Below are 72,089 nucleotides of genomic sequence, written 5' to 3'. Positions count from 1 at the left end.
AAAACAGGTGTTAATTTTCAGAAATAACCTTCACAAAGGGAAATGTAAAAATTGAAAGTGGGTTAAAAATGAAACTGGACTGTAAGAATTACTTACAAAACAATTCCTATGCCACAGTCTTTGATTATTTTTTGTTGCATTATCAACAAAATGTTCTAAGTAACAGGAATTTTAAAGACACTAGAATTTTACTATGCCTATCAAAGTTAGTTATTCAAAACATAGTAAATAGACTCATTACTTGCCATCAGAATTCTTTACTGACTACTCCCAAGAACCGCAGAAAGTTTTCCCTAACTGATAGCAGTTATATTTCACAGAATCAATATCTATAGAAGGTAAAGAGCTTTTGTCTTAAAGTGTGACTCTCATAAGTACTAATGTTATCTCTTTTAAAACTTATGTTTGGCAAGCCTGTGAATTTGACTTTCAAACCACTTACTCTGTCTGCTTTAACTGAATCTCCTCAATCATGTTCAATACTTAAAATGGTTTCGCTCTAGTCTAGAAATTCTAAGAGAAAGTCAAAAGTACCTGGAGAGACCTAAGGGCAGACTATCAAATAGGGTAATTTTGTTTACATAAGAGTGTTCTGGACGAAAGATGTGTTGTCACCACGCTGGACAGGATTCTTTCAAGTGCTGATCACTCATATGGCTATCAGTTTAGTGAAAGACAACAAACGTGAAGTCATGCTTCAAGTGTAAAGCCAGCTTCTCAGGAGGAGTAGAGTATGGTTTCCGCAGAGGATTTGAGGCTTAGTTTTCTAGTGTGACTAATATTGGTGGTGAACTCAACTGAAAGGTCGTATTATAACAAACATAGAATATTATTCTGACTGCCACACTGTGCTATACTTTTTTTTACAATAAGAATCACACTTTATCCATCTTGAATCAATGTTTGTGAGTGGGGAAAGGTGTGGGTCCAGTTTCAGTCTTCTACATGTGAATATCCAGTTCTCCCAACACCATTTATTGAATAGGGAGTATTTCACCCAAGGTATGTTCTTGTTTGGTTTATCGAAGATTAGGTGGTTTTAAGATGTTAGTTTCATTTACTGGTTTTCTATTCGATTCCAAGTGTCTATGTCTTTATTTTTGTGCCAGTACCATGCTGACTTGACCACTATGGCTTTGTAGTACTGCCTAAAATATGGTATGCTGATGCCCCCAGCTTTATTTTTATTACTAAGAACTGCCTTAGCTATACGGGGTTTTATAAGGCATGAAACAATAAAAATCCTCCAAGAAAGCATAGGAAAAACACTGGAAGATATTGGCCTGGGAAAGACTTCATGAAGAAGACTGCCATGGCAATTGCAACAACAACAAAAATGAACAAATGGGACTTCATTAAACTATAAAGCTTCTGTACAGCCAAGGAGACAAAACCAAAGCCAAGAGACAACCTACACAATGGGAAAGGATATTTGCATATTTTCAATCATACAAAAGCTTGATAACTAGGATCTATAGAGAACTCAAATTAATCCACATGAAAAAAGCCAACAATCCCACATATCAATGGGCAAGAGACATGAATAGAACCTTATCTAAAGAAGACAGACGAATGCCTAACATATGAAAAAATGTTCACCATCCCTCTATATTAGAGAAATGCAAATCAAAACCACCCTGAGATACCATCTAATGCCAGTGAGAATGGCCCACATCACAAAATCTCAAAACTGCAGATGCTGGCATGGATGTGGAGAATGGGGAACACTTTTACACTGATGATGGGACTGCAAACTAGTACAACCTTTCTGGAAGGAAGTATGGAGAAACCTCAAAGCACTCATGCTAGACCTCCCATTTGATCCTGCAATCCCATTACTGGGCATCTACCCAGAAGGAAAGAAATCCTTTTATCATAAGGACACTTGTACCAGACTGTTTATTGCAGCTCAATTTACAATCGCCAAAATGTGGAAACAGCCTAAATGCCCACCAACCCAGGAATGGATTAACAAGCTGTGGTATATGTATACCATAAAATACTATTCAGCTATTAAAAAAAAATGGACACTTTACATCCCTCATATTAACCTGGATGGAAGTGGAAGACATTATTCTTAGTAAAGCATCACAAGTATGGAGAAGTATGAGTCCTATGTACTCAATTTTGATATGAGGACAATTAATGACAATTAAGGTCATGGGGGAGAGGAAAAGCAGAGAGAGGGAAGGAGGGAGAGGGGCGGGGCCTTGGTGTGTGCCACACCTTCTGGGGGCAAGACATGATTGCAAAAGGGACTTTACCTAACAAATGCAATCAGTGTAACCTGGCTTATTGTACCCTCAATGAATCCCCAACAATTTAAAAAAAAAAAAAAAGAATCACATATTACTACAAAATAAACATGTTGCTATACCACTTTTTTTTTTTATGTACTTCCAACAGTGGTTCCTACTAACACATTTCCTATCAGCTCTAAATTAAACTCCCACTATAGACATGGACTTAATTTATAAATTCAAGTCTGATTATTGGCAAAATAAAAGACTATATTTGTTACAATTTATAATAATATCAATATCAAAGTAAAAATACTATGAGAGACGGAGACAAGATGGCTGACTGAAGCCAGCTTTCCACAGAGGCTCCCATCCAGAAGGAGAGTTAAAGGACAGAAATTTAGCAAGTAACCAGATGGATTTGAGCTGCACCGAGAGAGAAGGTTGAAGAACGCAAATCAACCCCACTGAGGCGAGCTGCAACCCCAAGGATACAAACAAAAGGTACAAAATCCATCACCAAGCACAGGGGAGTCCCCTCCTCCATGAGAATGGTTCGGAGCACACCAAAAACAAACGAGCAGAGTTCAAAAGTACTCCCACTACACTCCACTGGAGAAACCCTCTAAAAACTGGACCTACCTCCCCTACTAGGGTGCCCACAGCATTCTCCTGCCAGGCATAAAACCGTATAAAACTGTATATATTCTCTACCTACAAATCTGAGCTCCCAGCAATCCCCTCCACTCTCACTCTGAAGTATGGAGGCCTGTCCCCCAGGAGTCCATATTCTTGGGTGATTTCTCAAGGGGTGGGGACAGTGCCTAAACTGCAGCTGGTCAGTGCTGACTCTGGGGCACGGCAGTAAAGAGAAGACAGTCAGCTGAGAGGGAACCACACCGGAGCAGCAGTGCCCCGAGGCGCAGAGCAGCAGCCGTCTTTTTGCAACAATAGGGCTCCTTCCCAGATATTCTGAAGCCACACCCCCTGTCTCCCTGGGCAACCAGAGGTGGCTGGACATCTACTAAGGTGGCAACCACCATGGAACAGATCTGGAATGGAAATGCAGGCCCCATGAGTAAAGGGTTTGCCTAAGGAGGTACCAGACTGGGTGGAACGTGGGGACTAGAAATGCAAGCGCAGAGCCGGGAAATTCCCAAGGCAAGGCTGACCCAGAGAACCGCTTTACTGAGCCTAAGATGCACCCGGCCCTCAGGGGATCATCAGCCTATAGACAAAGGAAGACAGGAGGCTAGAATTGACAGGTAAACAAATACAAACCTGCAGGAGCAAAGACAGGGCCTGAGGCGCAGGCTCTGGGAGTTCAAATCAGCGTCACTTCTGCAAGGGAATTTAGGAGGGACAGAAACAAATTCCCGCAAAATTGTTCTGTTCTGTTCTGTCAGTAACATCATCAGGGGTGGGACTGGAACTGAATGAACACCCCCCAGCCTCCATCAAGTGCCCAAAGTTGTCAGGCCTCACCTCCCCCTGCTGGATGGAGACAGAGTGCAACGGCCTGGCTGAGCAGAAATAGATTTCCTTGTGATTCAGGAAGGTGCAAACCCCTGGAGTATCTATTCACTACAGGCAACTGGGTCAAAGCCCTGTGGGACAATCAGTGACTGGGTGTGAAAGAGCTGCAAGGTGGGGAAGGAAGCATCAACCTTCCCAGACTGATCTATTTGCTGGGTGGGTCCTCCTGAATCCACGGAGCACAGGAGCAAGCCTTATCAGAGTAGTCACCAGACCCCTGCAATCCAGTTGCCACAGACCTTTAAACTCTCCCACCTGAGACAGGTGCTGACTGAGACAATTGATTTGGACCTTTTGAACTGAGCCAGTTGCCCCAGGCCTATTCAGGTGGTGCCCTGGGTGTGTGCTTGTAGGAAGGTTTGATTTTCCTTTTCCAATTGTTGCCTGTGGGGGGCGGGATGACTTAATTCCTGATATTTCTCCACAGCTGAGACTTCAACCCAGAGTAACTGCTTCACTAGGGTAGGACAGAGATGAGCTGAAAACAAGACAGAACCACTTAACCGCACCACACCAAACAGGTCCCCCATTTCTCAGGCCATAGCACTGTACAGGTCCTTGACAAAGCTCCAGGGTAAAAATCAAACCGTGTAAAACAATCATGGGGCAGAATCAGCAGAAAAAACTCTGGTAATATGAATAACCAGAATAGTACAACCCCCCCCCCCAAGGAAAGATATGGGAGATGTAACTGAAGATCCCATTCGTAAACAGCTGGCCGAGATGTCAGAAATCGAATTCAGAATTCGGATTGCAAACAAGATTAATAAAATGAAGGAAAATTTGGAATTAGAAATTCGAGGAAAAATTCAAAAGTTGTCTCAAAAATTTAACGAATTACAGACAAAACCACCAAAAATTTTGACGGACTGGAACAAGAATTTTCAGCCCGCAAAGATCTGAAAAATACAGTAGAATCCCTCAGTAACAGAGTGGAGCAAGCAGAAGAAAGGATTTCTGACATTGAAGACAAAGCCTTTGAACGTTCCCAAACTCTCAAAGAGGAAGAGAAATAGAGAGCAAAAATGGATCATTCTCTCAGAGAGCTATGGGATAATTTGAAAAAGGCAAATATCCGCCTCATTGCAATCCCTGAAAGTGATGAAGCGGCCTCTCAAGGCACAGAGGCCCTTCTCCATGAAATTATGAAGGAGAATTTTCCAGACATGCCAAGAGATTCTGAAATTCAGACAGAAGACGATTTCAGAAACCCAGCATGACTCAATCGGAATAAGATATCTCCCAGGCATATCATAATTAACTTCACTAAAGTTAGTATGAAGGAGAAAATTCTGGAAGCACCCAGACATAAAATATCCATTACCTACAAAGGGAAGAATATTACAATGACTGCAGATCACTCTGCTGAAACTTTAGAGCCAGAAAAGGGTGGTCATCAACTTTTAATCTCCTAAAGCAAAATAACTTTCAACCCCGGATCCTGTATCCAGCTAAACTGAGTTTCATTTATGATGGAGAAATTAAATAATTTAATGACATTCATATGTTGAAGAAATTTGCCATAACCAAACCAGCTCTTCAGGATATTCTCAGACCTATCCTCCATCCATAATGACCAGCCCAATCCTCTACCACAGAAGAGAGCCCGGGAATAGATAGCTTCATGTCAGAATTCTACAAAAACTTTAAAGAGGAATTTGTACCTATATTACTCAACCTGTTCCAAATGTTGAAAAAGAAGAACGACTACCCAACAAGTTCTATGAAGCAAACATCACCCTGATCCCCAAACCAGGAAAAGACCCAACAAGAAAAGAAAATTATAGACCAATGTCACTAATGAATATAGATGCAAAAATATTCAACAAGATCCTAACAAACAGAATCCAGCAACACATCAAACAAATTATACATCATAACCAAGTCAGTTTTATCCCAGGGTCTCAAGGATGGTCAATATCGGTAAATCTATAAGTATAATTCAGCACAAAAACAAATTAAAAAACAAAGACCATATGATTCTCTCAATTGATGCAGAAAAAGCTTTTGATAATATACACCATCGCTTCATGATCAGAACACTGAAGAAAATTGGTACAGAAGGGACATTTCTTAAACTGATAGACACCATCTACAGCAAAACCATAGCCAATATCATATTGAATGGAGTTAAGTTGAAATCATTTCCACTCAGATCCGGAACCAGGCAAGGTTGCCCATTGCCTCCACTGCTCTTTAACACTGTAATGGAAGTTTTAGCCATTGCGATTAGGGAAGAAAAGGCGATCAAGGGTATCCATATAGGGTCAGAAGAGGTCAAACTTTCATTCTTCACAGATGATATCATTGTATATCTGGAAAACACCAGAGATTCTACTACAAAACTCTGAGAAGTGATCAAGGAATACAGCAGCATCTCAGGTTACAAAATCAAAATTCATAAATCGGTAGCCTTTATATATACCAACAATAGTCAAGCTGAAAAAAAAGTTAAGGACTCTATTCCATTCACAGTAGTGCCAAAGACGACGAAATATTTGGGAGTTTATCTAACAAAGGACGTGACAAATCTCTATAAAGAGAACTATGAAATTCTAAGAAAAAAAATGGCTGAAAATGTTAACAAATGGAAAAACACCATGCTCATGGCCGGAAAGAATCAACATTGTTAAAATGTCCAACTACCCAAGCGATGTACAGTTTTAATGTAATCCCTATTAAAGCTCCACTGTCATACTTTAAAGATCTTGAAAAAATAATACTTCATTTTAAATGAAATCAGAAAAAAACTCGAATAGCCAAGACATTACTCAGAAATAAAAACAAAACAGGAGGACTCACACTACCAGACCTCAGACTATACTACAAATCGATAGTGACCAAAAGAGCATGGTACTGGCACAAAAATAGAGAAGTAGATGTCTGGAAGAGAATAGAGAACCAAGAGATGAATCCAGCTACTTACTGTCATTTAATCTTTGACAAGCCAATTAAAAACATTCAGTGGGGGAAAATATTCCCTATTTAACAAATGGTGCTGGGTGAACTGGCTGGCAACCTGTAGAAGACTGAAACTGGACCCACACCTTTCACCATGAACTAAGATACACTCTCACTGGATTAAAGATTTAAACTTAAGAGATGAAACTATAAAAATACTAGAAGAGTGTGCAGGGAATACCCTTGAAGAAATCAGTCTGGGCAAGTATTTTATGAGGTGGAGCCCCATGGCAATTGAAGCAGCTTCAAAAATACACTACTGGGACCTGATCAAACTAAAAAGCTTCTGCCAGCCAAGAACACAGCAAGTAAAGCAAGCGAACAGCCATCTGAATGGGAGAAGATATTTGCAGGTCATGTCTCTGACAAAGGTTTAATAACCAGAATCCACAGAGAACTCAAACGTGTAAGCTAGAAAAGAACAAGTCATCCCATCACAGACTGGACAAGGGTCTTAAAGAAACTTCTCTGAAGAAAACAGGCGCACAGCCTACAGACATATGAAAAAATGTTCACCATCTTTAATCATCAGAGAAATGCAAATCAAAACTACTTTGAGATATCATCTAACTCCAGTCAGATTAGCTCATATCACAAAATCCCAAGACCAGAGATGTTGGCATGGATGTGGAGAAAAGGGAACTCTTCTACACTGCTGGTGGGAATGCAAATTAATACATTCCTTTTAGAAAGATGTTTGGAGAACACTTAGAGATCTAAAAATAGATCTGCCATTCAATCCTATAATTCCTCTACTAGGCATATACCCAGAAGACCAAAAATCACATTATAACAAAGATATTTGTACCAGAATGTTTATTGCAGCCCAATTCAGAATTGCTAAGTCGTGGAAAAAGCCCAAGTGCCCATCGATCCACGAATGGATTAATAAATTGTTGTATATGTACACCATGGAATATTATGCAGCCTTAAAGAAAGATGGAGACTTTACCTCTTTCATGTTTACATGGATGGAGCTGGAACATATTCTTGTTATTAAAGTATCTCAAGAATGGAAGAAAATGTATCCAGTGTACTCAGCCCTACTATGAAACTAATTTATGGCTTTCACATGAAAGCTATAACCCAAGAATAGGGGGAAGGGGGAAAGGAAGGGGAGGGGAGGGCAAGAGAGGGGGATTGGTGGGATTACACCTGCAGTGCATCTTACAAGGGTATATGTGAAACTTAGTAAATGTAGAATGTAAATGTCTTAACACAATAAGAAAATGCCAGGAAGGCTATGTTAACCAGTGTGATGAAAATGTGTCAAACGGTCTATAAAACCAGTGTATGGTGCCCCATGATCACATTAATGTACACAGCTATGATTTAATAAAAAAAATGAAAGCAAAAAAATTAAAAAGTAAATGAAAATACTATGCATTCATAGTAGTTTCGTAAGCCCTAAATTTGTTACGGAACTGTTTTATTAACTGGTTTGATTAGGAAGATGGTATAGAAAGGAAAAGCAGCTAATTAACAGATGAACATTTATACAGTGACTGCAAAAGACAGATCTAATATCATTCCATTAACTTTGGGATGCAAATTTTCTCCATTACTAGTATAAACAGATAAACAAAGGTAAACAAAAGTGAATATTTACCTGTTATTTATGGATATTTTGTTAAATGTTATAACCTGGTTTGCACCAAAGTTAAAAGTAGCCCATAAATTGGGTTTATCCTCCAAATTTCAATCTATTACAACCATGTACACAGAAATTCAATCTTTGCCCTTCAATAGTGCCTGTTATGAATTTGATACTAGATAATGGTATCTTCGTGTTTTTCATCTGAGAGATAAATTATTTGGGAAGATAGAATAATTACTTACAGGCCTGCTTTATCCTATAAATATATTTTTTCTATGGCTGATGAGAACTCAGGAAATTTATTGGGCCTCACAAGAAAACCTCAAGTTAAAAAAATTTAATTATCAGGCTCTAGAGTGAAGCTATTAGTTTTACATAGGGTAACATTTCATTTAAAAACCTCAAAATAGTATAATCATTTGAAACTAGAAACAAAGACACCATGAGTTTATAAAATTAACATGATGCAGATAAATTTTGTGTATTGTTAATCAACAATCTGCTTTAACCATTTTGCCACTGGAATTTTATAAAGATTATTCCCCCAGGAAAATACCATATAAAATTTTCAGTTCACCACATTGTGACTCATTTCATCGTTTTGTATTTTACAATGGACTTGCTGTGTATTTAGACTGCTGGAAACTGCCAGGAGAAAGGTAGAAATAACAATGTAAATAATTGAAAAACTGTAATTTTACTAGAAAATAACAGAAAGTTGAAACTGTATCAATAAAAATTTAAAAATAAATTTCAATTTCAAATTTTACCCAGTTTACAAAGGAAAGAAACTCCCCCTTCCAACTGTCCTTTTCTTTCAGCATTGCCTTCAGAAAATTTGGGATTATAAATAAGCTTCTTGCCAGTTTTACATCTCATAAATGTAATTTTTGGTTGGCCAAGAAGCTATCCCTTTTAAAAGTAAACATCAAGAATGGTGGTGCCCTCCTACCCTGTGGCAATTTAGCTCCAAGATGTTGCTTCCTTATTAATAAGATGAAATATTTTATTTTTCCTTTGGATAAATACAATTAATAAGCACGTAATAGATTAGGACATAAAAGGGTGAGAGTTCTTTTTTTTCTTTGCAATCGCTTTAGAGGATTGCCTATGATGTGCGTCACAGTCTGACTTAATGCTTATTCAATAGTATTTCATTAGTTTCTACATTTTTGTAAAGTGGTTTTACTAGATTGGCAGGAGATTTTATATTTAGCTATATTTCCCCAACACCAGTCATCTTCAGAATTCCATTAGATCTCCATTCTAGTGGATAAAACCTTGTAACACAGCGATCACCTGAACTCACATGTTGCAGACTGTTGAATGGCTGCTTAGATTTTTTTTACCTCTCTTAACCAAACTCTACTTAATTAATGAGATTAAGTGAAGACCTTAGTTCCATCTGTAACACACTGATACCCTTGGCATGCTAAACGCATATAGATTATGACCTAGGATGTATTTGCACTTCAGTTCTCACCAGTTGAAATGCATGCCTAAGAGTCAAATGTTTTAGTTCCCAAATCTGTTGTGTGCCACTTGTGCTCGTAATGGTAATTATGAAAAATAATTAAAGTCTACATAAAACAATGAAATGACTACACAAAATAATTGTTTCCATAAAAACTAAGCTATATTGTTTTGGAAAGATCTCATGATATTTGGTGGTCCTTAATGAAAAAACAGCTTGTTACCCATCAGTGGGCTCACAAAGAAACAGACCCCATTTATTTATCCATAAATAACTTCCAATCAGCAGTGATTTCTAAATTCAGTAATTCTTAAGGTAAAATACACCCACTGAAGTGTTAAGTTAAATGAGTCTTGATAAAGACGATGACCAAGATATAGAACATCTCCATACAACAATAAAAAGTAAGTTCCTTCTATAGTCAATCCCCACCCCATCTCTGCTTGCAAAAACCCACTGATTTCCTTTCTATATATCATTTTTGTTTATTCCAGTATTCTGTCTAAATGGAATCCTACAATACGTACTGTTTGGTATCAGGTGTCTTTTATGCAACATGTTTCAAAATTAACCCATGTTTTTACATATATCACTATTATGTTCCTTTTATTATGGAGTAGTATTCCATTTTATTAATATACTACATATTTTGTTCTTTTTAAATGTTGATAGATATTTTGGTTGACTTTCAGTCTGGGACATTCAGATGTAATGTTCATATGTTATTTTGTTACTATATGTATACTCTTATATGGAATATATAAGGAGGTAGAAGTCTAAATGCTGGATAACATAGTAAAAGTATGTTGACCTTATAGAAAATTTCCAAACCAGTTTCAAAAGTGGCTGTTATGACTTCCCTGATAGTCTAGTGGTTAGGATTCATTGCTCTCTCAAAAGTGGCTGTACCATGTTATACACCCACCAACAATATATGAGTTCCAGTGGTTCCACATCCTCTCCCAAACTTGAGATTGTCAGTCTATTTTTTTATTTTTTATTTTTTGCATTTTAATAATTTTATTGAAAGGTAAGTTGGTTAAGTTACTGCCAACTCAAAATTAACACTGACATACTCAAAATATTGAAATAACTCAGCCTTTGGGGAAAAATGAGAAGTTATCCATAAAACATGGTTTACAAAAGTTAAGGATCATATATACTGTGGTTCTTTGGCTTATTTTTCAGTGCTTATTTATCCATCACATGATGTCAAAATTGGTTACAACATTGTGTCAGTCTTTTTAAATCACAGCCATTCTAGCAGGTATAATAGAGTAGTATCCCATTGTGTTTGTTATTTGCATTGACTAATGATGTTGACTAATAGACAAATGTCTATTGACTAATGATGTTCAGCAAAGTTTAATGTGCTTATGGCTATCCCTATCTTCTTTTGTGAGGTATCTGTTTAAATCACTTCTCCATTTATATTATATTGCTTGTCTTAAGATATAAGAGTTCTTCATATGTTATGGATAAATGTCCTTGATCAGATATATAGATATTGTAAATATTTTCTCCCTGTGCCTTCTGATTTTTGAAGAGCTTTACCAATGGCAACAAGTGACACTCTGTCTCAAAAAAAAAAAAAAAAAAAAAAGAAAGAAAGAAAAGAAAAGAAATAAAATTGATAAATATTTGGCCAAATTAACCAGGAATAGATAAGTAAAATCTCTAATAGTCTCAATCAAAAACAAAAAAATGGGAAATAACAACAGATACCACAGAGATACAAGAGATTCAATATGACTAGTATATGAAACTCTATGCCCACAAATTTGACAATGTGGAGGAGATAGACAATTATCTGGAATCACATCATCTCCTTAGACTTAACCAGGAAGAAATTGATCTCTCGAGCAGACCAATATCAAACACAGATTCAAGAAACAATGAAAAAACGTCCAACAACGACATAAGAAAGTGCCCTGGTCCAGATGGCTTCTCAGCAGAATTCTATCAAAACAACAAGGAAGAGCTTATCCCTATACTGCAGAACCTATTCCAAAACATTGAGAAGAAAGGAACCTTCTTCAACACATTCTATGAAGCAAACATCACCCTGATGCCAAAACCAGGAAAGGACTCAACTAAAAAGGATAACTACAGACCAATTTCACTAATGAATATTGAAGCAAAAAATACTCAATAAAATCTTAGCCAACAGATTTAAGCTACACACTAAAAAAAATTATACATCATGATCAAGTAGGCTTCATACCAAGGATGCAAAGCTGGTTTAACTTATGCAAATCTGTAACTATAATTCACCATATCAATAGAAGCAAAAACAAAGATCATATGATCCTCTCAATAGATGCAGAAAAGATTCGATAAAATTCAGCATGCTTTTCTAACAAGTTAAGAATATAGGCATTGGTGGTACATTTCTTAAACTGATTGAAGTCATCTGTGACAAACCCACAGCTATTGTCACAGTAAATGGAGTAAAAGTCAACACTTTTCCACACAGAACTGGAACCACCAAAGATGTCCTCTATCACCTCTACTATTCAATATAGTACTTGAAGTTCTACCCAATGAAATCAGGCAAGAGAAGAATATCAAGGGCATATTCCTTCTCTTTGCCAATTATATGATCTTATACTTAGAGAACCCCAGAGCCTCAACCACAATATACCTAACAAAAGAGGTTAGAATTTCTACAAAATAATTATGAAACCCTAAGAAAGAAATAGCTGAAGACATTAACAAATGGAAGAACATGCCATGTTCTTGGCTAAGAAGAATCAACATTGTTAGTAACTTTACACTACCCAAAATCTACAGATTCAACACAATCCTCATTAAAATACCAACATCATACTTTGAAGAACCAGAAAAAAATATTTCTTCATTTCATATGGAAAAAAAAAAACCCATATAGCCAAGGTAATTCTTAATAAAAATAAAGCCGGAGGCATCACTCTACCAGACTTCAGATTATATTACAAGTCCACAATAATCAAAACAGCATGGTGTTGGCACGAAAATAGAGACATAGACTTATGAAACAAAATAGAAAACCAAGAGATGAAACCAGTCTCTTATAGCCATCTTATCTTTGATAAATCCAACAAAAGCGTATACTGGGGAAAATAATCCCTATTCAATAAATGGTGCTGGTAGAACAGGATAACCATATGTAAAAGCCTGAAATTGGACCTGCACCTTTCACCACTTACAGAAATTGATTCAAGATAGATAAAATATTTAAATCTAAGGCAGAAACTATAAAAATCCTAGAAGAAAATGTAGGGAAAATTCTTGAGCATTTCAGCCTTGGGAAAGATTTTATGAAGAAGACTTCAGTGGTCCTCATCATCCCTAATAAGAGAAATGTAAATCAAAACCACACTGCGATATCACCTAACCCCAGTGAAAATAGCCCACATCACAAAGTCCCAAAGTTGCAGTGTTGGTGCAAATGTGGAGAGAAGGGAACACTTTTACACTGTTGGTGGGACTGCAAACTAATGCAGCCTCTATGGAAAGAAGTATGGAGAATCCTCAAAGATCTCAAATTAGACTTCCCATTTTATCCTACAATCACATTACTAGGCATCTACCCAGAAGAAAAAAAAAATAATTTTATCATAAGGATATTAGCACTAGATTGTTTATTGGAGCCCAATTATAATTGGCAAGATGTGGAAACAGCCTAAAGGCCCATCAACCCAGGAATGGATTAACAAACTGTGGTATGTGTGTATCATGAAATAGTACGCAGCCATAAAATATATGAAGACTTTACATCTTTTGCATTAACCTGAATGAAGTTGAAACACATTCTTCTTAGTAAGTATCACAAGAATGGAAAAGCAAATACTAATATGAAGCCAGGAGATGATGTAATACATGCCTACATAGGAGAAAAACTCAATTTAATTCAAGTTGGGGGAAAGGGGATGAGGAAAAGGGGATGAGGAAAAGGGGATGAGGAAAGGGGGATGAGGAAGGGGAGAGAGAAGGAAGGGAGGGGATTGATGTGATCCCACTTAACAGACACATCGTAAGGGTATTGGCACACCCTTTGGGTGCAGGATACAATTACAAGAGGGACTCTACTTAATAAATGCAAATATTGTAACCTGATTTTTGTACCCTCAAATTAACCTGAAATAATTAAGGAAACTAAAAAAAAAAAAAAAAATGCAAATATTGTAACCCTCACATTAACCTGCAATTTAAATAAAGAAAATATAATCATATATATATTACATAGTTCATAATATCTACATAGCCATTCTATAAATACTAAACATTTATTTAGTCATACATTGGGGGAATAGGAATAACAGAAGAAGGAACATGAATCCAAAGTGGTGAGCACAGGTAGGAGGACGGCTGTTCTTATATATGTGCATCATGTTACAAGTTGAATTTTTAAACTGTGAGTCCATCTTGCTTTGATAAATATTTAAAATTAAAAATATCTTTCTGACACTATTTGAGAATTTATCTAGGTGGGAAACAATTATAAGAGGGAGTTTATCTAACAAAAGCAAACAGTGTAACCTAATTCTTTGTACCCTCAATGAACCTGACCCAATCAATTAAAAAAATTATCTAGGATACAATATCTTTTTTTTTTTTTTTTTTTTTTTTTTGGCCGGGGCTGGGTTTGAACCTGCCACCTCCAGCATATGGGACCGGCGCCCTACCCACTGAGCCACAGGTGCCGCCCAGGATACAATATCTCAAAAATTGAAAAGTAAAGGTGTGATTAAAAGAGGTTAAAATGCTTAGGTTGAATTCTGATCCAGTGATCAACCCTCAACGTTCATGTTATTGAAATTCTTCCAAGGCTAGATCTTCAATCTCATTGGGTTCTGGAGTCCAATTCATCTGATATGAGTTGACATTCTGTATCATGAGAAATCCACATATTCTTTCCCCAAGAACTGGGGAAGCTAGTAAGTTATGACTACCGTTTGTAACCAGGTAGTCCAAGGTCAGTTTCATTAAAGGAAAATGAGTAATGTGGTAAGTTACCAGTTTAAACTCCCTTAATATGAAACCCTGCCTACTCACTTGCTTAGTTATGTTTTTACATACATACATATATATATATATGCATGCTTTCACAGATAAGTTATGGAAAAATATATCCCTTTGTATTCCATAAACGACAAAGGAAGTTGTAATTATATTTATCCATGGATACATTATTTTCTCCTTGGGAGAAAGCAATAAACAGAGGGTAGAATACTTTCCCTAGCTAGAATTATCATCTAATTCTAAACCCTGCAGAAGTTTAGCTCCAGATTGCAAACAAAATTGCTCTTTTATAATCATCAAATGAGTAATGCAAGCTGTGGGGTTCAAGACAGTGGGGACAATTGAAGATTCATACCTTCAGAAAGAAGACAAGAAATATGACTAATCATCAGGATATTTATGAGCATAACATTTGATAGAGAATAAAAAGTGTAACTTTTAAATTAATATTTTAAGTTAAAATGATAGATTTAGATAAACATCTTTACGATTTCCTGATGTAATTGATTTCCTGATTAGCTAGCTAATTCTAGTCCTGATCATATTAGAGGTCATTTACTGTATTGTTTACTCCTGAATTTGCCATTCCAATTGCTTCACTCCACCTCATCTCAGACACAGAAACACACAGAGTAAATTACTGGCCTAGGCTCGCACATCATGCTATATGTTTTCATATCTGGGGGTAACCTGTCCTGCCTAATTGCACTATGAACTTCCTCCTAGCCTCTGTGCCTGCCTCAATCCAGATAGACCAGTCTAACTTCAGATCCTGTCTTTCCTTCTTGTTTTGACGTTAGACCAGCCTAACTTCAGATCAGTCTGCCCCTTCTTGTTTTAAGATCCGATACTAATTCTGACCTCTGGAGTATTACAGAATATGTCAACCAGCCCTTCAGAATATGTCAACCAGCCCTTCAAACTTTTGAAAAGAGTAAAGCTCCTACTCACAATATTTTCAACTTATTTTCATGTGCAATTTCATTATGAAAAAGCTGTATTTAACTTGGCTTTCTCTCTAAATGTAAGTAGTTACTGGATTCATTTTAGCAAAAAGCCATTACAGCAAAATTACTCTCAGTTTGTCATGGGCTTGTACCTCCACTGCAGTGATAATCAGACTTTAATGTATATAATTTCCAACGGGGTAGAACAAAAGGTGTGTTACTGAGCCCCATCCTCCCAATCTAAGAGCTTCTGAGTCAGTAAGTGGAGTCTAAGAATCTGTGCTTTATATAAGCGCTAAGGTGATTCTAATGACAGGAATGCTACAGACAGCACTTTAAAATACCATGCTTTATTAGCTTGTGAGTAAAGCCCACGTGGATCCTCTCATGTAACAGGAACACAAATTCTCCTTCCAATGCTGCATCAGGAAGCCTGTTTCCTCTCACTAATGGCATTAAATTCAAAGAGAAAAAAAAAAAATCAAGAGCTGAACTCCTAGCATTGTCCTTTTAAAGATTATCATCATCATTCTAGAAAGGAATGTTTGCTTGCTTCCCACCCAAAGAAAAGGTTCTGTTTGCTGTGAGAGTAAAAGGTGTTATGATTGTGAAATTTTTTTTTCACCAAATTCTAGTCCTTTCTCATGGCTTTAGATAATGCTCTCTCTTAGGTATTTATACAGCACTTCAAAATTCTGAGGAGGTGCTTTCAGTGTAAGCTAATGCCAGCATTGTTTGGAGAACAAACAGAATCAAGAATTATAGCTGTTCAAGGAGACAGAACAGTGGCCTCCCAGCAATAGGACTTGCATTTGCTACAGCAACTGAGTCAACCCAGAGCACAGACTACTCAGTTCCTAAATGTATGGAAAGTAAATTATTTTTCAATCACAAAGACCAAAACCTGGCTCAAACATCCCTCTGGGATGCTCTCCCTACACTCGGTACCAGGCCCCATAAGACCCCAGGTAACAGCAGAAATATGAGTATTCAATTTCAGCTCTGACACTTGACCAAGACCGTTAGCAAATCATTTCACTATTCTGAGTTTCAGGAATTAGGATATCAATAGAATATCAACTGTCACTAAAACCCATAACCTGCTTGCTGCTCTATTAGGATATATTTACCTCAAAAGATGGTTATGAAAATTTAGTTTAATTTATGAAAAATATGTAGCACAGTACTTGGCAGTAAACCACTGAAACATTCATTTTTCATCCCTACCATGTAACTTGTTCTGGAGTCCCTTAATAGCAGTAAGAGTCCAGCAACCATTTAGCTAAGGGCAGCATTCATTTTTCAATGGACTCTATATGCCATTTAATATGGTAGATTTTATGGGCTAGCAGTTATTGTAATAGTTGAGTTGTAGTAATCAGTTCTCACTGTGATAGAGCGGCAATAAGGTGATGGGTTTTATTGCCAGTTGAGAATATTTCTTCTTCTCCAAATCCCAATTTATTTATTTTTATAGTATTTTAATGACATTTAAAGAGTAGATAGAGCAAAATCTGGATTTACATAACATATCAATTAAGGCAAGGGTTTTAAGAGGTACAAAAGAGATTATGCAGTTTTCTGAAAACCTGATGAATGCTATAAACCTCTTCCCTGGAGAAAAATATACATACAGACCATATTTTATATTCACCGTTTGTGAAAGTTCAAAGACTCCCCACAGACCAGCAATGAAACCCAGGCTAAGAAGTGCTGATAGGAGTATCATCACTTACTCACCACTTTTTCTGCTAGTAAACTAGGGATCTGAGGCCACACCTGAGCCCCCACCTAACCCTGAGAATAGCATGGGAACGTCTTCTCTACGAAGGCTCTTAAAATTGCACTGAAACCTAATGTAGGAGCCTTTAACAAACACTTGGGTCCTCAAGAGGACTACATATAACATATGTTTAGGCAATGATGGAATTGTCATGGTGATGTAATTAGGAACTCAATTTTACAGGGGTTTAGCAAATGTTTTCCAGTTTCTATAAGTTAGGCAAAGACAGAAGGCATGGTGAAGGGAATAGTACAAGGAAAGCAAAGTTTTTTCTCCAAAGGCCCCATTCAAATTTTAGGAGTCATATAATTCATACTGCTCTAATCATACTGCAACTACTCTTGGAAACGCTTCTGCTCCACTGTTAAGACCTTCCCCATTTTTCTTTTTTTAAATGGGGATCTCAGATATCAACTTGCCAGTGTTCTGATAGGGCGCCAGCCCCATATGCCGAGGGTGGCGGGTTCAAACCCAGCCCCAGCCAAACTGCAACCAAAAAATAGCCGGGCGTTGTGGCAGGGGCCTGTAGTCCCAGCTGCTCGGGAGGCTGAGGCAAGAGAATCGCGTAAGCCCAAGAGTTAAGAGGTTGCTGTGAGCCGTGTGACGCCATGGCACTCTACCCGAGGGCGGTACAGTGAGACTCTGTCTCTACAAAAAAAAAAAGAGTTAAGCAACGAGAGATCTGTTTTTCATGTGACAAGCAGTTGTGGGAGGCAAGAATGAAACAGGCTACATACAGTAAATAACAGGAATTAGACATCAGGCAAAAAAGCAACTGGCAAACTTTGTTCAATTAGCATCTATTATTACATGTTTTACGCTTTTAGCGTAGGCATGACATAGTTATTCATAACCCACTGCCTCCTACAAAAAGGGAGCTATGTTTTAAAGGTTGGAATGTAGTATCATTGAGATATAAAGATGTTGCAATATTGGCCTTCCTTCAACAAAATGTGAATTCAGAGTTATTTCTCCATGAGAATCATCTCCACACTTTCTCAACTTTTGTGATTAAAGATTGGCTTTTGAGAGCAACTTGGTCAAGTCAGTAGTACAAGCTGTGGCCAAAGACTAAAACATGGAGTTCACATGTATTACACATGCGGTTAAATTTATGCCTTTCATTTCATTAACACAAATTGTTTCCCTCATTAGCCCCATCTAATGAATTACCAAATGCAAATACAGAACTTGTTATTTTTTCTAGAAAGATATAATACACAAGGATAAAATTAAGGAGGTAAATTGTAAATTGAAAATATATATATATTTTAATCAATGGGTAAATAGTGAAGTTAAGAAAAAGGACATATTGAAAGAGAACCTTAAAAATGGAAAATAGAATTCATTCTGTTCTAATATTCAACATAGGAAAGCATTTTTGCCTTCAGCAATGAGGACGAATGAAGATACCCAAGTGGCAGTTATGTCACATATTCACAAGATTTAAAGGGTAAATACAAATTAGCCGTCAAAAGGGAGGTGTTGGGTTTTAAAGTTCTCGGGGGGTGTGCCTGCATTTTCTGCTCTTATCTGGCTATATTGTTTTCCAAAAATGCATCATCTTGTCCCACAGCTCTAAATACCATGCACGATACCCCAAAAGTTGGCCCTAAATGTATGAGAAAATGTGCCCTGACCACCCCCACCAAGAAGTTTCCACTTAAACCTGTTTTCTGCATACCCTGACCTTTAGCATAAACTTGTTTTCTGTCTAAGAGACTTGAAGAGTCACGAGAACAGCATGTAAGATGTACACGTGCAGGAAGCCAGAAAGCTGGCCTCCAGGAGACAGAGAGTACATGATGCATCACACTACCAGGTCAAAGGGTTCTGGTAAACATTCTCTAGCCTCCAAAGGTCACTTGATGTCAGAGGCAAGAATTTGCTTATGGTCTGCGGCTTTACAAGGATAAGTTGGAGACATATTGTCTGCTATTTTTCATGTCCCTCCTTTTACTGATTTTTTGATAAGTAATTTTTTTCCAAATTAATATGAGGGTACAATATTTAGGTTACATTGTTCTCACTTCCAGGGTAAAGTTCCATTTGTAGAAGAGCCCTTCACCCAGGGGGCATGTTATACATGCTCACAATGTGCACATTAGGTAAGATCCCCCCTCATGTCCTCCCTCCTTCTGCCAAACGTTCTGCCCCTCCCCTCTCCCGCTTCCTTCTACCCTTAAACTAGACTATATTAGTATTATTCTTATGAGCATGTAATTGTGTATATATTGATTTCATATTAGTATGGAGTACATTAGATATTTATTTTTCCATTCTTGCTAAGTAATTTTAACCACTTTTTCCTATTTTATGATAATAAATACTGACTTGAGGTTAGCTTGGCAGGCCTCCATCAGAGCTCCTCAGTCCTCTATACACATAATCTATGTCGGGTCTCTTCATCATGCCAAACTCCTTTACCTAAAGTCACCATACATGGAGGAAAACAGGAAATTGTAGCTAAATGTACCTTTATTTACAAAATATTCATTACAAAATTTTACAAAGAGGTGATCAACATGTACGGAATATTTTGTTAACATTTTGCAAAATTGCATAATGAATATTTTTTAAATAAGGGTACAATTAGCTGTATTTCCCAACTTCCTTTATGCATGGTAATGTTAGGGCTGACTTTCAAGACACACTGTATACACCAATTATTCTCAAATTTCTTTCTCTGGCCCTGATTTTCTTCAGATTTGTATGCTTGACTACCTACTTAATTATAATTCCCAAGGTAAAAAATAAACTAAAATAATAAAATTGATAAAATGTAAAATAAAATAAGATAAGGATGAACATGGCATCAAAATGGTATAATATGAAGAAAACACAAAGAAAAATTGGAGGAATTAAAGAGCAAAAATGATATAAGCAATATAGAAAACAAGAAAATGACAGAAATGAACTTTTCCATATCAATAATCATTTAATTATAAATGGGTTACACTCACCAGTTAAAACACATTGATTTGTAGTATGGTTTAAGAAAAATTATTCAATCACATGTTCTCACTCACATGTGGAAGCTGAAAGTTGATTTTACGGAGGTAAAAAGTAGAATGATAGTTACCAGAGGCTAGAAAAAGGGGAGAGATGAACAGAGGTTGATTAATGTGTGCAAATGCACAGTTGAACAGGAGTAAGTTCTGGTGGTCAGTGGCATAGTAGAGTGACTATACTAGATGGCAATTTATTATATATTTCAAAACAGCTATAAACAAAACAGCTGTAAGAGAATATTTGAAAGGATCCTAACACAGAGAAATTATGACTGTTTGACATGATAGATATCCTAAAGTCCCTGATTTGATCATTACACCTTGTGTGCATTTATTAAAATATCATATATACCTCATATTCACAATTATATATCAATTTTTTAAATTTTAAAAATAAAAATACTCAAAGTGATTCATCATATGCTGTCTATGTAGCATTTTGTCTAGAATGAGTTCACAAACTTCACGTCAGACCTCATGTGACAACAGCATTGATGGCCATTTCAGAAAAAGAGGTCCAAAACTTCTTTGAGGGGCAGAGTAGCCAAGGGAAATACCTTGAAGGTGACCATAGTGATATTCAGCAATGCGGTACATAGCACTTTTTCTAGGAAGAATTCATGAACTTAACTGTCCAGCCTCATATGCATAAAAGACAAATACATGAAGTGATTACTGAAAAAATTAAAAAGAGAAACATGTAGTTCTACAGTAATTCTTGGAGACTTCAATACTTTATATTCAATAATGTATAGAACTTTTAGACAAAAAAAATCAATAAGATGTAAAAACTCTATAAACCAAATACACCCGAAGTTAGTTTTATCAAAGGGCTACTGAAACAACCTGCTACAATTCTAAGACTAGTTTTACTTATGTCCATCACTCACCAGAGTTTGCCAGCTCCCTAAAATCTTACTAGTGCCAATGAAATATGAAGAACAACACACAACATTTATTGATAAAACCTCTTACCTTTACTTGTTCTTCAGATATACCAAAGAAAACCCAGTCTGCAGGTATGCCCTTAATTGTGTTCCTTTTTCCCCCAAATAAAATGTTTTAATTTCAGATACTTGTCTCTGTATTTTATTTTGACACACTAGGTGTCAGAAGTGGGGTCCAAAACTGACTCACCATGGAGAAAGTTGCTGGCCTTTGGAATTCTAGCATAAGGTAGCCATACCAGGAACCTTTAACCCACCATACCTCTCTTCCATGTGCTGCTTCTTTTCCCTTGATGAGTCTCTCTTCGACTGAACTCCCTATTTGGTAAAAGTTCCATTTTATTTAAGACTTGGGTGAGAAAAATATCACCAAACATTCACTGACTGCATTAAAAAACACAAGCCATCCATTTTCTGTCTGCAGGAAACACATATGGCTTCAAAAGACAAATTAAAACTCCGAGTCAAGGGTGGAAGACAATTTTTCAGGCAAATGGAATTCAGAAGAAAAGAGGAGTTGCAATCTTATTTTCAGATACATATGGATTTAAAGCAACTAAAGTCAAAAAAGACAAAGATGGTCACTTTGTATTGGTCAAGGGAAAAATACAACAACAAGATGTTTCAATTCTAAATATTTATGCACCCAATTTAAATGCTCCCAGATTCTTGAAATAGACCTTACTCAGTCTGAGCAATATGATATCTGGTAATACCATAACAACAGGGGACCTTAACACTCCTCTTACAGAGCTGGATAGATCCTCTAAACAGAAATTAAACAAAGATATAAGAGATTAAAATGAGACCCTAGAACAACTGTGCTTGATAGACACATACAGAACACTCCATCCCAAAGATAAAGAATATACATTCTCATCACCCCATGGAACATTCTCCAAAATTGATTGTATCCTATGCCACAAAATAAACCTCAACAGAAACAAAAGAATTGAAATTTTACCTTGTATCTTCTCAGACCATAAGACACTAAAGGTGAAACTCAACTCTATCAAAAACGTTCCAACCCACACAAAGGCATGGAAATTAACAGATGGGTGCAGGAAGAAATAAAACAGGAAATCATTAACTTCCTTGAGCATAACAATGAAGACACAAGCTACCAAAACCTGTGGGATACTACAAAAGCAGTTTTGAGAGGAAAATTCATCGCTTTAGATGGCTATATTCGAAAAACAGAAAGAGAGCGCATCAACAAACTCACAAGCCATCTTACAGACTTGGAAAAAGAACAATCTAAGCCGAAACCCAGTAGAAGAAAAGAAATATCCAAAATCAAATCAGAGATCAATGAAATTGAAAACAAAAGAATCATTCAGAAAAATTAATGAAACAAGAAGTTGGTTTTTGAAAAAATAAACAAAATAGATAAAACTTTGGCCAGAATAAGTAGAAATAGAAAAGTAAAATCTCTAGTAACCTCAATCAGAAATGATAAAGGGGAAATAACAACTGATGCCACAGAGATACAAGAGATCATCTCTGAATACTACCAGAAACTCTATGCCCAAAAATTTGACAATGTGAAGGAAATGGATCAATATTTGGAATCACACCCTCTCCCTAAACTTAGCCAGGAAGAAATAGAGCTCCTGAACAGACCAATTTCAAGCACTGAGATTAAAGAAACAATAAAAATGCTTCCAACAAAAAAATGCCCTACTCTAAATGGCTTCACACCAGAATTCTATCAAATCTTCAAGGAAGAGCTTATTCCTGTACTGCAGAAATTATTCCAAAAAATTGAGGAGGAAGGAATCTTCCCCAACATGTTCCATGAAGCAAACGTCACCCTGATACCAAAACCGGGAAAAGACCCAACTAAAAAAGAGAATTTCAGACCAATTTTATTAATAAATACGGATGCAAAAATTCTCAACAAAATCCTAGCCAATAGATTACAGCTTATCATCAAAAAAGTCATACATCATGACCAAGTAGGTTTCATCCCAGGGATGCAAGACTGGTTTAACATATGCAGGTCCATAAATGTTATTCACCATATTAACAGAGGCAAAAATAAAGATAATATGATCCTCTCAACAGATGCAGAAAAAGCATTTGATAAAATCCAGCATCCTTTTCTAACTAGAACACTGAAGAGTATAGGCATAGGTGGCACATTTCTAAAACTGATTGAAGCTATCTATGACAAACCCACAGCTAATATTTTACTGAATGGAGTTAAATTGAAAGCTTTTCCTCTTAGCACTGGAACTAGACAAGGCTGTCCTCTGTCACCTTTACTACTGAACATAGTGCTGGAAGTTCTAGCCAATACAATTAGGCAAGACAAAGAAATAAAGGGAATCCAAATGGGAGCAGAGGAGATCAAACTCTCCCTCTTTGCTAATGACATGATCTTATACTTAAGAGAATCCCAAAGACTCAATGACAATACTCTTGGAAGTCATCAAAAAATACAGTAATGTCTCAGGATATAAAATCCATGTTCACAAGTCAGTTGCCTTTGTATACACCAGTAACAGTCAAGATGAGAAGCTAATTAAGGACACAACTCCCCTCACCATAGCTTCAAAGAAAATGAAATACCTAGAAATATACCTAACAAAGGAGGTGAAGGACCTCTATAAAGAAAATTATGAAATCCTCAGAAAGGAAATAGCAGAGGACTTTAACAAATGGAAGAACATATCATGCTCACAGCTGGGAAGAATCAACATTGTTAAAATGTCTATACTTCCCAAAGCAATCTACCTATTCAATGTCATTCCTATTAAAATACCAACTTCATGGGCAGCACCTGTGGCTCAGTGAGTAGGGCGCTGGCCCCATATGCCGAGGGTGGCGGGTTCAAACCCAGCCCTGGCCAAACTGCAACAACAACAAAAAAAAAAAAAATAGCCGGGCGTTGTGGCGGGCACCTGTAGTCCCAGCTGCTCTGGAGGCTGAGGCAAGAGAATCGCGTAAGCCAAGAGTTGGAGTTTGCTGTGAGCCGTGTGACGCCACGGCACTCTACCCAAGGGCCATAAAGTGAGACTCTGTCTCTACAAAAAAAAATAAATAAAATAAAAAAAAAAATACCAACTTCATACTTTCAAAATTTGGAAAAAAATGATTCTGCATTTTGTATGGAACCAGGAAAAACCCCGTATAGCTAAGGCAGTTCTTAGTAATAAAAATAAAGCTGGGGGCATCACCATACCAGATTTTGGGCTGTACTACGAAGTCATAGTGCTCAAGACAGCATGGTACTGGCACAAAAATAGAGACATGGAAACTTGGAATCAAATAGAAAACCTGGAAATGAAACTAACATCTTATAACTACCTAATCTTTGATAAATCAAACAAGAACACACCTTGGGGGAAAGACTCCCTATTCAATAAATGGTGTTGGGAGAACTGGATATTCACATGTAAAAGACTGAAACTGGACCCACACCTTTCTCCCCTCACAAAAATTGATTCAAGGTGGATAAAGGACTTAAATTTAAGGCATGAAACAATAAAAATCCTCAAAGAAAACATAGGAAAAACACTGGAAGATATTGGCCTGGGCAAAGACTTCATGAAGAAGACTGCCATGGCAATTGCAACAACAACAAAAATAAACAAATGGGACTTAATGAAACTGAAAAGCTTCTGTACAGCTAAGGAGATATCAAAGCAAATAGACAATCTACACAATGGGAAAGGATATTTGTGTACTTTGAATCAGAAAAATGCTTAATAAACAGGATCTATAGAGAACTCAAATTAATCCACATGAAAAAAGCCAACAATCCCATATATCAATGGGCAAGAGACATGAATAGAAACTTCTCTAGAGAAGACAGGTGAATGGATAATAAATATATGAAAAAATGTTCATCATCCCTATCAGAGAAATGCAAATCAAAACTACCCTGAGATACATCTAACCTCAGCAAGAATGGCCCGCATCACAAAATCTCAAAACTGCAGATGCTGGCGTGGATGTGGAGAGAAGGGAACACTTTTACACTGCTGGTGGGACTGCAAACTAATATAACCTTTTTGGAAGGAAGTATGGAGAAACCTCAAAGCACTCAAGCTAGACCTCCCATTCGATCCTGCAATCCCATTACTGGGCATCTACCCAGAAGGAAAAAAGTAATTTTATCATAAGGACACTTGCACTAGACTGTTTATTGCAGCTCAATTTACAGTCACCAAAATGTGGAAACAGCCTAAATGCCCACCAACCCAGGAATGGATTAACAAGCTGTGCTATATGTACACCATGGAATACTATTCAGCCATTAAAAAAAATGGAGATTTACATCCTTGTATTAACTTGGATGGAAGTGGAAGACATTATTCTTAGTAAAGCATCACAATAATGGAGAAGCATAAATCCTAGGTACTCAATTTTGAAATGAGGACAATTAATGACAATGAAGGTTGTAGTGGGGGTGGGGGAAGGGGAGAGCAGAGAGAGAAGGAAGGAGGGAGGGGTGGAGAAAGGAAGAGCAGAGAGAGGGAAGGAGGGAGTGGGTGGGGCCTTGGTGTGTGCCACACCTTTTGGGGGCAGGACTCGATTGCAAGAGAGACTTTGCCTAACAAATGCAATCAGTGTAATCTGGTTTATTGTACTCTCAATGAATCCCCATCAATTAAAAAAAAAAAAAAAAAAAAAAAAAGAAAGAAAGACAAAAAGTTCAGAATAGGCTACGCTATTCAGGACAGTGACTAGCCTTGGAAGGATATATGGGGTGCCCTGATGTGGGTGCTGTTTATACAGGTTCATCTACCTTGTAAAAAGTCACCAGCCTACATACTTATAATTTATATACTTTTCTGAATAATATGTAGGATGCTATAAAAGTTGAGATAAAAAAATTTAAGATCATTTCAAAAAACAGATCATGCCAACTCTTATAGACAATAGAAAAAGAAATCCTTCAAATTTATTCTACTACATCTGGATATACCTGATATTAAAACTGGAAAAATATATTATAAAGGAAAATTACAGACATATTTCACTTATAAATGTAGATGCAATATCCTAAACATATTAAGTTGAATTAAAAGTTATTGTTCAAATAATGTACTTTAGTCAAAATTAAATCCAACTTATGTGAGAATTACTATTTTCTTTCTTTTCCTTTCCCCCACCCCGTCCCTCCTTCTGTCTGTCTCTGCTCTCCCCTTCGCCCACCATGTCATTAACTGTCCTCATATCAAAGTTGAATACATAGGATTCATTTTTCTCCATTCCTGTGATACTTATCTAAGAATAATGTGTTCCACCTCCATCCAGGTTAATACAAATGCCTCAAAATATCCATTTTTTAAAATGGCTGAATAGTATTCCATGGTATACATATACCACAGCTTGTCAATCCATTCCTGGGTTGAGGGGCATTTAGGCTGTTTCCACATTTTGGCAATTGTAAATTGAGCTGCGATAAACAGTCTAGTACAAGTGTCTGTATAATAAAAGGTTTTTTTTTTTTCCTTCTGGATAGATGCCCAGTGAAGGGATTCAAGAATCAAATGGGAGGTCTAGGTTGAGTTCTTTGAGGTTTCTCCATATTTCCTTCCAAAAAGGTTGTATTTGTTTGCAGTCCCACCAGTGTAAAAGTGTTCCTTTCTCTCCGCATCCACACCAGCATCTGCAGTTTTGAGACTTTGTGATATGGGCCATTCTCGCTGGGGTTAGATGATATCTCAGGGTGGTTTTAATTTGCATTTCTCTAATAATTAGGGATGATGAGCATTTTTTCATATGTTTGCTAGGTATTCATCTGTCTTCTTTAGAGAAGGTTCTGTTCATCTCTCTTCCCCATTGATGTATGGGATTGTTGGCTTTTTTCATGTGCATTAATTCAAGTTTTCTATAGATCTAATTATTAAGCTTTTGTCTGATTCAAAATATGAAAATATCCTTTCCCATTGTGTAGGTTGTCTATTTCCTTTGGTTGTTGTCTCCTTACCTGTACAGAAGCTTTTCAGTTTCATTAAGTCCCATCTGTTTGTTCTTGTTATCGTTGCAATTGCCATGGCAGTCTTCTTCATGAAGTCTTTCCCCAGGCCGATATCTTCTAGTGTTTTTCTTATGCTTTAAGGATTTTTATCATTTCATGCATTTAAATTTGAGTCTATTATCCATCTTGAATCAATTTTTGTGAGGGGAGAAAGGTGCCGGTCCAGTTTCAGTCTTACGTGTGGATATCCAGTTCTCCCACCACCATTTATTGACTAGGGAGTCTTTCCCCCAGTGTACATTCTTGTTTGGTTTATCGAAGATTAGGTGGTTGTAAGTTGTTGGATTCATTTCCTGGTTTTATATTCAATTCCAGATGTCTATGTCTCTATTTTTGTGCCAGTACCATGCTGTTTTGACCACTGTAGCCTTGTAGTACAGCCTCAAATCTTGTATGATGATGCCTCCGGCTTTGTTTTTATTACTAAGAACTGCCTTAGCTATACGGGGTTTTTTCCTGGTTCCATATAAAATGCAGAATCATTTTTTCCATGTCTTGAAAATATGATGTTGGTATTTTAATAGGGATGGCATTGAATTGGTAGATTGCTTTGGGAAGTATAGACATTTTAACAATGTTGATTCTTCCCAGCTGTGAGCATGGTATGTTCTTCCATTTGTTAATATCTTCTGCTAATTCCTTTCTTAGGGTTTCATAATGTTCTTTATAGAGGTATATTCTTCGGTATTTCATTTACTTGGGGCTATGGTGAAGGGAGTTGTGTCCTTAATTAGCCTCTCATCTTGGCTGTTATTGGCATTTACAAAGGCAACTGACTTCTGGACATTGATTTAATATCCTGAGACATTACTGCATTTTTTGATGACTTCCAGGAATCTTGTGGTTGAGTCTTTTGATATAAGATCATATTGTCAGTAAAGAGGGAGAGTTTGACCTCCTCTTCTCCCATTTGGATACCTTTTTTCTCCTTGTCTTGCCTAATTGTATTAGCTAAGACTTCAGCACTATGTTGAATAGTAATGGTGACATAGGATATCCTTGTCTGGTTCCAGTCCTAGGTGGAAAAGCTTTCAGTTTTACTCCATTCAGTAAAATATTAGCTGTGGGTTTGTCATAGATAGCTTCAATCAGTTTTAGAAATGTGCCACCTATGTCTAAACTCTTCAATATTCTAATTAGAAAAAGTTGCTGGATTTTATTGACTGCTTTTTCTGCATCTATTGAGAGGACCATATAGTCTTCATTTTTGCTTCTGTTGATATGGTAAATAACGTTTATGGACTTGAATATATAAAATCAGCCTTGCATCCCTGGGATGAAACCTACTTGATCGTGATGTATGATTTTTTTGATATTAAACTGTAATCTATTGGCTAGGATTTTGTTGAGAATTTTTGCATCTATATTCATTAGTGAAAGTGGTCTGAAGTTCTTTTTAGTGGGTCTTTTCCTGGTTTTGGTATCAGGGTGATGTTTGCTACATAAAACGTGTTGGGGAAGATTCCTTCCTCCTCAGTTTTTTGGAGTAATTTCTGCAATAGAGGAATAAGCCCTTCTTTGAAGGTTTGATAGAATTCTGGTGAGAAGCCATCCAGACCAGGGCATTTTATTGTTGGGAGATTTTTTATTGTTTCTTTAATCTCAGTGCTTGAAATTGGTCTGTTCAGGAGCTCTATTTCTTCCTGGCTTAGTCTAGGGAGAGGGTGTGATTCCAAATATTGATCCATTTCCTTCACATTGTCAAATTTCTGGGCATAGAGTTTCTGGTAGTATTCAGAGATGATCTCTTGTATCTCCGTGGCATCAGTTATTTTCCCTTTATCATTTCTGATTGAGGTTACGAGAGATTTTACTTTTCTATTTCTAGTTAGTCTAGCTAAAAGTTTATCTGTTTTATTTATTTTTTCAAGAAATCAACTCGTTTCATTAATTTTCTGAATGATTCTTTGGTTTACAATTTCATTAATCTCTGATTTAATTTTCACTATTTCTTATCTTCTGCTGGGTTTAGGCTTAGATTATTCTTTTTCCAATTCCAGAAGTCTCTCACTGACTCCCTGTGTCCCCAAAGGGAGGTCTCTGGGAAGATCCCACCAGCCAGAGATGTCTGTAGTCTTCTTTCCCCAATCTCATTGCACCTAGTTACACAGAAGCTGTTACTTTGCTGCCCACTAGTTCCTCTTTAAATGTTTGGTAGAATTCTGATGCCAAGCCATCTGGTCCCAGACTTTTCTTTTTTGGGAGATTTTGTATAGTTGATGCTATTTCAGTGCTTGATATAGGTCTATTCAAAATTTCTAAATCTTTATGGCTGAGTCTAGTAAGGTGTCATGCTTCCAGGTAATTGGTCCATTTTCTTCAGATTTTCACATTTCTGAGAATAGAGTTTTTTGTAGTAATCATTGAGGATTTTTTTGAATTTCTGAAGTGTCCACTGTTATTTCTCCTTTATCATTTCTGATTGATGATATTGGAGATTTTTCTTTTCTGTTTCTGGTTAAGTTAGCCAAAGGTTTATCAATTTTGTTAATCTTTTCAAAAACCCAACTTTTTTTGTTGTTGATTTTTTGAATGACTTTCGTTTTCAATTTCATTTCATTCTGTCCTAATTTTGGTTATTTATTTTCTTCTGCTGTATTTGAGGTTGGAATGTTCTTCCTGTTCCAATTGCTTGAGATGACCGATTAAGTTGTTAACTTCCTCTCTTTCCATTTTCTTGATGAAGGCTTCTAATGCTATAAATTTCCCTGTTAGGACTGCCTTTGCAGCATCCCAGAGGTGTCAATTATTAGTGTCTTCATTGTCATTTTGTTCTAAAAAGTTGCTGATTTCTTTCTTAATCTCATCTTTGACCCAGCTATCATTCAGCATAAGGTTATTTAGTTTCCATGGCTAAGATTGAGCATGAAGATTCCTATTGCTGTTGAGTTCAACTTTTATTCTGTGATGGTCCAAGAAGATACAAGGAATAATTTATATTCGTTTAAATTTGCTGAGATTACACTTGCTTCTGCATGGCCAAGAGCACAATAAATAAAGCAAGCAGCCTTCAGAATGGGAGATGGTATTTGCAGGTTAAATTTCCGACAAGGGTCTGATAACTAGAATCCACAGAGAACTCAAACTAAGCAATAAGAAAAGAAAAAATAACCCCATTTCCTTATGGGCAAGAGACTTGAACAAAAGTTTCTCTGAGTAAGACAGGTGCATATGAAAAAATGCTCATCTTTAATTGTAGCACCCTGTATAGCCTATGGCAAGGAAAAGTGTGAGTTATAAGAAATACCTGTATAGCTTAATAATGGAACACCTTGGTGGAAAGGGCATGGAGAGGGATTTAGCTCTCCTGAACAAGCATGATAGCTTGCGACATGAGGAAAGTGGTGAAAAGTGGCAGTCTCCACACCTGTGGTGGTGAGAAGGACAAAATCAGCCTTGTAGTAGGCTGGAGGAGAAGGTAGTCAGGGTGTGCGCAATCCATCACAGACCTGCTTACTCTGACTCTGCTCTTCTTCTGCCTGCACAAGGCCAGCATGGAGTTTTTCTGCTGAATATTATCAAGCTCTACTAAAGACTAAGATCTATCTTTCTAAGAAGACTGCTTTACTCTCTCTAAGACACTCTCTCTCCAGCTAAAGTAGATAGCCCCCAGGCACCTAAGAGAAATGGTTCCTGAGCAAGGTAACTTAGAAGTCTATGTCTGGAACCTCGTTAAGCCAGGCCCAAGACCTGGCCAGTCTTGGGCCCTGACAAGTGGTGTCAGGAATGAGATGTGACAAATGGTATAGTCAGCAGGATCTGGTGAATGTGGACCAAGAGGGAAATAAGCTTTAGCAAATAAGAAGAGAGAGAAGAGAAATAGAAATATTTAGAAGGAATAGAAGTATCTAAGACAGCCAACAACAGGCCTTTCTCATTTGGTTTTTCATCTTTCCTACGTTTTCTCTTTCCAAATTCTAACTACCTCTTCTGTGGGGAAAAAAGCCAATAAAAGCCTTTAGCCTCTTCTGGGAAGCAGCTGGAAAAAAAAAAAAAAAGGTAGAAAAACGCCTTTAGACAAGAGGGAAAGAGAAAAGATAGAACTAGGAGATAAGAACCTTTAGCAAACAAGCCTTTAGCCTCAGGGTTGAGAAAAACCTTCGGTAAAACAGCAAAGAGAAAAGTTTGGGAATAGGTTGCGAGAGTTTATTAAGGTAGGGAAGAGAACTTCTAACTGCCTTCCCCTATATCTTCGCCCATTGCCAGCAGGAAGTAGCTTTTGAGAGACCGACGCCCGAATCCCTTTTTGGCACTTAAGAGTTCTGATTAAAAGAAAAGAATTGAGGTAGATTAAGGGGGCTGGTGAAGAAATAGAGGAAGTGAAGTTTTGTAATACAGCTAAGACTCCAGAGTAAAAAGAAATAGCTAAAGAGTTCCTGTCCCTTTAAGGCAGCCAAAGGTTGTAAGAGTTGAAAAGGAAAGATTGTTAAAAGTAGAAGGCCAAAAGAAAGAAAAATCATGGCAAATGAGATACAGCAGTTGAAGTATCAGATAGAACAGCTTAAAGACAAGATTAAGATCATGGCAGCTGATATAAAACAGTTGAGAGATCAGATGAATCTTATAGTTGAAGCAGGTAAATGCTATATTGACATGACAACTCAAATTGGGCAGCTGGAAGATCAGGGTAAATCCCCCAGTTAACATTAAATTCCATAAATGTGGGGAGCTAGACCATAAGAGAAAAGAGTGTTTGAAAGGGCAAAGAACGCTGAATGCTAAAGAAAAGAAACAAAGAGCATGTAAACCTCCAGGTCTATGTCCCAAGTGTAAAAAGGGCTTTCATTGGGCAAACGAATGCCATTCTCAATTTGATAAAGATGGAACACCTTTATTGCAGGGAAATCATCAGTTGGGCCAGAATCAGGACCCACTGGTAAATGAAAGAAGTTAAAACAGTTTCTTTAATATTTTCATTTCAAACTATTCTCAGAAAAACAGTATCACTCAATTCTATGCCATGGGAGCAATCTGCCAGCTTGGTTAGACCTGTGGTGCCTCAGCATAAAACTAAAGAAATTAAACCAGACCAATGGATGATGATGGAGAACAATTAGATTAAAAATGTTTGTGGAGTATTTGGTTATCCTGCGTGGTGAAGGGGTAACCCACCTCTCCTCTCATCAGCGTCTGTGTACTATAACCGGGTCCAGCTAAAGAGCCTGCACATGGCCCAAAGAGAAAAAGGACACTCTGAAGCAAGTGACTCCTTTGGAAGATTATGAGAGGGAGGACAAAGGGAGGGAAGAGTAACTGTGAGTTAAACTATCTTTGTGCTAGGGCGCTCCATTTGAAAAAAGTCTGGAATCAATTGGCAAAAATTCTGCTGGAAAAGCAGCTTGACAGCAGGAAAACCTCTGCTACGGAGGAACTGTGAAGTGTGGGACCAAAGAAGGACCACGAGTAACAGAGCCTTTGAAAGGAACTTTGAAGTATGTGACCATTAGTCCACGAGTAACAGTCTTTTGAGATCTGTGAAGGGTGGATTTGTTAAGACCACGAGTAGCAAAGCCTTTGGAATAGTGAGAGGAAAATCCTTGCTTGCAAAGATCGCAAGGAACGCGCTATCTTTTGTTCGTCCATTAAGTAAATATCAAAGGAAAGTTCATACAGTTAAAGAAATGGTAAATTCTCTCAGCAAAGATTTTCTCAGTTTGTTTTCTCAGTTTAAAAAGACCTTTAAGGGAATTAACACTACAATCATCAGTTTTCCCTAGCAGCCGCTAATAGTTTACATCTGTATTGGGTTCCTCATTTAAAGAACCCTTACCTGGAATTCTGAACTTTGACAATTATATTCTTTTGCCTAGAAAGAAAAGGGCTAGATAACAGGAAGAACTGCCCTTACTACATTAAAAATTATTGTTTGTATATAAAAAGGGGGGGAAATGTAGCAGCCCGTTTAGCCTATGGCTAGGAGGAGTGAGAGTTATAAGAAATACCTGTATAGCTCTGAAAGAAAATATTACCATGAGAATGTGACCACTTCTCGCTCCCTACCATAGGAATGTGACCTTTTGTAACTGTTCCAGGAGATAGCCCCAGGAGCTTCAGCAAATGTTTACTATTAAGTAAATATTTGACTGTTAGTCTTGTCTTTAGACAGTTGAATAGTGAACTAGAGTTCTCCTTATCTAGTTAGAATCCCAGGTGTGTGTATTCTCTCTTACTTTATTAGAGTCCCTGGCATGTCTGCTATTCCCGCCTACTTTGTAGTTTTTGCCTTTATAAGCTTGTAAAAAACTGCTGTGGGGGACTTGATTTCTCGGCTCCTAGAAGAGTTGTGAATCAAGTCCCCGTATACAGGAATAAAAATCCTCTTGCGTTTTTGCATCAAGAGACGACTCTTGCGGTTGATTGGGGTGGTCAGAGCTCCGGGCTGAGTGGGGGGTTCTGCCCCAAGTCTTTCAGCTCAATAATGGAACACTTTGGTGGAAAGGGCATGGAAAGGGATTTAGCTCTCCTAACAAGCATGAGAGCTCGTTGAGTTGAGAGCAGTGGTGAATTGGCAGTCTCTACACCTGTGATGTTGAGAGGCACGAGATCAGCCTTATATTAGGCTGGAGGAGAAGGCAGTCGGTAACATGCACATTCTATCATGGACTTGCTTATTCTGACTCTGTCTCCTCTTCTGCCTGCAGATGGCCAGCATGGTGTCTCTCTGCTGAAGATTATAAAGCTCTACTAAAGACTAAGATCTATCTTTCTAAGAAGCACTCTCTCCCTCCAGGTAAAGTAGATAGCGCTCAGGCACCTAAGTGAAATGATTCCTAAGCAAGGTAACTTAATGGTCTGCGTCAAGAACCTAGTTAAGCCAGGCCCGAGACCTGGCCAGTCTTGGGCCCTGACAAGTGGTGTCAGGAATAAGATGTGATATTTAATAGTCAGAGAAATCCAAATCAAAACCACTTTGAGATACCATAAAAACTCCAGTAAGAGTAGCCCACATCACAAAATTCCAAAACATCAGATGTTGGTGTGGATGTGGAGAGAAGGGAACACTTCTACACTGCTGGTGGGAATGCAAGCTAATATGGCCTTTTTGGAAAGACGTTTAGCGAATACTCAAGGAACTAAAAGTGGACCTGCCATGTGATCCTGTAATTCCTCCGAGATATATACCCAGATGATCAAAAATCATTTTACAACAAAGACATTTGCACAAGAATACTCATTGCAGCCCAATTTATAATTTCCAAGTCATGGAAACAGCGTAAGTGTCCATCAATCCATGAATGGATTAACAAATTGTTGTATATGTATACCATGGAATACTAAGCAGCCATAAAAAGATGGAAACTTCACATCTGGATGGAGCTGGAACATATTCTTCTTAGTAAAGTATCTCAAGAATGGAAGAAAAAGTATCCAATGTACTCAATACTATCATGAAACCATTATAGAATCACCTACACTTTCATATGAATGATAAAACAAAACTGTAGTCCAGAAAGAAAGAGAGGAAGGAGAAGGAAGGGGAGGGGCAAGGCTGGGAGGAGGGAGGGTATTTGATGGAACCTCATCTATTGTACATAATGCAATGGTACATTTTAAAACTATTAAGAGTATAAATGTCTTACCACAACAAATAAGTGAGGTGTTGGTTATTTTAACAAGTTTGATGTAAGCTTTCCATATTGTGTATCAAATTATCACATTGTACCCCATAAATGCATTAATGTGCAGTTATTTAATAAAAAAATAAAATAAAGTGTGTAAATGAGTACTCATAACATACATACTAATTAACTCAATTGTCCTTTTGATTCACATGGCCTAAATAAATCTTTAACAAATAAAATGGTTTTTAAGATAGAAATGTCTTCAAAATTGTTGGCATACATTTTACCTGGGTTTACTGGTCCAACAGTCTTATAAATGTCTCTGATACACATTTTAAAGTTAGGGTTTTAAGTGGATGTTAAAAACTAAACTTAGCCTAGAATAGAATGATCTTTGTGTGATTTTTGGTTATATAAGATAAATTTAATACTTTTGATTTAATAAAAACTTATATTTTCTGAGTTATCATAAGCTATTCGTGTAGTTAAGGTGTTTACCTCGGTAACCTTATTTAACAATTCAGAAATTTATTTAATTAAAAAATTTGAAATAATGACTAACATTAATATCTGTTTTCATAGCTAATCTAGATATAACTATTAAATAAATTAGATAATTATAAATGGAATGTTTATAAATAAAATTTATGTAACTTGAAATCTCAAAGTTTTTGTGTTAAAGAATGCTCATTAAATGTATACATTACTTCCAATTAAGGAAAACATTAACTTATAAGGAAACATGTTTCTAAAAATTATAATATTATAGTTCAACTGTAAAACACTGATATATGACAATTCAAAATTTCTGCTTCCTAGGTTTTCAGCAAAATTTATGGTCACTAAATATTAAAATTCTGATGTGTATTATTCTCTATATAATTTATGCTAAAATGTGTTTTTAATTAAAAATCTATAAGAAAGGCATAAAATATTCTTAAGAAAGATAATTTTCTATGAGAAAGAATCTTATATGGTCAATTTTTATTCTAAAATAAAATGGCTATTTAAGAAAAAGAAAATATTCAACAGATCAAAAAGTCTAAGCATGTCATCAGTGGTTTGAGGAAAATCCGAACAATGTTCATAAAATTTAATTATAGGGCAGCGCCTGTGGCTTAGTCGGTAAGGCGCCGGCCCCATATACCGAGGGTGGCGGGTTCAAACCCGGCCCCAGCTGAACTGCAACCAAAAAATAGGTGGGCGCCTGTAGTCCCAGCTACTCAGGAGCCTGAGGCAAGAGAATTGCTGAAGCCCAGGAGTTGGAGGTTGCTATGAGCTGTGTGATGCCATGGCACTCTACCAAGGGCCATAAAGTGAGGCTCTGTCTCCACAAAAAAAAAAAAAAAAAAAAAAAATTATAAAAGGAATTTCATATGTGGTCAAGATGGCTAGAACTAAAAGGAATTTATAAAATCTAAGGAGTGAGCTTTGATATTAAAAAGACAAATACAAAACTGAAATTTGGTCCCATATATTAGAATACCTTAGAACAGTGTGTTCTTAAAATATTGATTTGATTTTCCCTCTGTAAAATTACAAGGAACTTTGGTTTTTAATTTTGAAATTGGTTTCCTTTTTAAACTTCTAGGATTTATATTTCAAAATTTAAACTTTTGCTGCACGTCAGGGTACATGATTTGCTGGTCATAAAGTATATTTTTTTGCTTGGCTGGAGATTAACTCTTTTTTGTCAACTTCTGTAATATTTTTCCAGTTCTAATTCTGCTGTATGGCCTAATACTAAAAGCTCAAAGAAATAGTAAAGGTTTAGGAAAGCAGTGTTTTACTCTAGTATGATTTGATTTCATACTCCGGGCTTTTCTTGATGTATCTCAGTTATTATAACCTGGAATAACTAAGCAGCCATAAAAAGATGGAAACTTCACATCTGGATGGAGCTGGAACATATTCTTCTTAGTAAAGTATCTCAAGAATGGAAGAAAAAGTAGGCTTCCTGAGTCTGATTAACTTAAGTGCCCTTTTCATCAGGTTTGACTTCCAAGTTATCTAAATGAGCTTTCCATATGGAGAAACAATAACACTGCAGGTTTTTCTTTACATTTTTGGTAGCTCATCTAAGAAGTACATATTTCATGTCTTAAGATAATTTTTCTGTGTTACCTTTTTTCAGTTTTTGATTACTTAAGAAAACTGACCTGTAGAAGAGTTAATGTTTTTATATCCACATGACTTTCTATATTGCTTTTGGAACCTTTTGATTATCATTATGGTTAAATGAATGACTACTACTTTACAGTCATCTGTGATTCTGTTTTTATCAAATGTTTTAAACCTTTTAGCAAACACCTTTGAAAAACACCTCCAAAATAAAATAAGTATTTTTTACTGAAAATTAACTTTGAGATTTCCAGTTGAACCCTTGGAAAGCCTCAGAAGATATATGTCTCATCTTGTTACAGTATTAAGTGATTAGGATTATTTTGTAGCTAATATAGGAAACATTGTCTAGTGATAGGTGGTACTAGATTTTAATTTCATTTACAGATGGTTGTTAATGTAAATGTTTCAAAAATTATATAATTCATAAAAATCTAGTATTATCAGTCATGAAACTTATCTTAAAATTCTGTATGTAATAGAAATAAAATTTCCTTGTTCAATTGAAAACATTCATCAGGTATTTAACCATGGCTATGTTTTTATAACCCACAGTTATTGTTTAGAAGTATTCACTAAAAATATCTACAGTCAGATGCATGAAAAAGACTCCAACAGACTCCTGTGGAGAGAAAAAGACTCCTATGTTCTTTTTGTTTTTGCAGTTTCTGGCCAGGGTTGGGTTTGAACCCACCACCTCTGGCATATGGGGCCGGTGCCCTACTCCTCTGAGCCATAGGCACCACGGACTCCTATGTTCTTAAATACAGGTTTCTGATAACTTTAAGATCAATGTACTAATTAAAAATTTCCAGAACTCTAATAAATTGATGTACTTATGAAACTATTAATGGAGATCAAACAGAATATAAATTGATTAAATAAGATTAAATAACTGATGAAGATGTTTTATAACTATTATTCAGAACGTTACGTTTACTCGAGTGTTATATTTTCTAGATGTAAGAAAATTTTACTTCTTTATACATAATTTATTTCAATTTGATAAATTATACTTTTGTAATCAGAGAAAAAAAATGTTTGCTTCTCATTTGACTCCTCCAAAAATTTAAAAAGTATTTGGGAGACTGTTTCTTATGGCTATGTACTTATTTGCCTAAGTCTGATAAAAATCTGCTCTTTCTTTATATAATAACACAATTGAAAATACTGGTTATATTACCAAAACTTTGATGTAAATGCCATTTGAAAACATGCATAAAAGGTCCAATTACAAATGTTTCCAGCCTTACAGTAGATAAGTAAAAATTGTCACTTACTGGAAGGCCCCAGGAATCTTAATACTTGTAAATAAACTCTAAAGTCTACATTGGTGTGGCTTCCTAGCCTCAAGATTTCTACATGATCAATGTAGAGGAAAAGTTATGTTCCCCCCCCCCAAAAAAAAAAGAAAACTATAATATGTAGTACATCAGTTTTTAGAATGTAATTCTGTACATTGTTTTTGAGTTCTTATTACTAACCTATAAGACTAGGTCCTAAATTTTTCAGACTTTCTACAATCCAACCTTCTTCCATAAAATTACTAAAACAGAAACTACTCTTTTTAAAACCTTGTAAGCTAAAATTAGGTAAATTTTAAGAAGCAAGTCTTGTGCCTAATATATAAGCCACACTAAAGGTTTGCCAGGCTGCCTAATTCCATAAGCAGAGACATACACACTGCAAATCAGGACAAGAGGTTCGTGTTTTCCACATTGTAAATGCCTGTTCCCAAGACATCGGAACAAGACTCCATGACACAATGAGATCTTATACCCATTCGTGGTTTTTTTTTTTTTTTTTTTTTTTCCCATTTGGCAGGATACTGATGTACTCAGAAATTTCACAATTAGCAACTGCTATAGGCAACATACAAAACCTAACACAAGAAATCTTTTTAATCCACCTAGTATGCAACTTTGACAATGTCCCAACACAACTGTTTTGTCTAAATTGTATGGTAATCCTTTCTTTAAAGTTAGCATTCTCTGCTTTAATTCAACCCAGTCATAAAACACTACTCAATAGCCACAACAGCTATCACCACTCATTCCCCCCCTCCATGTTCTTTTGATTTGTTTTAGTTTGTTTCCCTTAGGCTTGGGCTCTTGTTTCAAAATCATTGTACAAACTAAATTATATTATATTTGCATGCTACAAATCTGAGAGTTGATAATTAGGATCTACAGAGAACTCAAATTAATCACCACATAAAAGCAAATAATCCCATTTACAAGTGAGCAAATGACATGAACAGAATCTTCTCAGAGGAAGACAGACAAATAGCCAGAAAACACATGAAAAAATGCTCATGGTCCCTAATCATCAGAGAAATGCAAATCAAAACCACCCTGAGCTATAACCTAACCCCAGTGAGAACAGCCCACATACAAAATCCCAAAGCTGCAGATGCTAGAATGGATATGGAGAGAAGGGAACACTTTTACACTGTTGGTGGGATTGCAAACTAATAACAAAAGAAGTCTTTAACAAAAGAAGTATGAAGACTCCTCAAAGAGCTAAAAGTAAACCTTGCCATTTGATCCGGCAATCCCATTGCTAGGTATCTCCATGGAAGAAAAAAAATCATTTTACATAAGGACATTTGCACTAGGTTATTCATTAAAGCTCAATTCACAATTGCCAAGATGTGGAATCAACCCAAGTGCCCATCATTTATGAATGGATTAACAAACTGCGGTGTATGAATACCATGTAATACTATTCAGCCACGAAAAATAGATAGAGCTTTTACATCTTTCATATTAACTTGGATGGATCTGAAGAATGTTCTCAGTAAAAAAAATCACAAGAATGGAAATGTATCCAATGTATGCAATACAAATAGGAAATGAATAAACAACTATATGTCCACAGAAGAGAAAAATGCAATTGAATTTAGGGGAGGAGGAAGCAGAGAAAGGGGAGAGAGGAGGAGGGAGGGGAATGTGTGTGTTCTCACCTAATAGGAACAATTTAAGGGTATACAGCACACCCCCTGGGTGAATGGCTCGACTACATACCTAACAAGTACTATGAACACTATTTGGGTGATAGGAACACATATAGCTCTGACTCAAGCATTACAAAAGTGATTCTGATTCATGTATTAAAAACATTTGTACCCTCTTAATATTTTGATGTAAAAAAACAGGATCTATATTTCAAAAATCAATAACCTAATTTTGCACATAAAAGGGCTATAAAAAGACTAAACTAAGCCCAAACTATCCAAATAAAAAATAAAATGGTTAGAGCAGAGATAAATGCAATAAAGAACAGAAAATAAAAAGAATCAATTAAACCAAAAGTCAGTTCATTGAAAAGATCAACAAATTGGTAAGCCTTTATCTAGACTAAGGAAAAAAAATCCAAATAACTGAAATCAGAAATTCAAGGGGTGACTTGAATAGTAACAAACCTAAAAGAAATGAAAAAGATTATAAATGAATATTATGGGCAAAGCAACATGGTGGACTAGACATATCTTGCCAGTAGCTCTCAGTAAGATAAGGGACAGAGGATTTTGGCCACCTCTGGCTAGGGGAACTTACCCAGAAACATCACTCAGGGGCACTGTGAAGCAGTAGGAAACTCCAATAGAACCCAGTAGGTTTAACCACAAGATTCCTAGAAGTGACCAAGAAATACAGTCATGTCTCTGGGTATGAAATCAATGTCCATAAATTAGTAGCCTTGGTATATGCCAACAATAGCCAAACTGAGAAGCTAATCAAGGGCACAATTCACTTCACAGTAGCTTCAAAGTAAATAAAATACCTAGGGAATTGTGAAACCCTTAGAAAAGAAATAACTGAAGATATTAACCACTATAAGAACATGCCATGTTCTTAGCTGGGAAGAATCAACCTTGTTAAAATGTCTATTCTTCCCAAAGCAATCTACAGAGTCAAACAATCCCCATTAAAATACCAACATCATACTTTGAAGAACTGGAATAAATACTTCATTTTGTATGGAACCAGAAAAAAATTCCATTTACCAAAGGCAATTCTTAGTAATAAAACAAAGCTGAAGGCCTCGCTTGACCAGACTTGAGGTTATATTCCAAGTCTACAGTAATCAACGTAGCATAGTATTGGCACAAAAATAGAAACACAGACATATAGGAACTGAACAGAAAACCAAGAGGTGAAACTAGTCTCTTATAGCCACTTACCTTTGATAAACCAAACAAAAGCATACACTAGAAAAATAATTCCTATTCAATAAACGGTGCTGGGAGAACTGAATAGCCACATGTAAGAGACTGAAACTGAACCCACTCCATTTACCACTTATAAAAATTGATTCAAGATGTATAAAATATTTAAATCTAAGGCATGAAACAATAAAAATCCTAGAAGAAAGTGTGGGGGGGAAATCTTGAGCACGTTGGCCTAGGGAAAGATTTTAGAAAGAAGACTTCTGTGGCAATTGCGACAATACCAAAAATAAACAAATGCAACTTAATTAAACTGAAAACTTCTGCACTGCTAAGGACACAAATTAAAGCAAATAGACAATCCTCTGAATGGGAAAATGTATTTGCATGTTACCAATCTGATAAATGCTTTATAACTAGGATCTATAAAGAGCTCACATTAATCAACATAAAAGGAGCAAACAATCCCATCTATCACTTGGCAGAGACATGAACAGAACCTTCCCTGAGGAGACAAATGGCTAACAAACATGTGAAAAAATGCACATCACTCCTAATCAAAGAAATACAAATCAAAACCACCCTGAAATATCACCTAACCCCAGTGAGAATAGCCTACATCACAAAGTTCCAAAGTTTCAGATGCTAGCAGGAAGGTGGAGAGAGGGGAACACTTTTACACTATTGGTGAGACTGCAAACTAATACAGCCTCTTTGAAAAGAATAGTCCTCAAAGAATTCACATCCCATCTGATCCCACAGTCCTATTACTAGGCATCTACCTAGAAGAAAAAAAATGATTTTGTCATAAGGGCATTTGCACTAAATTGTTTACTGCAGCTTAATTTATAATTGCCAAGATATGGAAACAACCTAAATGCCCATCAATCCGGGAATGGATTAATAAAACAGTGGTATATGTACACCATGGACAACTATGTAGCCATAAAATGGTGGAGACTTTACATCTTTTGTATTAACCTGGATGGAGTTGAAACACATTCTTCTTAGTAAGCATCACAAGAATGGAAAAACAAATATCCAATGTACTTGATACCAATATGAACCCAGTAGATGATCTAATACATGCCCAAATAAGAGCAAAATTCATTTCAATTCAAGTTGGGGGGAGATAAATGAGGGAGAGGGGAGAAGGAGAAAGGAGGGGAGGGACTTGGGTGCTCCTACTTAATGGACACAACGTAAGGGTTTTGGCACACCTTTTGGGTGGGGGACACAACTACAATAGGGACTCTATGAAACATATGCAAATATTGTAACAGTTGTTTGTACCCTCACATTAACCTGAAAGCAAAAAATATCATGAATAATTGTACACGTATTAAATTACCAACCCACTAAATTGACTCAAGAAGAAACCAAAAGTCTGAATAGACCTATACCACATAAGGACATTGAACTACTAATCATAACCATCAAACAGAAATGCACAGAACCAGACAGCTTCACTACTAAGTTCTACCAAATATTTAAAGAATTAACAACATCAGTATCTTCTTTTCTCAAATATCATTGTTATCTGCGAAGAGCGAAAGTTTGATCTCTTCTGACCCTACGTGGATACCCTTGATCGCCTTTTCTTCCCTAATTGCGGTGGCTAAAACTTCCATTACAATGTTAAAGAGCAATAGAGACAATGGGCAGCCTTGTCTGGTTCCAGATCTAAGTGGAAATGATTCCAATTTAACTCCATTCAACATGATATTGGCTGTGGGTTTGCTGTAGATGGCCTCTATAGTTTAAGAAATGTCCCTTCTATACCAATTTTCTTAAGTGTTCTAATCATGAATGGATGTAGGATGTTATCAAAAGCTTTTTCTGCATCGATTGAGAGCATCATATGGTCTTTGTTTTTTAATTTGTTTATGTGCTGGATTACATTTATAGATTTACGTATATTGAACCAGCCTTGAGACCCTGGGATAAAACCGACTTGGTCATGATGTATGATTTGTTTGATATGTTGCTGGATTCTGTTTGTTAGAATCTTGCTGAATATTTTTGCATCTATATTCATTAGTGATATTGGTCTATAATTTTCTTTTCTTGTTGGGTCTTTTCCTGGTTTGGGGATCAGGGTGATGTTTGCTTCATAGAATGTGTTGGGTAGTCTTCCTTCTTTTTCTACCTTTTGGAACAGGTTGAGTAGTATAGGTACTAATTCCTCTTTAAAGGTTTGGTAGAATTCTGACGTGAAACCATCTGGTCCCGGGCTTTTCTTTTGGGGGAGATTTTGTATGGTTGATATTTCTGAACTTGATATGGGCCTGTTCGACATTTCCACTTGTTTTTGATTAAGTCTTGGAAGGTGACGTGTTTCCAATTAACGGTCGATTTCCTTCAGATTTTCTTATTTCTGAGAATAGAGTTTCTTGTAATATTCATTAAGGATTTTTTGGATTTCTGAGGAGTCTGTTATTTCATCTTTGTTATTTCTGATTGATGAGATTAGAGATTGATGAGATTGATGAGATTACTCTTTTTTTCCTGATTAGGTTGGCCAAAGGTTTATCTATTTTGTTGACCTTTTCAAAAAACCAGCTTTTTGATTTATTGATCTGTTGTATTATTCTTTTGTTTTCAATTTCATTTAGTTCTGCTCTGATTTTGGTTATTTCTTTTCTTTTACTGGATTTGGGGTTGGATTGTTCTTCCATTTCCAGTCTCTTGAGATGTCCCATTAAGTTGCTTACTTCCTCTTTTTCCATTCTCCTGAGGAAGGCTTGCAGTGCTGTAAATTAGGGACTCTACTACAAAACTCTTAGAAGTGATTAAGGAATACAGCAGTGTCTCAGGTTACAAAAATCAACATTCATAAATCGGTAGCCTTTATATATACCAACAATAGTCAAGTTGAAAAAACAATTAAGGACTCTATCCCATTCACAGTAGAGCCAAAGAAGATGAAATACTTGGGAGTTTATCTAACAAAGGACGTGAAAGATCTATATAAAGAGAACTATGAAACTCTAAGAAAAGAGATAGCTGAGAATGTTAACAAATGGAAAAATATACCATGCTCATGGTTGGGAAGAATCAACATTGTTAAAATGTCCATACTACCCAAAGCAATATATAATTTCAACGCAATCCCCATTAAAGCTCCACTGTCATACTTTAAAGATCTTGAAAAAATAATTCTTCATTTTATATGGAATCAGAAAAAACCTTGAATAGCCAAGACATTACTCAAAAATAAAAACAAAGCAGGAGGAATCATGCTACCAGACCTCAGACTATGCTACAAATCGATAGTGATCAAAACAGCATGGTACTGGCACAAAAACAGAGAAGTAGATGTCTGGAACAGAATAGAGAACCAAGAGATGAATCCAGCTACTTACCGTTATTTAATCTTTGACAAGCCAATTAAAAACATTCAGTGGGGAAAAGATTCCCTATTTAAAAAATGGTGCTGGGTGAACTGGCTGGCAACCTGTAGAAGACTGAAACTGGACTCACACCTCTCACCATTAACCAAGATAGGTTTAAATCTTTAATCCAGTGAGAGTCTAAGACATGAAACTATAAAAATACTAGAAGAGAGTGTAGGGAAAACCCTTGAAGAAATTGGGTTGGGCGAGTTTTTTTATGAGAAGGACCCCCCGGGCAATTGAAGCTGCTTCAAAAATACACTATTGGGACTTGATCAAACTAAAAAGCTTCTGCACAGCCAAGAACACAGTAAGTAAAGCAAGCAAACAGCCCTCAGAATGGGAGAAGATATTTGCAGGTTATGTCTCTGACAAAGGTTTAATAACCAGAATCCACAGAGAACTCAAACGCATTAGCAAGAAAAGAACAAGGGATCCCATTGCAGGCTGGGCAAGGGATTTGAAGAGAAACTTCTCTGAAGAAGACAGGCGCATGGCCTTCAGACATATGAAAAAATGCTCATCATCTTTAATCAGAGAAATGCAAATAAAAACTACTTTGAGATATCATCTAACTCCAGTGAGACTAGCCTATATCACAAAATCCCAAGACCAGAGATGTTGGCGTGGATGTGGAGAAAAGGGAACACTTTTGCACTGCTGGTGGGAATGCAAATTAATACATTCGTTTTGGAAAGAGATATGGAGAACACTTAGAGATCTTAAAATAGATCTGCCATTCAATCCTGTAATCCCCCTACTGGGCATATACCCAGAAGACCAAAAATCACACCATAACAAAGATATTTGTATCAGAATATTTATTGCAGCCCTATTCATAATTGCTAAGTCATGGAAAAAGCCCAAGTGTCCATCGATCCACGAATGGATCAATGAATTGTGGTATATGTACACCATGGAATATTATGCAGCCTTAAAGATGGAGACTTTACCTCTTTAATGTTTACATGGATGGAGCTGGAACATATTCTTCTTAGTAAAGTGTCTCAAGAATGGAAGAAAAAGTACCCAATGTACTCACCCTTATTATGAAACTAATGTAGGACCTTGACATGAAAGCTATATCCCAGTTATAACCTAAGAATAGGGAGAAAGGGGAAAGGGAGGGGAGGGAGGGGGGAGGAGGGGGATTAATGGGATTACACCTGCGGTGCATCTGACAAGGGTATATGTGAATCCTAGTAAATGTGGAATGTAAAGGTCTTAGCAAAATAACTAAGAAAATGCTACAAAAGCTATGTTAACTAATGTGATGAAAATGTGTCAAACGATCTATGAAGTGTATGGTGCCCCACGATCATACTAAGGTACACAGCTATGGTTTAATAAAAATAAAATAAAATAAAAATATCATTGTTCTTTCAGTTGTATGAATGCATGAAGTTCCTCCCTGTCACGTATTCCAATTCCCCAAATTCTCTTCTCTTAAATATTTAAATATCTTCCTTATATTTTGTATCTTTTTTCCTTTTTTTATTTTTATTAAATCATAGCTGTGTACATTAATATGATCATGGGGCACCATACACTTGGTTCATAGATCGTTTGACACATTTTCATCACACTAGTTAACACAGCTTTCATAGCATTTTCTTAGTTATTTTGCTAAGACCTTTACATTCCACATTTACTAGGATTCACATATACCCTTGTAAGATTTACAGCTTATTCATTGCTTGAAATCTCAGCTTAGTTGTTTTTCTTTCATAGAGGACTTTCCATATTATACTATCTAAGAAGTCCCCTATGCTTATTCTTTATTCACAGCTGTTTACTTCAGAACCCTTATAATTAACCTTATTTGGTTGCTGTTTTGATCCTCTCTCCCCCTTGCCTCTGAAGTCCCATAAAAGCAGAGACCTTGTTAATCTTGGTGTTGATTTTATAGCCACATTCTAGCAAGGTACCTGATACATAATAGGTACTCAATTCATTCTAATGAATAATAAATTGAAAACACTTTATACAGCCTTAAAACTAATTCAGTGACTGAAAATTTGGCACAAAATTAACTAGGTTTCATGTTGCTATTTTGGCAAACTAAAACAGACTTCTTTTATCTGTTCCATCTCTCCCTACTCCAATCCTTAAAAAGTACTTATCAAATATTCTACTGAAAACTTAAGATGAAGAATGATTTTTTTCTAACCATAGCAAAATACAGTCATGTACCACTGACATTTCAAACAAAGACAGACCACAAATCCAACTGTAGTCTCCTAAGATTATTATAACGATGAAAAATTCCTATTACCTAGTGATGTTGCAGCCATTGTAAAATTTGTAGTATAATGCATTACTGAATGTGTATTGGTGATGGTTGTGTAAACAAACTGTGCTGCTAGTCATATAAAAATATATGACATACAATTATATAGTACACAGTACTTCAACAGAACAGTAGCTATGTTGCTGACTTATTTACTATACTATATTTTAATTATATTTTTCATAAGTAGGAGCACATTATTATAAAACTTAAATGTAAAACAGCCTCAGGTAGGTCCTTCAGGAGGTATTCAGAAGAATGTATTGTTATCATAGGAGATGACAGTTATATGCATGTTATTACCCCTGAGGATCTTCCAGTGAGACAGTACATGGATGGAGGTGGAAGACAGTGATATTGATAATCCGGGCCTTGTGTATAGGCCTAGGCTAATATATCTTTGTACCTTAGTTTTTAAAAAAAAAAAAAAAAAGTTTGAAAAGTAGAAAAAATTAAAATCTTTAAAATAGATGAAAAGTTTATGAAGTAAGTTTATTCATAAGGAAAATTTTCATATAACTTTATATAATTGTATTTTAACTGTTATTAGAAAGTTAAAAAGTTAAATTTTTTTAAGTTTATAAAGTAAAAATTGATAGTAAGCTAAGGTTGATTACTGAAGGAAAAATATTTTTATATATTTAATTTAGCCTAAGTGTTAATAGTATCTACAGTAGTAAATAGTAATGTACTAAGCCTCAACTGACTCACCCAGAGTAACTTCCAGTTCTACAAATTGCCTTCATAGTAAGTACCCTATACAGGTGTACTATTTTTTAATTTTTACATATTTTTACTGTACCTTTTCTATGTTTAGATACCGTAATATTTACTGTTGTTAAGTACAGTAAGACATTGTACAGATTTGTAGCGTAGGAGCAGTAGCCTATAGCAAAGTTTTTCAACCTTTTTTAATCTCATGGCATACTTGAACCTACAGTTAACCTTCCCCAGCACACTTATGTTTATAAAAAAAAAAAAAAAAAAAAGAGAGTAAAAAAGAATATGACTACTGTGCTTTGAACTTTTTCCAAAAATAATTTAATTAACAATCTTTAAAAATGTTCATGGCACAGTTAATATCCTCTAATGGCACACCAGTTGAAAATCACTGGTCTATAGTATATATCCTAGGTATGTAATAGGCTATATATGCCATCTAGATTTGTATAAGTATGCTCTATGATGTTTACTTGCTGATAAAAACACTTGATAACACCTTACTAAAAATATATCCCCAATGTTAAGTAACACATGACTCTATTGTCCTTTGGCATCATTCTTCAAATGATCATATTTCCTTTAAGAAAGCTGAAAAAGGCTAAACTATTCAGTGGTTTATTTGGATATAAAATTATAGTCCTTTTAGATACTATTAATAAGTAATAGTAAATAGATATCAGCATTCCAAGAAGGGAGTTCCTCAATAGTAAGAAACTGACATACCTAAGTACAGGCTTATCAGCCTAAGATATACATTCTTAGAATATGTTCTTAGTAGACACCCAAACTACATTGATATGTAACAGAAGGGTAATATATCATCCCAGCTGATAGATTATTACATCACTATATTATAATATATAATGATATATCAGTATATTATCAATAGAATTATGTATTACCAATATATATTATTATATTAAATAATATATTATTTTGCCTTTTTTTCCACATGGTTTAAATTTCTATAACTGTTACCCACAATTAGCTAATGGTCAGACTTTCTGGACAAATAAATACCTTACATTTCCATAAGCTCTCAAAATAAGAGTGACTCAAAAATTATGTAGAGGCACTTGTATTACTATGAAGTACCTAAAAGATGAAAAATTATCTGACTTTACACCTTATTCAGAGGTCAAAAAGGGAAAAATAATGGCCAATTAATACTCTAAATAGCTGGGACCCATCTACGTAACTAGATACGTTCTCCTAAAAAAAATGTTTACCCCTCTAACATGCATTGAATGCTTGTAATGGGCCAGGTGTTTCTAGGGATTTATAAATTTTATTTCATCTAAATTTCACAATAATGCTAAAATTTAGGTGTTGCCATATGTTAGTTTTACCACTAAAGAAAGCCAAGGTTCTGGAAAGTTAGGTAACTTGCCACAAGTCTCACAAGTAGTTAGCAGCAAAGCTAGGAACTTTGCAGTCTGACTTCCACGTTTAGAGACCTTAATATATACATATATATACTATCATTATCAAGGTGAAAAAAGTCTAGATAAATTGAGGATACAATCTCAAAACTTATCCGTATTTTTAAAAAATCAAATAATTTGCAAGTATGTTTACTAAGCCAACATCATGGGTTTTCCTGACTTACTGCCATTTAAACCTGGAAGTTCTCTTTATGAATTTTGGCAGTATTATATAAAGGAGACGTGGATTATATCTCATATAAACCAACATTTACTCAAGAGAATCAGTCAATGTGCACAACTCTAGGTAGCTCCAACACCTAATCTCTGTCCCTTTTCCAACTCAGTTCTGAGCAACAGGAGTTAAGATGCTGATTGCAAAAGCCATCATTTCATGTTGAAAGATAAGACTAGAAAATTCTATGAACAATAAAGTAGGAATTTCTTTTTCAGAAAAGTAACAAGTCATTTACCCGTAGGTTATCATGGTGTAACTATAGATTCTGAAAATTAAGACATGATTTCAGAACTTTCGTAGCCTTGGGCTACAGTTTAGCATTACTGACCTCAAAGCAAATCACTATCCACTCCCACTGTAAAAAAAAAAAAAAGTGGGGGGCAGCACCTATGGCTCAAGGAGTAGGGGGCCAGCACCATATACTGGGGGACGGTGGGTTTGAACTCAGCCCTGGCCAAAACTGCAAAAAAAAAAAAAAAAAAGAAAAAGAAAAAAAGAAAGAAAAGAGAAAGTACTTAAAGAACAAAAAGAGCTCTAATGTCCAAAGCAATCTTAAGCAAAAAGAACAAATCTGGAGGTATTACAGTAGCATACTTCAAACTACGCCACAAAACTATAGAAACCAAAAAAGCATGATATTGGTACAAGAATAGAGACATAACCCAATGAAACAGAATAGAGAGCCCAGGCAGAAAACCATCTATCTACAACCAAAAACCATCTATCTACAACCAACTCACCTTTAACAAAGCATACAACATACACTGGGGAAAAGAAGCCCTATTCACTATTCAATAAATGGTGCGGGGGGGGGGGGGAATATGAAGATGATCCACTGGCAATTGCACCAACACCAAAACTAAATAAATGGGATGTGATCAACCTAAAAAGCTTCTACAAAGCTAAGGGCACAACAACTAAAAGAAGCAGACAATATTCAGAATGGGAGAAGATATTCACATGTCACAAATCTGACAAAAGGCTAACAACCAGAATCTACAGAGAACTCAAACTAATCAATAAAAAAAGGGCAAACAACCTCATTTATCAGTGGACAAGAGACATGAACAGAACCATCTCTGAAGATGATAGATGAATGGCCAACAAAAGACATAAAAATATGCTGTGTTCCTTATCCCGAGTAAGAGAAATGCAAATCAAAACCACCCTGAGATATCACCTAGCCCCAGTGAGAATAGCCTACATCACAAAATCCCAAAGCTGCAGATGCTGGCACAGACGTGGAGAGAAAGGAACCCTTTCATGATACTAGTGGGACTTCAAACTAATACAATCTTTACAGAAAAAATTATGGGGACTCCTCAAAAATTCTAAAAGTAGACCTTCCATTTGATCCCACAATATGATTACCTGGCATCTATTCAGAAAAAAAAAAAAAATCATTTGCCATAAGGACATTTGCATTAGAATGTTTATTGCAGCTTGATTCACAATCACCAAGATATGGAATCAACCCAAGTGCCCATCAACCCATGAATGGGTAAACAAAATGAGATGTGTATATGTATGTGTGTGTGTATATATATATACACACATATATATACACATATATATACCATGGAATATTATTCAGTCATAAAAAAGATAGAGACTTTTCATCTTTTGCATTAACCTGGATGGTACTGAAGAATATTCTCCTTAGTGTAGTATCACAAGAATAGAAAAGTATACAGTGTACGCAATACTAATTTGAAAACTGTAGATGAACTACACACACAAAGGAGAGAAAAACACCATTAAATTTAAGGGGGGGATAGAAGGAGGATTGGTGAGTTCTCACCAAATGAGCACAATGTAAGGGTATATATCACATCGCTTAGGGTGAAGAGCTCAACTACAATTTGGACTTTACCTAAAAAATACAATGTAACCTAATTGTCTATACCCTCATATCAATCTGAAATATCAATCTGAAATTTTTAAAAAATTTGCAAACTATATATTAGTAAAGGGCTAAATATCAGGAATCTAAAAAGAGATTGGCTTTTTTCATGTTGATTAATTTCAGTTATTTGTAGATTCTAGTTATCAAGCTTTTGTCTGATTCAAACTATGCAAATATCCTTTCCTGTTGTGTAAGTTGTCTATTTACCTTTTCTCCTTAGCTGTACAGAATCTTTGCAGGTTAATTAAGTCCCATTTGTTTATTTTTGTTGTTGCAATTGCCATGGAAGTCTTCTTCATAAAGTCTTTCCCCAGGCAGGTATCTTCAACTGTTTCTCCTCTGTTTTCTTTCAGGATTTTTATCTTTTCATGCCTTAAATTTAGGTCTTTTATCCATCTTGAATCAATTTTTGTGAGTGGAGAAAGGTACGGGTCCAGTTTCAGTCTTTTACATGTGGATATCCAGTTCTCCCACCACCATTTATTGAATAGGGAGTCTTTCCCTCATTGTATATTCTTATTTGGTTTATCAAAGGTCAGGTGGTTATGTTAGTTTTATCTGATGGTTTTCTTTTAGGCTCCAAATGTTTATGTCTCTATTTTTGTGCTAATACCATGCTGTTTTGATCACTCTGGCCTTGTAGTATAACCTAAAGTCTGATAGGGTGATTCCCTGGCTTTGTTTTTATTCGTAAGAATTGCCTTGGCTATACGTTTTTTTTTTTGTTTTTTTTTTTTGTTTGTTTGTTTTGGTTCCATATAAAATGAGGAATTAGTTTCCCAAAATATTGAAATTATGATGTTGGTATTTTCATGGGAATTGCATTGAATCTATATATTGCTTTGGAAAGTATAGACGTTTTAACAATGTTGATTCTTCCCTACCATGAGCATGGTATATTCTTCCATTTGTTAATATCTTCTGCTATTTCTTTTATTAGGGTTTCATAATTTTTTTTATCAAATCATAGCTGTATACATTGATATAATCATGGGGCATCATTCACTACCTTCACATAATTTTCTTTATAGAGCTCCTCCACCTCTTTTATTAGGTGTATTCCTAGGTATTTCATTTTCTTCGAAGCTATTGTGAAAGGAATTGTGTCCTTAATTAGTTTCTCATCTTGGCTGTTATTGGTGTATACAAAGGCTACTGACTTGTGGACATTGACTTTATATCCTGAGACATTTCCGTATCTTTTGATGACTTCCAGGAGTCTTGTGGTTGAGTCTTTGAGGTTCTCTATATATAAGATCATATCATCATCAAAGAGGGAGAGTTTGACCTCCTCTATTCCCATTTGGATACCCTTTATTTTCTTCTCTTGCCTGATTGTATTGGCTAGAAATTCCAGCACTATGTTGAATAGTAGTGGCAATATAGGACAACCTTGTCTGGTTCCAGTTCTGAGTGGAAAAGCCTTCAGTTTTACTTCATTTAGTAAAATATTAGCTGTGGGTTTGTCACAAATGGCTTCAATCAGTTTAAGAAATGTGCTGCCTATGCCTATACTCTTTAGTGTTCTAATTAGAAAAGGATGCAGATGCTGGCATGGATGTGGAAAGAAGGGAACACTCTTACACTGCTGGTGAGACTGCAAACTAATACAACTTTTTTGGAAGGATGTATGGTGATCCCTCAATGAACTCAAACTAGACCTCCCATTTGATCCTGCTATCCTATTACTGGGCACTTACCCAGAAGAAAAAAAATCCTTTTACCATACGGACACTTGCACTAGACTGTTTATCACAGCTCAATTTGCAAGTGTCAAAATGTGGAAACGGCCTTAATGCTCACCAACCCAGGAATGGATTAACAAGCTGTGGTATATATACACCATGGAATACTATTCAGCCACTAAAAAAGAAGGAGAATTTACATCTTTTGTATTAACCTGGATGGAAGTGAAACATATTATTCTTCGTAAAGCATCACAAGAATAGAGAAGCAAGAATTCCATGTACTCAATTCTGATATGAGGACAATTAATGACCTAGTACACAGTGATGGGTGGGGGAAGAGGATGGAAGAGCAGAAAGATGGAAGGAGAGAGGGGGTGCGAGTTCATGGTGTGTGACACACCTTTTGGGGGAGGGACACAATTATAAGAGGGACTTTACCTAACAAATGCAATCAATGTAACCTAGTTCTTTGTACCCTTAATGAATCCCCAACAATAAACCCAGGAAAAGGAAGTTATTCACAAAAGTAAGCAGAAATGAATGAAATCTAAAAGATAAAAAAATGTACAAAGAAACTCAAATCAACAAGAATAAAACCAAACAACCACATTAAAAAAAAGGGTCAAAAAATGTGAACAAACTTTTCAAAAGAAGACAGATGGATTGCAAACATATAAAGACATGCTCAACATCACTAATCATCAGGGAAGTTTAAAACCACAATGAGAAATCATCTTTCCTCATGAGAATGGCTATTATTAAAAGGTCAAAAAAAAAACAATAGATGCTGGTGAGGATGCAGAGAGATTATAAATTCATTATTGGATCACATTTTTGGAGGCTTAGAAGTCCAAGATCAAGGTATCAATTTGTAGTAAGGGTATTCTTGCTACATTATAACAGGGCAGAAGGCATCACATGGCAGAAGTACAAGAAAGATGTTAGAGAAAAAGGGGCTAAAAGAGCAAGAGGAAGTGAACCCACTCTCATAATAATGAGATTGCTCCATTCATGAGGGTAGATCCTTCATGACCAAAACACCTCTCAAGATACCACCTCCCAATATGATCGCTGTGGGGTGACAGAGCTCCCCACATGAAGCACATGAAGTGAGCCTGGTAAGGGTTAATTGGATTTTGCTAACACAGAAGCAGCTTTTGCAAAGAGCAAAATGGCTAGACAGAGGGCTGGGCTCCCCTGAAGCAAACAGAGGGCTTGTTACCATGGAAATGAAAAATTCCAGGAACAAATGGCTCTGAGGTCATGCATTCTGTCACACCTGGGGGTCGCAGGTGTTACAGCCTCACTCCTAGAGTGAGGATCAGAGGTTGACAAATGTGAAAACATTATGCTGTAAGAAGCCTATAGGTCTCTGTGCTGTGCAAAAACAAGGCCATAAATCTAAACTGGGTAAATTGAATGTGCTTTTGAGGAGTTTCATTTCCTCATTTCCCTTGAAGTTTCTGTTATGTTTAATCAGACTTGTAGTTAGAGTTATCTGTAGTTAGAGTTGATGCATGTCTGAGAGGAATGTAAAAAACAGAAGAAATTGTGTTAATGTGGAGATTTGATATTTACCCACAAGTTAATTTTAGATAGAGTAAGTTAGGTAAGATTTAGGTAATAGTAAAGTTTATAGATTACGTTTCTACGTGACCACCAATGTATAAAAGGTGGCACAAAATAAAGTTTCTTTGCTACATGCCATCTTTTGTATGTGTAGTCAATTATTCCTGGGCCCATCAACATTGCAGGAGCGAGCTCACACCTGTGGCAAAGCTGCTGACTCTCTCACGTCTACAATCACGCAACAGATCGCAATTAAATTTCAACATGAGTTTTGGAGGGGACTGACATTCAAACCAAAGCATCCACTCAAACACAGTGGGAAAAAAAGAACAAACTGTAGTCTGACCTCAATGCAAGGTAGGCTAGGCCACATGGGAAGCCCTGACTTCTACTTTCAGAAAGCCCTAACAGGGCACCTCTTTCCCCTTTCACTCCCCACTGCAACGATAGTGACAGAGAAGTCTGAGTAGATAGCTATGACTTTCATCTGACCTAGTATTAAGGAGGCCCTCATCCATGATGACAGTATAAGCCATGTGAAAAGCAGTAACACGGCATTCTTTTCCCTATCATCTAGGGTGGTTTCAGAAGAGAACTAGTGGGTACTTGAAATTCCATACCTGGCCAGCAATAATAAAGGGCTCCTTCCCCTCAGATGTCAAAGGGGGCCTAGTGGTAAAAGTGGAATTTCATTCTGAACTGACAGTAATGAAGCAGTATACCATTCTCTGCTCTGGTGTGGTGACAGTAATTCTATAAAACATAAGATTGAAATAAGATTTAATGTCACATAATACCTAAAGTTTCTATGATAAAATAAAAATAATCATTTATCATACCAAGAACCAGGGAACTTTCAACAGTAATGAGAAAATAAAATTTTTTTAAATGTCAACATGACACAAATAATAGAATTATCTGACAAGGATTTTAAAGCAATAATCAAAAGGGTGGGGCAAAATAGCTAAGTAGAGACATCAGTCACCAGATCATCTCAGAAAGAAGGAAAAGTTTTAAATGAAAAGAAAAACATAGTTCACATACAATTCTGGGGAAGGAAAATGCTAGAACCTCCCAGAGATTCTGTAACAGGAGAAACAGCTTTAGCACCCCTCTTCACCTTAGCTGTAAATGTTACTTCATGATATAACTAGTTTTCAGACGGTCATGCCAACCAGTCTTCCCATGGTTGACAGATGAAGGTCATCATGACCCTGGGCTGAAGAAAACAACACCAGACATACAGAACCTTCATCTAGGTATCAGAGAGCTGGATTATATATAACTAAAGATAATAACTTTGGAAGAGGATATAAGAACTCTGTGAAACTCTCAAACTAAGGCAAGCTTTGAGAATGATTTCCCTGTCCTTCTGGGATTCTGAATCTTGGTAAATAAAGGACAACTTTAACCCACATGAGCGTTTGTTTCATGCTCTTGTTTCTCGCATCCCAGTTATAATTTCATGGCAAGAAGTTGCAGAGAATGACAAGGAGCAAAATTTCAGCAGAGATCAACCTCCAAGAAACTTGGAGCTACATGGAAAAGGTAGGTGAGGGTTTTGTTTGTCCTTCCCTCATACCTCTGCACGACTGTAGGCTCCTAAGCTATTGCTAAGCTTCTCTACCCAAATAAGCCAAGAGCTGACTGCTGCCAGTGAACTGGAAGCTTCCTGAGAACAAAGCACTGGGTTGCCAGCCCTCTCAGGATTACTCCTCTTCACCACATAGCAAAGCCAAAGTGACAGGCATCATACTGCTTGCTTCTCCACCCATTCTGTGCCTTTGTCCTCCCCAAGGAGCTTCAGACCTTCATTTTTCAGGTCACTGTTCCCCACACAAATGTTTTCCAACTCCTGTTCAGACTTTGGTGGCCACAGGAGGCTAGTGGGTTCCAGGAAAACTATGGACATTTTGGGTGTGCTGCCTTCTAAGGAAACGGAAAAATGGAATAAGAGTGCCATCTCTCCTCCATTCAGACTCTTCTTCTCCCCCTTTATCACTCATTGCTGTTACGTGGCAGTACCCATGTGACTCAAATTACCCCAAGGGGTAATTGAGCTGGGGCTCTCAGGAGTGGCTACTTCCCCCCTGTTGGCATGTCCAATATATTAAAGCTCCTGCAGAAAGTGGGACTCATACCTATCTTCTTAAAGACCTGCAGTGAACCAAGGGGTGCTCAGGCTGTAAACTCCCTACCCGATTGCTCTCCCTGGTGCTACTCACCTGGAAGTTCCAAAACAGTAGGACATACCCTGAAACAGAAGGGCATTAAAACCTACTTGAGCACTCCATGGGCAAGTAATGACATGAGACAAACACAGACCTCCCTAACATCATCAGAGATTGAACTTGGGTGACTAGAGGACAGGCCTACAGGCTGGTCCCCATATCCTCAGGATATAATTTGTTGCTGAGAGGCACAGAGGGTAGATTTATGAACTAATATTGAGAGGCAATGGAACCCAAGCAGGTATAACTAAAAGAAGAGAACAGTGTGGGTCTAAGCCACAGTAAACTCATGAAGCACCCGTCCCCCAACAGAAAAGCCACAGTTTTGGTCTGAGGCAGAATCCTGGGTAGGCAAGCTGCCAACCCACAACACCATTGCTGGTGATCAGGGCTATATTTGGCTGTTGCTTATAGCCAGCCACCAGAAAGAGATCCATGGGGCAAAGGACGAGGGGGGAAAAGTGAAGCCCACTCTCAGTAGCCATCTGTGAATCCCAGTCAGCCTCTCCCCCACAAAGCCTTCCCTGGTGGCTTTCCCCAGCAGCCAGGGATTTGACCCTTGACCTCTGCTGAGACAACTTTTCTGCCTGCCTTTGTGTGGCCTGAACTCAGGCTGGTCTGACCCAGCCCCACACGACCTTGTTCCTCCAACCACCTCTACTACGATGGAGAATATAAAGTCTCCTAAGAGCTCTAGGGATCCACCCACCACCTGAGAAATCTGAGTGTTTCTCCTGATTGACTAAAGCCACACAGTCATCCCTAAGAACACCACTGCAGCTGGCCCTTTCCTCCAAGCACCACCTACTGCTAGAGTGGACAACTTGTATAGCACATTATAGCATTTACTAATTCATTTATGCAGAGCATGACTGGCTCTTACCCACAAATACCACTACTGTGTATCAGAGATTAAACTAGGTTTCCCAGTGTAATTCACACTGTTATGAAAACCATGGGGCTGGGAAAAGAGAAAGAATTACAAAGACTTCCATTTTCTCTCAACAAGAGACAGGGTATATCACCACTACAACCTATAAATAACCAGCAATTGAGAAAAAACCACCACACTAGGATATCTATAACCAAGGTATCTATCTAGAACCTAGACTCCCAAGGTACCTATAACCAAAGCAAAAGATGCTTACCTAACAGGCTACAGACATATCCTTATGAGTGAGAATAGGGAAAAAAATCTCCATCTAAACAAAAGACAATTCAAAAATAAGGATCAATAGCTTCTTCATAATGCAAGAATTCTGGAAGTATGAAAAATCAGAATAAAAAGACACACCCAAAGAAGCATACCAGCTCTCTAGCAATGGGTCCCAAACCCAATAAAAAAAAAAAAAATGAAATGACAGATAAAGAATTCCAAATATGAATTGTAAGAAAACTCAATAAGATCCAAGAGAAAAATGGAACTCAAAAAAAAAAAAAAAATTCAGGATATGAGTGAAAAACTGACTAAAGGGATATATGTATTTAAAAAAATAGGCATTTTGGAAATAAAAAATTCATATAGGGAAATACAAAGCACAGTGGAAAGTTTTAAGAACAGGTTACACTAAGATGAAGAAAATTTCAGAGCTTGAAAAGAATTCTTTTGAATTAACTAAGACAGTCAAAACTACAGAACAAAACTTCAAGAGGAATTAACAATATATAGGAGAAACATGAGATAATATAAAATGATCAAATGTAAGAACCATAGGCAAAGGAACTCAAATAACCTCAATCAGAAAGGAAAAAGCATACATTACAACTGATATACAAAATACCATTCATGAATATGTAGTACTACAAAAACACCTATGCAATCTAAACTAGCATACCTAGAAGAAATGAAAAAAATATTGGAAACACACAACTCACCATCCGAAGCCTGAATCAGGAAGAAATCAGACATTCTAAATAAATCAATAACAACCAGTGAGACTGAAGAAAAGAAATAATTAAAATTAGAGCAGAACTAAATGAAATTGAAAACAAAAGAATCATACAACAGATCAACCAAAGAGTTGGTTTTTTGAAAAGGTCAATAAAATAGGTAAACCTTTGGCTAACCTAAGCAGAAGTAGAAGAGTAAAATCCCTAATTTCATCAATCAGAAATGATAAAGGGCAAGTAACAATAGACTCCTCAGAAATTCAAAAAATCCTTAATGAATACTACATAAAACTCTACTCTCAGAAGTATGAAAATCTGAAGGAAATTGACCAATACTTGGAAGCACGCCACCTTCCAAGACTTAGACAGAATCAAGTAGAAATGTTGACAGGTCTGTATCAAGTTCTGAAATAGCATCAACTATACAAAAATCTCCCTAAAAGGAAAAGCCCAGGACCAGATGGCTTCACGTCAGAATGCTACCAAACCTTAAAAGAGAAACTAGTACCTATATTACTCAACCGTTTCCAAAATATAGAAAAAGAAGGAATACTACCCAACACATTCTATGAAGCAAACATCACCTTGATCCCCAAACCAGAAAAAGACTCCAAAAGAAAATTACAGACCAATATCATTAATGAATATTGATGCAAAAATATTCAACAAGATCTTAACAGAATCCAGCAACAGATCAAACAAATTATACACCATGACCAAGTGGGTTTTATCCCAGGGTCTCAAGGCTGGCTCATTATACGTAAATCTATAAATATAATTCAGCACATAAACTAAAAAACAAAGACCATACAATTTTCTCAATTGAGGCAGAAAAAGCTTTTGATACTACCTAGCATCCCTTCATGATCAGAACACTTAAGGAAATTGGTATGGAAGGGACATTTCTTAAACTGATAAACACCATCTACAGCAAAACCACAGCCAATATCGTATTGAATGGAGTTAAATTGAAATAATTTCCACTCAGATCAGGAACCAGGCAAGGTTGCCCACTGTCTCCACTGCTCTTTAACACTGTAATGGAACTTTTAGCCATTGCAATTAAGGAAGAAAAGGTGATCAAGGGTATCCATATAGGGACAGAAGAGGTCAAACTTTCATTCTTCACAGATGATATCATTGTGTATCTGGAAAACACCAGGGATTCTACTACAAAACTCTTAGAAGTTATCAAGAAATACAGCAGCATCTCAGGTTACAAAATCAACACTCAGAAATCGGTAGCCTTTGTATATACCAACAATAGTCAAGCTGAAAAAAACAGTCAAGGACTCTATTGTGTTCACAGTAGTGCCAAAGAAGATGAAATATTTGGGAGTTTATCCAACAAAGGACATGAAAGATTGCTATAAAGAGAACTATGAAACTCTAAGAAAAGAAATAGCTAAAAATGTTACCAAATGGAAAAACATACCATGCTCATGGCTGGGAAGAATCAACATTGTTAAAATGTCCATACTACCCAAAGCAATATACAATTTTAATGCAATCCCTATTAAAGCTCCACTGTCATACTTTAAAGATCTTGAAAAAATAATACTTCGTTTTATATGGAATCAGAAAAAACCTCAAATAGCCAAGACATTACTCAGAAATAACAAAGCAGGAGGAATCACACTACCCAGACCTCAGACTATACTATAGATAGTGATCAAAACAGCATGGTACTGGCACAGAAACAGAGAGGTAGATGTATGGAACAGAATAGAGAACCAAGAGATGAATCCAGCTACTTACCGTTATTTGATCTTTGACAAGCCAATTAAAAACATTCAGTGGGGAAAAGATTCCCTATTTAACAAATGGTGTTGGGTGAACTGGCTGGTGACCTGTAGAAGACTGAAACTGGACCCACACCTTTCACCATTAACTAAGATAGACGCTCACTGGATTAAAGATTTAAACTTAAGACATGAAACTATAAAAATACTAGAAGAAAGTGCAGGGAAAATTCTTGAAGAAATTGGCCTGGGCAAATATTTTATGAGGAGGACCCCCCACTCCCGGGCAATTGAAGCAGCTTCAAAACTACACTACTGGGACCTGATCAAACTAAAAAGATTCTGCACAGCCAACAACACAGTAAGTAAAGCAAGCAGACAGCCCTCAGAATGGGAGAAGATATTTGCAGGTTATGTCTCCGACAAAGGTTTAATAACCAGAATCCACAGAGAACTGAAACACATGAGCAAGATAAAAACAAGTGATCCCATCTCAGGCTGGGCAAGGGACTTGAAGAGAAACTTCTCTGAAGAAGACAGGCTCATGGCCTATAGACATACGAAACAATGCTCATCATCCTTAATCATCAGAGAAATGCAAATCAAAACTACTTTGAGATATCATCTAACTCCAGTAAAATTAGCCCATATCATAAAATCCCCAAACCAGATATGTTGGCATGGATGTGGAGAAAAGGGAACACTTCTACACTGCTGGTGGAAATGCAAACTAATACGTTCCTTTTGGAAAGATGTTTGGAGAACACTTAGAAATCTAAAGATAGACCTGCCATTCGATCCTACAATTCCTCTACTAGGTATAGATCTAGAAGACCAAAAATCACATTATAACAAAGATATCTGTACCAGAATGTTTATTGAAACCCAATTCGTAATTGCTAAATCATGGAAGAAGCCCAAGTGCCCATCAACCCACAAATGGATTAATAAATTGTGGTATATGTACACCATGGAATATTATGCAGCCTTAAAGAAAGATGGAGACTTTACCTCTTTCATGTTTACATGGATAGAGCTGGAACATATTCTTCTTAGCGAAGTATCTCAAGAATAGAAGAAAAAGTATCCAATGTACTCAACCCTATTATGAAACTAATTTATAGCTTTCATAAGCTATAACCCAATTATAGCCCAAGAATATGGGGAATGGGAGGGAAGGGGAGTGGGGAGGATGGGTGAAGGGAGGGTAATTGGTGGGACCACACCTACGGTGCATCTTACAAGTAGTAAGTACATGTGAAACTTACTAAATGTAGACTATAAATGTCTTAACACAATAAGAAAATACTAGGAAGGCTATGTTAACCAGTGTGATGAAAATATTTCAAATTGTATATAAAACCAGAACATGGTACCCCATGATTGCATTAATGTACACAGCTATTATTTTAAAAATGCACTTGAATGTTTATTACATCACAATTCACAATTACAAAGATGTGGAAGAAACCTAAGTGCTCATTAATTCACAGGTAGATAAAGTTTCACATACAAACAAACATACATAAAGCTATATGATTCGGTCATAAAAAGCAATAAAATAATGTTGTTTGTAGCAATGTGGATGGAATTGGAGAACATTTTCCTAAGAGAAATAACTCAGGAGTGGAAAACCAAACATGGTATAGTCTCACTAATGGATGGGAACTAACTGATGGGTACATATGGACACAGAGCAATATAAAGTACATAAGAAACCAAGAAATAGGGAAGCCAGGAGAGAGGTGTGGGATAAAAACTTACCTGCTGGGTATGATGAACACCATTTTGGTGACAGGCACACCAAAACTCTGATTTAAGCATTATACAAAATATCCATGTAACACTTGTAGCCCCTTAATATTTTGAAATAAATAAATGCATTGATAAAACCAAATGAAATAATCTTAAAAAATAAAGCAATCATTATGCTTCAGTGATCAGTTATGAAAAAAAACTTAAAGAAAATAAAAAAGAGCCCCTTGCAATGAAATAGAATGACTCAGCAAAGTAATAGAAGAGAAGGTTAATGGTGGGACCACACCTATGGAGCATATTGATAGATTTGACTTGTACCCTTGCAAGTATTGAACACAAATGTCTTAACACTGTGATTAAGTAAATGAGGTGAAAGCTATGTTAATTAGTAGGATATAAGCACTCCAATTTGTACAAATAATCAATACATTGAATCCTATAAAGGCATAAATGTATTCATGATCTATGTATATATGACTTAATAAAAAAAAGAAGATAAAAAAATTATAACTGAAAAACACAATCAAAATGAAAAACCCACTGGACAGGCCCAATAGCAGAACAGAGATTCACAGGACAGAATCAGTAATCTTGAAGATGGAAAAACAGAAACTACCCAACTTGAATGACATATTAAAAAAAAAAAAAAAATCAGATGGAAAAGATTTTAGGGACCTGTGGGACTATAACAAAGACAACAAAAGACTAATGTTATTGGAATCCCATAAGACAAGAAGAAATTATGGTGATGAAATAATTTCAAAGAAATAATGGCTGAAAACTCATATTTGGCAAAAAACAAACCTACAAATTCAAGAATCTGAGCAAACCTCAAGTGGATAGATCCAAGGAAATGCGTGCTAGCACATATCAAAATAAATCTCCTAAAAAATTAGAAACAAATAAACATTCTAAATAGCAGCAAGAGGGGTCCTCAAACTTTTTAAACAGTGGGCCAGTTCACTGTCCCTCAGACCGTTGGAGGGCCGGACCATAGTTTAAAAAAAAAAAAAAAAAACCATGAAGAAATTCCTATGCACACTGCACATATCTTATTTTGAAGTAAAAAAACAAAAGGGGAACAAACACAATCACACTGCTACATGTAGCCCACGGGCTGTAATTTGAGGACCCCTGCTAGAGGCTGAAGCTACTCAAAGGGCAACAAATGATTGTTTCATTAGAAATGATGGCAGAAAGAAGGAAGTGGCACCTTTTTATAAAGGCTGCAAGCAAAAAAAAAAAAAAAAAAAAAAAAAAAAAAAAAAAAAAAAAAAAAAAACTATCAGACTGAAATTCTATAACCAGTGAAAATATCCTTCAGGAAAAAAAAAAAAAAAAAAGAAATATAATCTCAAATGAAATACAATTTTTTAAATATGTGCCATCAGCAGAACTACCATAAAAGAACAGCTTAAAGGAAACTCATTGTAACATAAAGGTGTCCTTTATGATAAAGGAAGGAATCTTGAAGATACAATAAAAGAACTAAAAATTTAGATAAATATAGCAGACTTTCCCTCGAGTTTTCCAAATTATGTTTAATGTTAAAGAAAAAATAACATCTGATATAGTTCTCAAAATATGTAGAAGAAATCTTAAAGGTGATCATGAACAGGGAAGGCAAAGGTACTTGAGGGAGGTAAACTGTCTACATTTCACTCAAATTAGTAAAATGCTGAGATGGGTAGGCTGTGCTAACTATATATTATAATGTAAAATTTACAGAAAACAAAAATATACTCTCAAAAAACATATGTCAGTCCCAATTCTGGTATGACAACATGAGGAGCTCTGAAGACACTTTCACCAGTGAAACTAGCGAAAAAAAATTTTTTTAAACTACCATTTAAATTTCCTAAAAGTGATCCTTACTTAAGACATATAGCAAATTAATGAAGATGTGTTTGTTCAAGAAAACCTACCATAGGCTCCATGCCTGTAGCACAGTGGTTACAGCACCAGTCACATACACCGAGGCTGGAGTGTTTAAACCTGGCCTGGGCCAGCTAAACAATGACAACTACAACAGAAAATGGCTGGGTGTTGTGGCAGGTGCCTATAGTCCCAGCTACTGGGATGCTGAGAATTGCTTGGGCCCAAGAGTTTGAGGTTGCTGTGAGCTGTGACAGTACAGCACTCTACAGAGGGCAGCATAGTGAGACTCTTGTGTAAAAAAAACAACAACTATAGCTTAGAAAGGATCTATGGCATTTGAATCATGACCCGTTCATCCGTCCTCTGTCCAAGCTTAGTCTGATGGAATCTATTCCATCTACATTGATGTGGCCAAGAACAAAAGATTCCCTTCCCCATGTCCCATCTTCCAATCAAAGGGCTATTGTATCATCCTGAGAGGGGAAGAACAGCAGCATTTCTCACTGGTGCTGAGTTTAAGTTTAGGATGACTGTGGCCAAGAGATAGGAGCTCCCTTCTTCTGCACAGCCACCACTCTTGGAACAGAGGCTTTACCATGAGAAGGGTATATTAAGAGAGTACTGGAGCCCTAATTACCCTTGTCTCAGATTATTCATAAAGTAGAGGTTCCATGAAAGGAGAGAAGGCTTAGGAGACCTGAGGATACAAGCACTCCTCTCCCAAGAACCTATCTCCTAAAGCAGGATGTAACTCAGACAGAAATCTGTTCCTTTATGAGATCCCAGCTCCTGAGCCAAGACAGATTGTTCCCATGGTGAGAATCAGGGCATAAAACCGAGCTGAGAAGCTCATCACAAAGAAATTGACCTCATTTTCAAAAGTGTGGAAAAGTTCAAGCTTCAGGGCACTCCCTCAAACAATGGAGGGGTTATGGTGAAATGAAATTAAAAGGAAACTGGTAGATTCCCTAGAGATATAAGCTAAACCAGAAAGAACCTTGGAAAGAGACAGCTAACAAGAGTGATCCTGAAGTGAGAACAATTATCTCAAATACTAACCTCAAAAACTATCCCCAGAAAGGAGAAGAGTTTAATTAGATCTGTCTGTGAAACAATCTGTGCCCTAGAGATGCATTCCCAACCCCTGGGCCATGGACCCATACCAGTCCTCGGCCTGTTAGGAATTAGACCACATAGCAGGAGGTAAGCAGCAGGGATTGTGGGGGAGAAAGCTTCATTTCTCACTGTCTCCCATCACCCTCAGATCAGGCCATCTAGTTGAAGGAAAACAAGCCCAGAGTTTCCACTGTTTCTGCATTATGGTGAGTTATTATTTCATTATATATTACAATGTAATAACAAAAATAAAGGGCACAATAAATGTAATGTACTTGAATCATCCTAAAACCATCCCCCACACACACAAAAAAAAATTGTCTTTGATGAAACTAGTCCCTGGTGCCCTGCTGCCCTAAAGCATTATTGAACAGATCAATCAATCAGCAATTACTAAAGCTTAATAGCTGGTGTGGTCACAGAAAGAGAGCCCTGCAAAACAACTGTCATCCCAGGCTGACTATGCACATGCAAAACACAGCCTCCTGTGAGAAATATCAGAAGCTTCACATTGTGGGTAGGAAATAAAACTCACTAAAATAATTGAGCTATTCATTAAGCAAATAAACATGCTAATATGTCCCCCAACCCAAGAAAGTAGGGGAGAAAAACCAGTAACTAGAGTTGCCACAATATATTGTGTAAAATGTTCCAGTTCTAAGAAAAAAGCTGCAAGATATCAAAAATCTGATGCATATGTGGGGGGGAAATGAGGCAGCAAAAACTGCCTATGAGCGTAAGAAGATTTAATATTTAATAGACAAAGACTTCTAAGTAGCTATTATAAACATGTTCCAAGAAATAAAGGAAATAATGCTTAAATAAGTAAAGGAAGGTATGATGATAATGTATTATTAAAGAATGTCCATAGAGAGAAACTACAAAAAAAGAACAAAATGGGAATTCTGCAGCTAAAAGTACAATAACCAAAAGGAGAAAACAAGTAGAGGAACTCTCAACAGTAGATTTGAACTGGCAAAAGAAGTTAGCAAACTTGAAGACAGATCAATATATATCATCTAATCTGAAGAATAAACAGGGAAGAGAAAAGAAAAATGAAGAGGCTCAGTGAGCTGTGGGACATCATAAAGTGCACAAAGATGGGTATAACAGAAATTATGGGAAAGAGATAAAAAAGAGCAAAAATATGCAAAAAAGATTGAATATTTCCCAAATTTAATGAAACAATTTACACATCCAGTGAACTCCAAGTATTATAAAAGCAATTAGATATACATAAAGACACTTTATAGCAAAATGCTGAATCCAAAAGGCAGAAAATCATAAAAATAGCAAGAGAAAAACAAACATCACTTATAAGAAAATCCCAAGATTAATAAACAACTTTTTATCAGAAACAACTGAAGACAGAAGGCAGTGAGAAATCATATCAAAGTGCTCAAGCAACAAAAAAATGCTTCCAACCAAGAATTGCATTTCCCTCAAAACCATCTTTGAAAAATGAATAGGAAATATATTCTTTGATAAACACAGAATTTGTTCCTTGCATACCCACCTTATAAGACATTGCATAACCCAGACAGTATTTCAAATACACATACACAGAATACACGAAGTAATTTATTTATAGGTAATTATGATTAGAAAACTATAAATGTATATTTTGCTCTTCTCAACCAATTTAAAACAAAATTTTATAAAAACAATATGTATGTAATTGTACTTTTGGATATATAACATATAGAAATGTAATATATTTGCCAATAACACCACAAAGAAGGTGGTGGAGAGCAAAGTTTGATTAAGGATATGACTCCAGATGGTAATACAGACCAATAGAAATTAATGAAAATACCAGAAATGGGAAATAAGAAGGTTAATACAATAAAAGTTATAAATATATTGTTCTTGCTCTTCTCAGTTTCTTTAAAAGCCATAAAATTATATGAAGTTTTGTGACAATGCACCATGTTATATGCGCACACACACACACACACACACACACAATACCAAAAAAGGAGGGGGGGAAGGAACAGAGCTACATAGCAGTAACATTTCTATATCTTACTGAGATTAGTCTAACACACATTCTGATAAGATATATATGGTAAACCTTAAATCAACCTATAAAGAAATAACTCAAAACTGCACTGAAAAAAAATCATTAAAGAAATTAAAATGCTAAAAAATGCAAACATTGTAACTTGATTGTACCCTCACAACATGAAATAAAAAAGAAATTAAAATGCTACAGTATAAATTATTTACTTAACGCCAAAGAAAGCAGTAAAAGAGTAACAGAATAACAAAAGAGATATGTGACATATAGAAAATAAATAGTAAAATGGCAGATACCAACCAAACCACATCAATAGTATTCAATGCTGAAGGATTAAATAATCCAATTAGAAGACAGGGGCCTGAGTGTGCTGGCTCACACCTGTAATCCTAGCACTTTGGGAGGCTGAGGTCATAGGCTAGCTTAACGCCAAATGTTCAAGACCAACCTGAACAATACAGTGAGGCTCAATATCTACAAAAGATAAAAATTACCCGGATATGGTGGCATCATCCAGTCTAAGCTTCTCAGGAGACTGAGGCAGGAGGATTGCATTAGATGAGGACTTTGAGGTTACAGTGAGCTATTGTGATGCCACTACAGTGTAGCCTAGGAAACGGAGTGAGATACTGTATTAAAAAAAAAAAAAAAAAAGGCAAAAAAATTAATTCATTAATTTTAAAAGGGAGAGGTTGTCAGACTGGATTAAAAAGGGATCAAACTATGTTGTCTAAAGGAGACAATTGTTGAAGCAGCTGTGGAGTTGGTAACAGTAGTGGCGGCCATTAGGCCAAAGGCAAAGAAGGAAAAGGAGAGGAAGAGGAGATGCTGGCACCGTGTGAGGCCCCGCCCTGTGCCCCAGTGGGGGCAGTAGCAGAAGGGCCTGGGGTGGCTGCGTTTGTGGAAGAGGAAGTGGCTGATGAGCCCGGTAAGACCAGGTTCCCTGCCTAACTCACCAGGCTGGACGCTGTGGCGGCTGCGGCCTAGCGGCGGCTGAACCCAACCTTACTCGTGTGGTCCTCGCACTTCACTTCACACAGGTGCAGTTCCGCCTGTGCTCCACTGCCACGCCTCCGGCTTGAGCCGGAAGACTTAGCCTTCAGCGGTTGTCCTCAGATCCTGGGTTATGAGTGGCCCAGGAACCACGCCAGCAACAAGGGCTACAGGCTGCCACTGGACCAACCACGTTTTGCAGAGCAAGGACCAGAGTGAGCAAGAAAGACAAGAGTGTCTCGAAACCCAAAGGGAGAACCAGAAGGAACTGATACTGCAGCTCAAGACCCAGCTAGATGACCTGGAAACACTTGCCTATCAAGAGGACAATTATGACTCCCTGCCACGGTCTGGTCTTGGAAAGACAGCAGGTGATCAGACATGAGTTAATAAAGAAATTGGCTCTGAACCTGAATGAGGACATCTGTTCCCTGTCCACTGAAGAGCTTTGTCAATGTGTAGATGCAGCCATGGCTCAGATTGTTAACCCAGCCCAAGTCAAACAACAGTTGGTTGAGCAGCTGAAAACTCAGATCCGAGACCTTGAGATGTTCAACTTCATCCAAGATGAAGTAGGAAGCCCCTTGCAGACAGGTTATGGACACAAGGCGGGAGGGAACACAGGAAATGGCTCCACCAGAGCAGGCAGCAGCAGACTGCCTCCAGGAAACAGCAAAATGAAAGCAGAAGATTTGAAAAAAGTCCAGGAGACAGGGCTGCACCTGATGTGGCAAGCTCTGGCAACGCTCCAGATCTTTGCTGTTGGCCAGTTTGGTTGTACCACAGACTAGATCCCTCCAACCCTGTGGCAGTGGGGCCAGGCTGACAGAGACTACTCCGCCTTACTGAAGGGGCTGGAGGTGTCAGTGGACAGAGTGAAGCAGCTAGCCTTGAGGTACCAGCCTCATGATCACGTCATCACCTCTGCCAACCTCCAGTACCTCTCTCTAGGAGCCAAGGATGAGCTGACCCTGGCAGTGTGGAAGAAGCTGACAGTGGCTGTGAGGGACCTGCTGGCCCACAGACTATATGTCTCCTCCTCAGACATGAACCTCTTCATAGCCCCCATTGTTTGTTTGCTGCCAGCCTTCTCCTCAGCTCCTGAGACCATGCACCCCTGGGAGCTCTTTGTAAAGTACTACCGTGCTAAGAACGGCCCTGCTTATGTGGAATCTCCAGCCTGGAATCTCTCCTAGTCCTTTGCCCTGCCTGTTACAGGAAACACTGCTGTGATTCCCCAGAGCCTACTAACAGCTATCCATATGGTGCTGACAGAACATGACGGTTGTAAGCGCAGTGCAGACTCAGAGTTGAAGGCCTTTGTGTGCATGGCACTTAATGAGCAGTGGCTAGTATCCTGGGTGAACCTCATCTCTAAGTCAGGGTCACTCACTGAGCCCCATTACCAGCCGTGGGGCTACATGGCACTGTGTGTGCCCTTTGGAAGTGCCCTCAACTTGCTTGGTCCTCTCAGCAGCCTCAAGTTCAGCCTCCCTTTAGACCTGGCTGTGCTCCAGCTGCAGAATATCGAAGGTGCCTTTCAATAAGAATGGCCTGCTCCTAGAATGGCCTTGCTCAGTAAGAATATAAGTGTTAGTCTTCTAGGATAGGAGCAAGGAATAGAAGGAAGGGTAAAGACATTTTTCCTAACCCCTGCTTAGGTGTCAGTGAAATCAGTGCAAAGTCTGTTGTCCCCACCAACTTAGCATCTTGAAAAAAATGTGCCAAAAACCCTCTTGTTAAGAAGGTTCTGCCCCAGTGTATAACCACAGTGTACATGTGGGGACAACATGTGCTTAAACCTATGTTAAGGGAATCAATTGTGACATACAGTTAATGCCCCAAATCATTGTGCCTTGTTTGATGCAAGTGCCCATTGACCCGTGAATAGATTAACAAATTGTGGTATAGGTACATCATGGAATACTATGCAGCCATAAAAAGATGGAAACTTCACATCTTTTATGTTTACCTGGATGGAGCTGGAACATATTCTTCTTAGTAAAGTATCTCAAGAATGGATTAAAAAGAAAAAGTATAGCTGGAACATATTCTTCTTAGTAAAGTATCTCAAGAATGGATTTTAAAAAAGTAACCAATGTACTTAGTACTACTATGAAATCCATATATAATCACCTACATACTCATATGTATGGCAAAACATAACTATAGTCCAGAAAGTAGAAGGGAAGAGGAGAAAGAGAGGGGGAAAGAGGAGAAATAGGAGGAGGGACCTTACCTAATGTGCATGATGTAATGGTACATTTCAAAACTATTAAGAAATGAGTATAACTGTGATAGATGTGTTATTTAGTTCAATGTAAGTATTTTACATTGTATATCAAAGCAGTACCTTGAACCCCATAAATGCATCAATGTACAAAGTTATGATTTAATAAAAAAATAAAAAATAACTAAACTTGGGTTTCTCTAACCTTTATGTTCATAGCAGTGAGTGACAACATGAGCCAGTTGTTGGTATCAGAAGACATTCAACTTGAGGCTCCTGTTAGAAGAGTTGGGATCCATCTTCTTGCATTTGAAGCAGGTTTGAGAGTCCTGAGGCCAGAATTTAAATTCCTTTCATAAATACAGGTTCTCCTTTCTTCCTGACCCCAAGGTCAGGGAAGACCAAATTCCATAGCTGCCTCTAAAACTTAGGAATGAAAATATCTGAGAATAACATTTTTTAGGGAGTTAACTACAACTTGATTTTAACACAAGCCCTTCTTGTAAGAACTGAAAAAAGTTCATTTCTTGTAAGAACTGACATCTTCCTGACAAGGTAGTCGTCCTCTTCGTACAGTGCAGACAATGTTCTTTTCTGTGTATTAGGAATGAGAACTGATGTCCAGTATCCCTTAGCAAGTAAACTTTCCTTCACATACCTCCCAGCAAGACAGTCTTTTTAGAAGTAAATGTATTCAAGATAAACTTCAAGAAAATCCTTGCCACTTACCTCAGTCATGTATAGGAATACATGTCAGTAACCAGCAGCCACTCCTCCCTGGGTTGTGACTTGCCTGGAACCACTTGTCCTGGAATCTGGATGATGGAGGAGGTCTGATTTTGCAATAAATACTGCAGCACGGATGGAAACTATTAAAGGTCACTGTTTACAGATCAGAGGGCCAAGTACTTCCCTGTGAAACTGATTTTACAGTGGTCCTATCTGGTCTTCAGTAGTTTGGCCTTTAGTTCACATTTGTCATTAAGCTTATGGAGAGTACTGCTCCAGAACTGACCAAAGATGGGCCAAATGTATCACTCCAGACATGACTGATTAAACATTGTTTTCATATATTGAGTTGCCAACTGCACTTTGTTTCTGCGCTATTATGGAGTGCATTATAACTTAATTTTTTCCACCAATATGTTACTTAAGATACATTATTGATACTAGATTACTATGAGTCCACCTTCCCTGTGAAACAAGTATAAAATGTTGTATAAAATGATGCCTGCGTGGTTGCCAATAAAATCATAGTATTTTGTGTAGCTTCTCTGAAGAAAAAAAAAAAAAAAAAAAAAAGGAGAGACTTTAAATTCAAAGATATAAATAGAAGAAAAGTAAAAGGATGAAAAGCTATGCAAATGTTAATCAAAGAAAATCAGTAGCAGCTATATTAATATCCAATAAACTAGACTAGAGCAATGAAAATTATGAGAGAGAGAGAGACATTGTGTAATGAAAAAAGTTTCAAACCACCAAGACAACATAATGTAACACCAAATGTTTATGTGCCAAATAACAACTAAAAATATGTGAAGCAAATACCGATACAAATGGAAGGAAAATAAGGCAAATCAACTATTTTAGTTGAAGACTTCAACATACCTTTATTCAACTGACCAAACAGCTAAACAGAAAAATCATCAAGG

General features: G+C 36.9%; 1 pseudogene; it reads left to right on the top strand.

The window, feature by feature from the left end:
- Positions 1 to 31,953: 31,953 nt before the first annotated feature.
- LOC128577035 (RUN domain-containing protein 1-like) lies at positions 31,954 to 69,754 on the top strand (annotated as a pseudogene).
- The last annotated feature ends 2,335 nt before the right edge of the window (positions 69,755 to 72,089 follow it).

The sequence above is a fragment of the Nycticebus coucang genome, chromosome X, assembly GCF_027406575.1.
Source record: "Nycticebus coucang isolate mNycCou1 chromosome X, mNycCou1.pri, whole genome shotgun sequence".
Lineage (NCBI taxonomy): Eukaryota > Metazoa > Chordata > Mammalia > Primates > Lorisidae > Nycticebus > Nycticebus coucang.
The sequence above is the reverse complement of the archived record's forward strand: the minus strand, read 5'-3'. Positions and strand labels throughout refer to the sequence as shown.